The 71505-nt window shown below is 40.3% G+C and overlaps 2 protein-coding genes across 4 annotated transcripts; both read left to right on the top strand.

Annotated features, from left to right (window-relative positions):
* Window positions 1-35687: 35687 nt before the first annotated feature.
* Window positions 35688-71112, top strand: LOC309489598 (uncharacterized protein). 3 transcript variants are annotated; one of them, XM_082158447.1, is made up of 6 exons: window positions 35688-36086; window positions 48915-52054; window positions 56269-56693; window positions 60802-61055; window positions 68386-70183; window positions 70355-71112. In XM_082158447.1, exons 4-6 carry the CDS (start codon window positions 60998-61000, stop codon window positions 70368-70370), a joined length of 1872 nt encoding a protein of 623 aa, XP_082014573.1. In that variant the 5' UTR covers window positions 35688-36086; window positions 48915-52054; window positions 56269-56693; window positions 60802-60997; the 3' UTR covers window positions 70371-71112. The 3 variants fall into 3 exon arrangements, with proteins under 3 accessions (XP_082014573.1, XP_082014575.1, XP_082014574.1); XM_082158449.1 differs by lacking the exons at window positions 35688-36086; window positions 48915-52054 and adding an exon at window positions 48482-48508 and having other exon boundaries at window positions 56269-56365; window positions 56591-56693; XM_082158448.1 differs by lacking the exons at window positions 35688-36086; window positions 48915-52054 and adding an exon at window positions 48494-48527 and having other exon boundaries at window positions 56269-56365; window positions 56591-56693.
* On the top strand, window positions 37043-40902 carry LOC309508258 (uncharacterized protein; the record flags this gene model as incomplete). Its single annotated transcript, XM_082182794.1, has 3 exons — window positions 37043-37386; window positions 38103-38756; window positions 40847-40902. Exons 1-3 carry the CDS (start codon window positions 37329-37331, stop codon window positions 40900-40902), a joined length of 768 nt encoding a protein of 255 aa, XP_082038920.1. The 5' UTR covers window positions 37043-37328.
* Window positions 71113-71505: the final 393 nt, after the last annotated feature.

Genomic DNA, 71505 nt, shown 5'->3' with positions numbered 1-71505 from the left:
AGGATTTCAATATGTTGGCTCTCTCAAGCCAACTTAACTAGATGCGAAAGTTCGTCGAGACAAACTTTAAGTTGGCTTGAGAAAGTTTGGACCAGAACGTTTTTTGCTAGGCGGTTGCTAGGATGTTGCTATGGTGTTGCTAGGGTATTTTGGGAGGTTGCTAGGGTGTTCTGGGTGGTTGCTAGGTGGTTGCTAGGGTGTCCTGGGTGGTTGCTAGGGTCTTTTGGGTGGTTGCTAGGGTATTTTGGGTGGTTGCTAGGCGGTTGCTAGGGTGTTCTGGGTGGTTGCTAGGCGGTTGCTAGGATGTTATGGGTGGTTGCTATGATGTTGCTAGGGTATTTAGGGCGGTTGCTCGGGTGTTCTGGGTGGTTGCTATGGTATTCTGGGTGGTTGCTAGGGTATTCTGGGTGGTTGCTAGGCGGTTGCTAGGATATTTTGGGTGGTTGCTAGGCGGTTGCTAGGGTGTTCTGGGTGGTTGCTAGGGTGTTCTGGGTGGTTGCTAGGGTCTTTTGGGTGGTTGCTAGGTGGTTGCTAGGGTCTTTTGGGTGGTTGCTAGGCGGTTGCTAGGGTGTTCTGGGTGGTTGCTAGGGTGTTTTGGGTGGTTGCTAGGGTGTTCTGGGTGGTTGCTAGGCGGTTGCTAGGGTGTTCTGGGTGGTTGCTATGGTATTCAGAGCGGTAGATAGATAGATACACACACACACACACACACACACACTCAGAGTTTATGAGTTTAGAGTTTATAAGTGTATAAATTGATGAGTTTATAAGTGTACAAGTTTTTGAGTTTAGAGTTTATAAGTTTAAATGAGTTTAGAGTTCAGAGTTTATTAATTTATGAGTTTAAGAGTTCATAAGTCTATGAATTCATGAGTTTATTAGTTAATTAGTTATTAAATTTAAGTTAATTAGTTTATAAGTGTATGAAATTAGAGTTTATTAGTTTAAATGAGTTTCATTGGCTAATATATATAGAATGGCAGTTTGATTTAGTTTTCAAGGGATTTAGATTTGAATTTTTGTCGGTTGGTGAGTTTGAATTTTTTTAGAATGCCCAATGTTAAGTCAATGGGAGTTTTTCCGAGTTTTGATCGTCATTTGTAGGAAAACCGTAAGTCCGATCAGTCTGAAAAGATATAGCATATAGCTGCAGATCAGTTTGAGTGTCTGAGCCGAGTTTGAAGTATGTAGAGTTAAAGCTCTAGGGCGAGTTTGAGTCAACAGTTTTAGTAAGAAGAATAATAATAATAACTAGATGCGAAAGTTCGTCGAGACAAACTTTAAGTTGGCTTGAGAAAGTTTGGACCAGAAAGTTTTTTGCTAGGCGGTTGCTAGGATGTTATGGGTGGTTGCTATGGTGTTGCTAGGGTATTTTGGGAGGTTGCTAGGGTGTTCTGGGTGGTTGCTAGGTGGTTGCTAGGGTGTCCTGGGTGGTTGCTAGGGTCTTTTGGGTGGTTGCTAGGTGGTTGCTAGGGTCTTTTGGGTGGTTGCTAGGAGGTTGCTAAGGTGTTCTGGGTGGTTGCTAGGGTCTTTTGGGTGGTTGCTAGGGTGTTTTGGGTGGTTGCTAGGGTCTTTTGGGTGGTTGCTAGGGTGTTTTGGGTGGTTGCTAGGATATTCTGGGTGGTTGCTAGGCGGTTGCTAGGGTCTTTTGGGTGGTTGCTAGGGTCTTTTGGGTGGTTGCTAGGGTATTCTGGGTGGTTGCTAGGCGGTTGCTAGGGTGTTCTGGGTTGTTGCTAGGGTGTTTTGGGTGGTTGCTAGGGTATTCTGGGTGGTTGCTAGGCGGTTGCTAGGGTCTTTTGGGTGGTTGCTAGGGTCTTTTGGGTGGTTGCTAGGCGGTTGCTAGGGTGTTCTGGGTGGTTGCTAGGGTGTTTTGGGTGGTTGCTAAGGTATTCTGGGTGGTTGCTAGGCGGTTGCTAGGATATTTTGGGTGGTTGCTAGGGTGTTTTGGGTGGTTGCTAGGGTGTTCTGGGTGGTTGCTAGGCGGTTGCTAGGGTGTTATGGGTGGTTACTAGGATGTTTTGTGTGGTTGCTATGGTGTTGCTAGGGTATTTTTGGTGGTTGCTAGGGTGTTTTGGGTGGTTGCTAGGGTGTTCTGGGTGGTTGCTAGGCGGTTGCTAGGGTGTTATGGGTGGTTACTAGGATGTTTTGTGTGGTTGCTATGGTGTTGCTAGGGTATTTTGGGCGGTTGCTAGGGTCTTTTGGGTGGTTGCTAGGCGGTTGCTAGGGTGTTTTGGGTGGTTGCTAGGGTGTTTTGGGTGGTTGCTAGGGTATTTTGGGCGGTTGCTAGGGTCTTTTGGGTGGTTGCTAAGCGGTTGCTAGGGTGTTTTGGGTGGTTGCTAGGGTGTTTTGGGTGGTTGCTAGGGTCTTTTGGGTGGTTGCTAGGCGGTTGCTAGGGTGTTTTGGGTGGTTGCTATGGTCTTTTGGGTGGTTGCTAGGCGGTTGCTAGGGTGTTTTGGGTGGTTGCTAGGGTCTTTTGGGTGGTTGCTACGGTGTTCTTGGTGGTTGCTAGGTGGTTGCTAGGGTGTTCTGGGTGGTTGCTATGGTATTCAGAGCGGTAGATAGATAGATACACACACACACACACACACACACACACTCAGAGTTTAGAGTTTATAAGTGTATAAATTGATAAGTTTATAAGTGTACAAGTTTTTGAGTTTAGAGTTTATAAGTTTAAATGAGTTTAGAGTTCAGAGTTTATTAATTTATGAGTTTAAGAGTTCATAAGTCTATGAATTCATGAGTTTATTAGTTAATTAGTTATTAAATTTAAGTTAATTAGTTTATAAGTGTATGAGATTAGAGTTTATAAGTTTAAATTAGTTTAGAGTTCAGAGTTTATTCATTTGTGAGTTTAAGAGTTCATAAATCTATGAATTCATGAGTTTATTAGTTAATTAGTTATTCAATTTAAGTTAATTAGTTATTCAATTTAAGTTAATTAGTTTATAAGTGTATGAGATTAGAGTTTTTTAGTTTAAATGAGTTTCATTGGCTAATATATATAGAATGGCAGTTTGGTTTAGTTTTCAAGGGATTTAGATTTGAATTTTTGTCGGTTGGTGAGTTTGAATTTTTTTAGAATGCCCAATGTTAAGTCAATGGGACTTTTTCCGAGTTTTGATCGTCATTTGTAGGAAAACCGTAAGTCCGATCAGTCTGAAAAGATAAAGCAACTAACTTCAGATCAGTTTGAGTGTCTGAGCCGAGTTTGGAGTATGTAGAGTTAAAGCTCTAGGGCGAGTTTGAGTCAACAGTTTTTCACAGAAGAATAATAATATTAATAATAATAATAATAATAATAAGTTTAAATAGGATTTCAATATGTTGGCTCTCTCAAGCCAACTTAACTAGATGCGAAAGTTCGTCGAGACAAACTTTAAGTTGGCTTGAGAAAGTTTGGACCAGAACGTTTTTTGCTAGGCGGTTGCTAGGATTTTATGGGTGGTTGCTATGGTGTTCCTAGGGTATTTTGGGAGGTTGCTAGGGTGTTCTGGGTGGTTGCTAGGTGGTTGCTAGGGTGTCCTGGGTGGTTGCTAGGGTCTTTTGGGTGGTTGCTAGGTGGTTGCTAGGGTCTTTTAGGTGGTTGCTAGGCGGTTGCTAGGGTGTTCTGGGTGGTTGCTAGGGTTTTTTGGGTGGTTGCTAGGGTATTCTGGGTGGTTGCTAGGCGGTTGCTAGGATATTTTGGGTGGTTGCTAGGGTCTTTTGGGTGGTTGCTAGGGTGTTCTGGGTGGTTGCTAGGTGGTTGCTAGGGTGTCCTGGGTGGTTGCTAGGGTCTTTTGGGTGGTTGCTAGGCGGTTGCTAGGGTGTTCTGGGTGGTTGCTAGGGTGTTTTGGGTGGTTGCTAGGGTCTTTTGGGTGGTTGCTAGGTGGTTGCTAGGGTCTTTTGGGTGGTTGCTAGGCGGTTGCTAGGGTGTTCTGGGTGGTTGCTAGGGTATTTTGGGTGGTTGCTAGGGTCTTTTGGGTGGTTGCTAGGCGGTTGCTAGGGTGTTCTGGGTGGTTGCTAGGGTCTTTTGGGTGGTTGCTAGGCGGTTGCTAGGGTGTTTTGGGTGGTTGCTAGGGTCTGTTGGGTGGTTGCTAGGCGGTTGCTAGGGTCTTTTGGGTGGTTGCTAGGGTGTTTTGGGTGGTTGCTAGGGTATTCTGGGTGGTTGCTAGGCGGTTGCTAGGGTCTTTTGGGTGGTTGCTAGGCGGTTGCTATGGTGTTCTGGGTGGTTGCTAGGGTGTTTTGGGTGGTTGCTAGGGTATTCTGGGTGGTTGCTAGGCGGTTGCTAGGGTGTTCTGGGTGGTTGCTAGGGTGTTTTGGGTGGTTGCTATGGTCTTTTGGGTGGTTGCTAGGCGGTTGCTAGGGTGTTTTGGGTGGTTGCTAGGGTATTTTGGGTGGTTGCTAGGCGGTTGCTAGGGTGTTTTGGGTGGTTACTAGGATGTTTTGTGTGGTTGCTATGGTGTTGTTAGGGTATTTTGGGTGGTTGCTAGGGTCTTTTGGGTGGTTGCTAGGCGGTTGCTAGGGTGTTTTGGGTGGTTGCTAGGGTGTTTTGGGTGGTTGCTATGGTCTTTTGGGTGGTTGCTAGGCGGTTGCTAGGGTGTTTTGGGTGGTTGCTAGGGTCTTTTGGGTGGTTGCTAGGATATTTTGGGTGGTTGCTAGGGTCTTTTGGGTGGTTGTTAGGGTGTTCTGGGTGGTTGCTAGGGTGTTCTGGGTGGTTGCTATGGTATTCAGAGCGGTAGATAGATAGATACACACACACACACACACACACACACACTCAGAGTTTATGAGTTTAGAGTTTATAAGTGTATAAATTGATGAGTTTATAAGTGTACAAGTTTTTGAGTTTAGAGTTTATAAGTTTAAATGAGTTTAGAGTTCAGAGTTTATTAATTTATGAGTTTAAGAGTTCATAAGTCTATGAATTCATGAGTTTATTAGTTAATTAGTTATTAAATGTAAGTTAATTAGTGTATACACACACACACACACACACTCAAACAGACTACCTCGCTCACACACTCACTCAGACACACACACACGCACGCACACACACACACACACACACACACACACACACACACACACACTCAGAGTTTATGGGTTTAGAGTTTATAAGTGTATAAATTGATGAGTTTATAAGTGTACAAGTTTTTGAGTTTAGAGTTTATAAGTTTAAATGAGTTTAGAGTTCAGAGTTTATTAATTTATGAGTTTAAGAGTTCATAAGTCTATGAATTCATGAGTTTATTAGTTAATTAGTTATTAAATTTAAGTTAATTAGTTTATAAGTGTATGAGATTAGAGTTTTTTTTAGTTTAAATGAGTTTCATTGGCTAATATATATAGAATGGCAGTTTGAATTAGTTTTCAAGGGATTTAGATTTAAATTTTTGTCGGTTGGTGAGTTTGAATTTTTTTAGAATGCCCAATGTTAAGTCAATGGGAGTTTTTCCGAGTTTGATCGTCATTTGTAGGAAAACCGTAAGTCCGATCAGTCTGAAAAGGGAAAGCAACTAACTTCAGATCAGTTTGAGTGTCTGAGCCGAGTTTGGAGTATGTAGAGTTAAAGCTCTAGGACGAGTTAGAGTCAACAGTTTTTCACAGAAGAATAATAATAATAACTAGATGCGAAAGTTCGTCGAGACAAACTTTAAGTTGGCTTGAGAAAGTTTGGACCAGAACGTTTTTTGCTAGGCGGTTGCTAGGATTTTATGGGTGGTTGCTATGGTGTTCCTAGGGTATTTTGGGAGGTTGCTAGGGTGTTCTGGGTGGTTGCTAGGTGGTTGCTAGGGTGTCCTGGGTGGTTGCTAGGGTCTTTTGGGTGGTTGCTAGGGTCTTTTGGGTGGTTGCTAGGCGGCTGCTAGGGTGTTCTGGGTGGTTGCTAGGGTTTTTTGGGTGGTTGCTAGGGTATTCTGGGTGGTTGCTAGGCGGTTGCTAGGTTATTTTGGGTGGTTGCTAGGGTCTTCTGGGTGGTTGCTAGGTGGTTGCTAGGGTGTCCTGGGTGGTTGCTAGGGTCTTTTGGGTGGTTGCTAGGCGGTTGCTAGGGTGTTCTGGGTGGTTGCTAGGGTGTTTTGGGTGGTTGCTAGGGTCTTTTGGGTGGTTGCTAGGGTGTTTTGGGTGGTTGCTAGGGTCTTTTGGGTGGTTGCTAGGTGGTTGCTAGGGTCTTTTGGGTGGTTGCTAGGCGGTTGCTAGGGTGTTCTGGGTGGTTGCTAGGGTGTTTTGGGTGGTTGCTAGGGTATTCTGGGTGGTTGCTAGGATATTTTGGGTGGTTGCTAGGGTCTTTTGGGTGGTTGCTAGGCGGTTGCTAGGGTGTTCTGGGTGGTTGCTAGGGTCTTTTGGGTGGTTGCTAGGCGGTTGCTAGGGTGTTTTGGGTGGTTGCTAGGGTCTTTTGGGTGGTTGCTAGGCGGTTGCTAGGGTCTTTTGGGTGGTTGCTAGGGTGTTTTGGGTGGTTGCTAGGGTATTCTGGGTGGTTGCTAGGCGGTTGCTAGGGTCTTTTGGGTGGTTGCTAGGCGGTTGCTATGGTGTTCTGGGTGGTTGCTAGGGTGTTTTGGGTGGTTGCTAGGGTCTTTTGGGTGGTTGCTAGGGTCTTTTGGGTGGTTGCTAGGGTGTTCTGGGTGGTTGCTAGGCGGTTGCTAGGGTGTTATGGGTGGTTACTAGGATGTTTTGTGTGGTTGCTATGGTGTTGCTAGGGTATTTTGGGTGGTTGCTAGGGTGTTTTGGGTGGTTGCTAGGGTGTTCTGGGTGGTTGCTAGGCGGTTGCTAGGGTGTTATGGGTGGTTACTAGGATGTTTTGTGTGGTTGCTATGGTGTTGCTAGGGTATTTTGGGTGGTTGCTAGGGTCTTTTGGGTGGTTTCTAGGGTGTTTTGGGTGGTTGCTAGGTGGTTGCTAGGGTGTTCTGGGTGGTTGCTAGGATATTTTGGGTGGTTGCTAGGGTCTTTTGGGTGGTTGCTAGGGTGTTCTGGGTGGTTGCTAGGTGGTTGCTAGGGTGTTCTGGGTGGTTGCTATGGTATTCAGAGCGGTAGATAGATAGATACACACACACACACACACACACACACACACTCAAACAGACTACCTCGCTCACACACTCACTCAGACACTCAGACACACACACACACACACACACACACACACTCAGAGTTTATGAGTTTAGAGTTTATAAGTGTATAAATTGATGAGTTTATAAGTGTACAAGTTTTTGAGTTTAGAGTTTATAAGTTTAAATGAGTTTAGAGTTCAGAGTTTATTAATTTATGAGTTTAAGAGTTCATAAGTCTATGAATTCATGAGTTTATTAGTTAATTAGTTATTAAATTTAAGTTAATTAGTTTATAAGTGTATGAGATTAGAGTTTATTAGTTTAAATGAGTTTCATTGGCTAATATATATAGAATGGCAGTTTGGTTTAGTTTTCAAGGGATTTAGATTTGAATTTTTGTCGGTTGGTGAGTTTGAATTTTTTTAGAATGCCCAATGTTAAGTCAATGGGAGTTTTTCCGAGTTTTGATCGTCATTTGTAGGAAAACCGTAAGTCCGATCAGTCTGAAAAGATATAGCATATAGCTGCAGATCAGTTTGAGTGTCTGAGCCGAGTTTGAAGTATGTAGAGTTAAAGCTCTAGGGCGAGTTTGAGTCAACAGTTTTAGTAAGAAGAATAATAATAATAAGTTTAAATAGGATTTCAATATGTTGGCTTTCTCAAGCCAACTTAACTAGATGCGAAAGTTCGTCGAGACAAACTTTAAGTTGGCTTGAGAAAGTTTGGACCAGAATGTTTTTTGCTAGGCGGTTGCTAGGATGTTATGGGTGGTTGCTATGGTCTTGCTAGGATATTTTGGGAGGTTGCTAGGGTGTTCTGGGTGGTTGCTAGGGTATTTTGGGTGGTTGCTAGGGTATTTTGGGTGGTTGCTAGGGTGTTTTGGGTGGTTGCTAGGGTATTCTGGGTGGTTGCTAGGCGGTTGCTAGGATATTTTGGGTGGTTGCTAGGGTCTTTTGGGTGGTTGCTAGGCGGTTGCTAGGGTGTTCTGGGTGGTTGCTAGGGTGTTTTGGGTGGTTGCTAGGGTGTTTTGGGTGGTTTCTAGGGTATTTTGGGTGGTTGTTAGGGTGTTTTGGGTGGTTGCTAGGGTGTTCTGGGTGGTTGCTGGGCGGTTGCTAGGGTGTTTTGGGTGGTTGCTAAGGTCTTTTGGGTGGTTGCTAGGGTCTTTTGGGTGGTTGCTAGGTGGTTGCTAGGGTGTTTTGGGTGGTTGCTAGGGTCTTTTGGGTGGTTGCTAGGCAGTTGCTAGGGTCTTTTTGGTGGTTGCTAGGGTGTTTTGGGTGGTTGCTAGGGTATTCTGGGTGGTTGCTAGGCGGTTGCTAGGGTCTTTTTGGTGGTTGCTAGAGTGTTTTGGGTGGTTGCTAGGCGGTTGCTAGGGTGTTCTGGGTGGTTGCTAGGGTGTTTTGGGTGGTTGCTAGGGTATTCTGGGTGGTTGCTAGGCGGTTGCTATGGTGTTCTGGGTGGTTGCTAGTGTGTTTTGGGTGGTTGCTAGGGTATTCTGGGTGGTTGCTAGGCGGTTGCTAGGGTCTTTTGGGTGGTTGCTAGGGTCTTTTGGGTGGTTGCTAGGCGGTTGCTAGGGTGTTCTGGGTGGTTGCTAGGGTGTTTTGGGTGGTTGCTAGGGTATTCTGGGTGGTTGCTAGGCGGTTGCTAGGGTCTTTTGGGTGGTTGCTAGGGTATTTTGGGTGGTTGCTAGGCTATTTTGGGTGGTTGCTAGGGTCTTTTGGGTGGTTGCTAGGCGGTTGCTAGGGTATTTTGGGTGGTTGCTAGGGTCTTTTGGGTGGTTGCTAGGCGGTTGCTAGGGTGTTTTGGGTGGTTGCTAGGGTATTATGGGTGGTTGCTAGGCGGTTGCTAGGATATTTTGGGTGGTTGCTAGGGTCTTTTGGGTGGTTGCTGGGGTGTTCTGGGTGGTTGCTAGGTGGTTGCTAGGGTGTTCTGGGTGGTTGCTATGGTATTCAGAGCGGTAGATAGATAGATACACACACACACACACACACACACACTCAGAGTTTATGAGTTTAGAGTTTATAAGTGTATAAATTGATGAGTTTATAAGTGTACAAGTTTTTGAGTTTAGAGTTTATAAGTTTAAATGAGTTTAGAGTTCAGAGTTTATTAATTTATGAGTTTAAGAGTTCATAAGTCTATGAATTCATGAGTTTATTAGTTAATTAGTTATTAAATTTAAGTTAATTAGTTTATAAGTGTATGAGATTAGAGTTTTTTAGTTTAAATGAGTTTCATTGGCTAATATATATAGAATGGCAGTTTGGTTTAGTTTTCAAGGGATTTAGATTTGAATTTTTGTCGGTTGGTGAGTTTGAATTTTTTTAGAATGCCCAATGTTAAGTCAATGGGAGTTTTTCCGAGTTTTGATCGTCATTTGTAGGAAAACCGTAAGTCCGATCAGTCTGAAAAGATAAAGCAACTAACTTCAGATCAGTTTGAGTGTCTGAGCCGAGTTTGGAGTATGTAGAGTTAAAGCTCTAGGGCGAGTTTGAGTCAACAGTTATTCACAGAAGAATAATAATAATAACTAGATGCGAAAGTTCGTCGAGACAAACTTTAAGTTGGCTTGAGAAAGTTTGGACCAGAATGTTTTTTGCTAGGCAGTTGCAAGGATGTTATGGGTGGTCGTTATGGTGTTGCTAGGCGGTTGCTAGGGTATTCTGGGTGGTTGCTATGGTGTTGCTAAGCAGTTGCTAGGGTATTCTGGGTGGTTGCTAGGCGGTTGCTAGGGTGTTCTGGGTGGTTGCTATGGTGTTGCTAAGCAGTTGCTAGGGTGTTCTGGGTGGTTGCTATGTTGTTGCTAGGCGGTTGCTAAGGTATTTTGGTTGGTTGCTAGGGTGTTGCTAGGCGGTTGCTAGGGTGTTCTGGTTGGTTGCTATGGTGTTGCTAGGCGGTTGCTAAGGTATTCTGGGTGGTTGCTAGGCGGTTGCTAGGGTGTTCTGGGTGGTTGCTAGGGTCTTTTGGGTGGTTGCTAGGTGGTTGCTAGGGTGTTTTGGGTGGTTGCTAGGGTCTTTTGGGTGGTTGCTAGGGTCTTTTGGGTGGTTGCTAGGTGGTTGCTAGGGTGTTTTGGGTGGTTGCTAGGGTCTTTTGGGTGGTTGCTAGGCGGTTGCTAGGGTCTTTTTGGTGGTTGCTAGGGTGTTTTGGGTGGTTGCTAGGGTATTCTGGGTGGTTGCTAGGCGGTTGCTAGGGTCTTTTTGGTGGTTGCTAGGGTGTTTTGGGTGGTTGCTAGGCGGTTGCTAGGGTGTTCTGGGTGGTTGCTAGGGTGTTTTGGGTGGTTGCTATGGTGTTGCTAGGGTATTTTGGGTGGTTGCTAGGGTGTTTTGGGTGGTTGCTAGGGTCTTTTGGGTGGTTGCTAGGCGGTTGCTAGGGTGTTTTGGGTGGTTGCTAGGCGGTTGCTAGGGTGTTTTGGGTGGTTGCTAGGGTCTTTTGGGTGGTTGCTAGGGTGTTCTGGGTGGTTGCTAGGTGGTTGCTAGGGTGTTCTGGGTGGTTGCTATGGTATTCAGAGCGGTAGATAGATAGATACACACACACACACACACACACACACACACACTCAGAGTTTAGAGTTTATAAGTGTATAAATTGATAAGTTTATAAGTGTACAAGTTTTTGAGTTTAGAGTTTATAAGTTTAAATGAGTTTAGAGTTCAGAGTTTATTAATTTATGAGTTTAAGAGTTCATAAGTCTATGAATTCATGAGTTTATTAGTTAATTAGTTATTAAATTTAAGTTAATTAGTTTATAAGTGTATGAGATTAGAGTTTATAAGTTTAAATTAGTTTAGAGTTCAGAGTTTATTCATTTGTGAGTTTAAGAGTTCATAAATCTATGAATTCATGAGTTTATTAGTTAATTAGTTATTCAATTTAAGTTAATTAGTTATTCAATTTAAGTTAATTAGTTTATAAGTGTATGAGATTAGAGTTTTTTAGTTTAAATGAGTTTCATTGGCTAATATATATAGAATGGCAGTTTGGTTTAGTTTTCAAGGGATTTAGATTTGAATTTTTGTCGGTTGGTGAGTTTGAATTTTTTTAGAATGCCCAATGTTAAGTCAATGGGAGTTTTTCCGAGTTTTGATCGTCATTTGTAGGAAAACCGTAAGTCCGATCAGTCTGAAAAGATAAAGCAACTAACTTCAGATCAGTTTGAGTGTCTGAGCCGAGTTTGGAGTATGTAGAGTTAAAGCTCTAGGGCGAGTTTGAGTCAACAGTTTTTCACAGAAGAATAATAATATTAATAATAATAATAATAATAATAAGTTTAAATAGGATTTCAATATGTTGGCTCTCTCAAGCCAACTTAACTAGATGCGAAAGTTCGTCGAGACAAACTTTAAGTTGGCTTGAGAAAGTTTGGACCAGAATGTTTTTTGCTAGGCAGTTGCAAGGATGTTATGGGTGGTCGTTATGGTGTTGCTAGGCGGTTGCTAGGGTATTCTGGGTGGTTGCTATGGTGTTGCTAAGCAGTTGCTAGGGTATTCTGGGTGGTTGCTAGGCGGTTGCTAGGGTGTTCTGGGTGGTTGCTATGTTGTTGCTAGGCGGTTGCTAAGGTATTTTGGATGGTTGCTAGGGTGTTGCTAGGCGGTTGCTAGGGTGTTCTGGGTGGTTGCTATGGTGTTGCTAGGCGGTTGTTAAGGTATTCTGGGTGGTTGCTAGGCGGTTGCTAGGGTGTTCTGGGTGGTTGCTAGGGTCTTTTGGGTGGTTGCTAGGGTCTTTTGGGTGGTTGCTAGGTGGTTGCTAGGGTGTTTTGGGTGGTTGCTAGGGTCTTTTGGGTGGTTGCTAGGCGGTTGCTAGGGTCTTTTTGGTGGTTGCTAGGGTGTTTTGGGTGGTTGCTAGGCGGTTGCTAGGGTCTTTTTGGTGGTTGCTAGGGTGTTTTGGGTGGTTGCTAGGGTATTCTGGGTGGTTGCTAGGGTGTTTTGGGTGGTTGCTAGGGTATTCTGGGTGGTTGCTAGGGTGTTTTGGGTGGTTGCTAGGGTATTCTGGGTGGTTGCTAGGCGGTTGCTAGGGTATTTTGGGTGGTTGCTAGGGTCTTTTGGGTGGTTGCTAGGGTGTTCTGGGTGGTTGCTAGGCGGTTGCTAGGGTGTTATGGGTGGTTACTAGGATGTTTTGTGTGGTTGCTATGGTGTTGCTAGGGTCTTTTGGGTGGTTGCTAGGGTGTTTTGGGTGGTTGCTAGGGTGTTCTGGGTGGTTGCTAGGCGGTTGCTAGGGTGTTATGGGTGGTTACTAGGATGTTTTGTGTGGTTGCTATGGTGTTGCTAGGGTCTTTTGGGTGGTTGCTAGGGTCTTTTGGGTGGTTGCTAGGGTGTTCTGGGTGGTTGCTAGGCGGTTGCTAGGGTGTTATGGGTGGTTACTAGGATGTTTTGTGTGGTTGCTATGGTGTTGCTAGGGTCTTTTGGGTGGTTGCTAGGGTGTTTTGGGTGGTTGCTAGGGTGTTCTGGGTGGTTGCTAGGCGGTTGCTAGGGTGTTATGGGTGGTTACTAGGATGTTTTGTGTGGTTGCTATGGTGTTGCTAGGGTATTTTGGGTGGTTGCTAGGGTCTTTTGGGTGGTTGCTAGGGTGTTTTGGGTGGTTGCTAGGTGGTTGCTAGGGTGTTCTGGGTGGTTGCTAGGATATTTTGGGTGGTTGCTAGGGTCTTTTGGGTGGTTTCTAGGGTGTTCTGGGTGGTTGCTAGGTGGTTGCTAGGGTGTTCTGGGTGGTTGCTATGGTATTCAGAGCGGTAGATAGATAGATACACACACACACACACACACACACACACACACACACACACACACACACACACACACACACACTCAAACAGACTACCTCGCTCACACACTCACTCAGACACTCGGACACACACACACACACACACACACACACACACACACACACACACACACACACACACACTCAGAGTTTATGAGTTTAGAGTTTATAAGTGTATAAATTGATGAGTTTATAAGTGTACAAGTTTTTGAGTTTAGAGTTTATAAGTTTAAATGAGTTTAGAGTTCAGAGTTTATTAATTTATGAGTTTAAGAGTTCATAAGTATATGAATTCATGAGTTTATTAGTTAATTAGTTATTAAATTTAAGTTAATTAGTTTATAAGTGTATGAGATTAGAGTTTATTAGTTTAAATGAGTTTCATTGGCTAATATATATAGAATGGCAGTTTGATTTAGTTTTCAAGGGATTTAGATTTGAATTTTTGTCGGTTGGTGAGTTTGAATTTTTTTAGAATGCCCAATGTTAAGTCAATGGGAGTTTTTCCGAGTTTTGATCGTCATTTGTAGGAAAACCGTAAGTCTGATCAGTCTGAAAAGATAAAGCAACTAACTTCAGATCAGTTTGAGTGTCTGAGCCGAGTTTGGAGTATGTAGAGTTAAAGCTCTAGGGCGAGTTTGAGTCAACAGTTATTCACAGAAGAATAATAATAATAACTAGATGCGAAAGTTCGTCGAGACAAACTTTAAGTTGGCTTGAGAAAGTTTGGACCAGAATGTTTTTTGCTAGGCGGTTGCTAGGATGTTATGGGTGGTTGCTATGGTCTTGCTAGGATATTTTGGGAGGTTGCTAGGGTGTTCTGGGTGGTTGCTAGGGTATTTTGGGTGGTTGCTAGGGTATTTTGGGTGGTTGCTAGGGTGTTTTGGGTGGTTGCTAGGGTATTCTGGGTGGTTGCTAGGCGGTTGCTAGGATATTTTGGGTGGTTGCTAGGGTCTTTTGGGTGGTTGCTAGGCGGTTGCTAGGGTGTTCTGGGTGGTTGCTAGGGTGTTTTGGGTGGTTGCTAGGGTGTTTTGGGTGGTTTCTAGGGTATTTTGGGTGGTTGTTAGGGTGTTTTGGGTGGTTGCTAGGGTGTTCTGGGTGGTTGCTGGGCGGTTGCTAGGGTGTTTTGGGTGGTTGCTAAGGTCTTTTGGGTGGTTGCTAGGGTCTTTTGGGTGGTTGCTAGGTGGTTGCTAGGGTGTTTTGGGTGGTTGCTAGGGTCTTTTGGGTGGTTGCTAGGCAGTTGCTAGGGTCTTTTTGGTGGTTGCTAGGGTGTTTTGGGTGGTTGCTAGGGTATTCTGGGTGGTTGCTAGGCGGTTGCTAGGGTCTTTTTGGTGGTTGCTAGGGTGTTTTGGGTGGTTGCTAGGCGGTTGCTAGGGTGTTCTGGGTGGTTGCTAGGGTGTTTTGGGTGGTTGCTAGGGTATTCTGGGTGGTTGCTAGGCGGTTGCTATGGTGTTCTGGGTGGTTGCTAGTGTGTTTTGGGTGGTTGCTAGGGTATTCTGGGTGGTTGCTAGGCGGTTGCTAGGGTCTTTTGGGTGGTTGCTAGGGTCTTTTGGGTGGTTGCTAGGCGGTTGCTAGGGTGTTCTGGGTGGTTGCTAGGGTGTTTTGGGTGGTTGCTAGGGTATTCTGGGTGGTTGCTAGGCGGTTGCTAGGGTCTTTTGGGTGGTTGCTAGGGTATTTTGGGTGGTTGCTAGGCTATTTTGGGTGGTTGCTAGGGTCTTTTGGGTGGTTGCTAGGCGGTTGCTAGGGTATTTTGGGTGGTTGCTAGGGTCTTTTGGGTGGTTGCTAGGCGGTTGCTAGGGTGTTTTGGGTGGTTGCTAGGGTATTATGGGTGGTTGCTAGGCGGTTGCTAGGATATTTTGGGTGGTTGCTAGGGTCTTTTGGGTGGTTGCTGGGGTGTTCTGGGTGGTTGCTAGGTGGTTGCTAGGGTGTTCTGGGTGGTTGCTATGGTATTCAGAGCGGTAGATAGATAGATACACACACACACACACACACACACACTCAGAGTTTATGAGTTTAGAGTTTATAAGTGTATAAATTGATGAGTTTATAAGTGTACAAGTTTTTGAGTTTAGAGTTTATAAGTTTAAATGAGTTTAGAGTTCAGAGTTTATTAATTTATGAGTTTAAGAGTTCATAAGTCTATGAATTCATGAGTTTATTAGTTAATTAGTTATTAAATTTAAGTTAATTAGTTTATAAGTGTATGAGATTAGAGTTTTTTAGTTTAAATGAGTTTCATTGGCTAATATATATAGAATGGCAGTTTGGTTTAGTTTTCAAGGGATTTAGATTTGAATTTTTGTCGGTTGGTGAGTTTGAATTTTTTTAGAATGCCCAATGTTAAGTCAATGGGAGTTTTTCCGAGTTTTGATCGTCATTTGTAGGAAAACCGTAAGTCCGATCAGTCTGAAAAGATAAAGCAACTAACTTCAGATCAGTTTGAGTGTCTGAGCCGAGTTTGGAGTATGTAGAGTTAAAGCTCTAGGGCGAGTTTGAGTCAACAGTTATTCACAGAAGAATAATAATAATAACTAGAATGTACATTTCCTGAAGAAAATGTGAAGTGGTGCTTGCAGTGGAAAAATCACCACTCGGTTGCTAGGATTTGTACATGATTGCATACGAGACAACAACCATGTCTGTACGATGTTGTGGAGCTGAAATATGGCTTCTATATGTTGCAATATGGTTGCTAGGTAGCTCTAAACGGTTGCTATGGTGTGGTTACACAGTTACCATGATGATATTTACAGACTGGTTTCCCAACCAAAACAAACAAACACACCCCCATGTCTATACGATGTTCTGGTGCTGAGATATAGCTCATTCATGTGTTTGTACGGTTGCTAGGGTACTCCAAATGGTTGCTACGGTTTGTTTATACAGTTTATGGGGTAATATATAAAGAGTATTTGCAAGTCTGGGTCAAAAAATGCCCAACTCTGTGTTTTTACAATGTTTTGTTGCTGAGATATGGCTTGTAAATGTTGTTCAATGGTTGCTAGGGGCCTGTAACTGGTTGCTAGGGCGTGGCTATGAAGTTGTTATGTCACTACTTATTGGCTGCTTGATAGGACAAATCAAAAGAGCCCAAAACCAAGGCTCTATGACCTTCTGAATCAAAGATATGATTTAGCAAATTTTGAGCCTATGTTAAGTCTATGGGAAATTTTTCGGCTAATTTTTCGCCCGCCAGACGAACATTGTACACCCGATCGCTTATAAAAGTCATAGCACACCTCTCCTCAATAAACCGGTCGATTTGACACCTCATTTAGGGGTCTGTGACAAACGGTGTGGGGCGAGTTACGCGCCGAAGTTTTGTCTAGGTGAATAGTAATCACAACACTAGAATGTACATTTCCTGAAGAAAATGTGAAGTGGTGCTTGCAGTGGCAAAATTCGTCACTGGGCAGATGCTAACACAATTGAAATGTTGTGATACCATGATATACCATATTCCAGCATGATTTACTATGATTAACATGTTGTTAGAATGATGCTAGCAAGATTAGCATGTTGTGATACCATGATATACCACGTTTTAGCATCATTTATCACGATTTACCATGTTTCTAAGATTATTTACTACGATTTACCACATTCCAGCATGATTTACTATGATTAACATGTTGTTAGAATGATGCTAGCATGATTAGCATGTTGTTAGCATGATTAGTATGTTGGCAGGATGATGCTAGCATGACTAGCATGTTTCTAGCATGCTTTTAACAAGATGCTAGCATGATTAGCATTTTTGCTAGCATGTTTTTAGCTAGATGCTAACATAACTAGCATGTTGCTAGCATTATGCTAGCTTGATTAGCATGTTGCTAACATGATTAGCATGTTGCTAGCATGATGCTAGCCTAATTAACATGTTGGTAGCATGATGCTAGCATGATTAGCATAATGCTAGCATGATGCTAACCTGATTAGCATGATGCTAGCATGCTTTTAACAAGATGCTAGCATGAATATCATTTTGCTAGCATGTTTTTAGCTAGATGCTAACATGATTAGCATGTTGCTAGCATTATGCTAGCTTGATTAGCATGTTGCTAGCATGATGCTAGCTTAATTAGCATGTTGGTAGCATGATACTAGCATGATTAGCATGTTGCTAGCATGATGCTAGCATGATGCTAGCCTGATTAGCATGATGCTAGCATGATGCTAGCATGATGCTAGCTTGATTAGCATGTTGCTAGCATGTTTTTAGCAAAAGATGCTGTTGCCAGGTGGTTGCTAGGGTGTTCTGGGTGGTTGCTATGGTGTTGCTAGGCAGTTGCTAAGGTGTTCTGGGTGGTTGCTAGGCGGTTGCTAGGGTATTATTGGTGGTTGCTAGGGCTTTGCTAGGTGGTTGCAGGGTGTTCTGGGTGGTTGCTATGGTGTTGCTAGGCAGTTGCTAGGGTGTTCTGGGTGGTTGCTAGGCCTTTTTATAGAGTTCTTAAAATCTTTAATAACGGGGCCGTATAGACACAAGCATGGAGCGATATCGCAAGGCTACGAGTGTGATATTGCTTTAAAAATAAAAAAAATACAAATAAATGTTTTTTATTGGTTTAGGGTGGTTGCTAGGGAGCTCTTAGTGGTTGCTAGGGTGCTGTAACTGGTTGCTAGGGTGTGGCTATCAAGATTTTAGGCCATTACTTATTGGCTGCTTGATAATATAAATCCTCTGAGGGAGAGAGAGAGGGAGAGAAACGCAGGGGTGTCAGGCCCTTTGGAGTGGTGTGTGTGAAAACGGCAGTTGGGATTCAAATGTTTTTAGAACTCCCCATGTTAAGTCAATGGGACTTTTTTGGCCGCTTTTTCGTCCGCTGTGCGAACATCGTACACCCGATCGCTTAGAAAAGATATAGCACACCTCTCCTCAATGAGCCGCTCGATTTGACACCTCACTCAGGGGTCTGTGACAAACGGTGCGGGGCGCATTACGCGCCAAACTTTTGGCAGAATAATAATAATAATAATAATAATAAGAAGAATAATAAGTATGAGTGACAATAACACTAGTGGTGCTTTGAAAAAGCACCACTAACTAGATGCGAAAGTTCGTCGAGACAAACTTTAAGTTGGCTTGAGAAAGTTTGGACCAGAATGTTTTTTGCTAGGCAGTTGCAAGGATGTTATGGGTGGTCGTTATGGTGTTGCTAGGCGGTTGCTAGGGTATTCTGGGTGGTTGCTAGGCGGTTGCTATGTTGTTGCTAGAAGGTTGCTAAGGTATTTTGGTTGGTTGCTAGGGTGTTGCTAGGCGGTTGCTAGGGTGTTCTGGGTGGTTGCTATGGTGTTGCTAGGCGGTTGCTAAGGTATTCTGGGTGGTTGCTAGGCGGTTGCTAGGGTGTTCTGGGTGGTTGCTAGGGTCTTTTGGGTGGTTGCTAGGGTCTTTTGGGTGGTTGCTAGGTGGTTGCTAGGGTCTTTTTGGTGGTTGCTAGGGTGTTTTGGGTGGTTGCTAGGGTATTCTGGGTGGTTGCTAGGCGGTTGCTAGGGTCTTTTTGGTGGTTGCTAGGGTGTTTTGGGTGGTTGCTAGGCGGTTGCTAGGGTGTTCTGGGTGGTTGCTAGGGTGTTTTGGGTGGTTGCTAGGGTCTTTTGGGTGGTTGCTAGGTGGTTGCTAGGGTCTTTTTGGTGGTTGCTAGGGTGTTTTGGGTGGTTGCTAGGGTATTCTGGGTGGTTGCTAGGCGGTTGCTAGGGTCTTTTTGGTGGTTGCTAGGGTGTTTTGGGTGGTTGCTAGGCGGTTGCTAGGGTGTTCTGGGTGGTTGCTAGGGTGTTTTGGGTGGTTGCTAGGGTATTCTGGGTGGTTGCTAGGCGGTTGCTATGGTGTTCTGGGTGGTTGCTAGGGTGTTTTGGGTGGTTGCTAGGGTATTCTGGGTGGTTGCTAGGCGGTTGCTAGGGTCTTTTGGGTGGTTGCTAGGGTCTTTTGGGTGGTTGCTAGGCGGTTGCTAGGGTGTTCTGGGTGGTTGCTAGGGTGTTTTGGGTGGTTGCTAGGGTATTCTGGGTGGTTGCTAGGCGGTTGCTAGGGTCTTTTGGGTGGTTGCTAGGGTCTTTTGGGTGGTTGCTAGGCGGTTGCTAGGGTGTTCTGGGTGGTTGCTAGGGTATTCTGGGTGGTTGCTAGGCGGTTGCTAGGGTATTTTGGGTGGTTGCTAGGGTATTTTGGGTGGTTGCTAGGCTATTTTGGGTGGTTGCTAGGGTCTTTTGGGTGGTTGCTAGGCGGTTGCTAGGGTATTTTGGGTGGTTGCTAGGGTCTTTTGGGTGGTTGCTAGGCGGTTGCTAGGGTGTTTTGGGTGGTTGCTAGGGTATTATGGGTGGTTGCTAGGCGGTTGCTAGGATATTTTGGGTGGTTGCTAGGGTGTTTTGCTAGGGTGTTCTGGGTGGTTGCTACGCGGTTGCTAGGGTGTTATGGGTGGTTACTAGGATGTTTTGTGTGGTTGCTAGGATATTTTGGGTTGTTGCTAGGGTCTTTTGGGTGGTTGCTAGGGTGTTCTGGGTGGTTGCTAGGGTGTTCTGGGTGGTTGCTATGGTATTCAGAGCGGTAGATAGATACACACACACACACACACACACACACACACACACACACTCAGAGTTTATGAGTTTAGAGTTTATAAGTGTATAAATTGATGAGTTTATAAGTGTACAAGTTTTTGAGTTTAGAGTTTATAAGTTTAAATGAGTTTAGAGTTCAGAGTTTATTAATTTATGAGTTTAAGAGTTCATAAGTCTATGAATTCATGAGTTTATTAGTTAATTAGTTATTAAATTTAAGTTAATTAGTTTATAAGTGTATGAGATTAGAGTTTATTAGTTTAAATGAGTTTCATTGGCTAATATATATAGAATGGCAGTTTGATTTAGTTTTCAAGGGATTTAGATTTGAATTTTTGTCGGTTGGTGAGTTTGAATTTTTTTAGAATGCCCAATGTTAAGTCAATGGGAGTTTTTCCGAGTTTTGATCGTCATTTGTAGGAAAACCGTTAGTCCGATCAGTCTGAAAAGATAAAGCAACTAACTTCAGATCAGTTTGAGTGTCTGAGCCGAGTTTGGAGTATGTAGAGTTAAAGCTCTAGGGCGAGTTTGAGTCAACAGTTATTCACAGAAGAATAATAATAATAATAATAATATTAATAATAAGTTTAAATAGGATTTCAATATGTTGGCTTTCTCAAGCCAACTTAATAATATTAATAATAAGTTTAAATAGGATTTCAATATGTTGGCTTTCTCAAGCCAACTTAATAATATTAACTAGATGCGAAAGTTCGTCGAGACAAACTTTATGTTGGCTTGAGAAAGTTTGGAGCAGAACGTTTTTTGCTAGGCGGTTGCTAGGATGTTGCTATGGTGTTGCTAGGGTATTTTGGGAGGTTGCTAGGGTGTTCTGGGTGGTTGCTAGGTGGTTGCTAGGGTGTCCTGGGTGGTTGCTAGGGTCTTTTGGGTGGTTGCTAGGCGGTTGCTAGGGTCTTTTGGGTGGTTGCTAGGCGGTTGCTAGGGTGTTCTGGGTGGTTGCTAGGGTGTTTTGGGTGGTTGCTAGGGTCTTTTGGGTGGTTGCTAGGCGGTTGCTAGGGTGTTTTGGGTGGTTGCTAGGGTGTTTTGGGTGGTTGCTAGGATATTTTGGGTGGTTGCTAGGGTCTTTTGGGTGGTTGCTAGGCGGTTGCTAGGGTGTTCTGGGTGGTTGCTAGGTGGTTGCTAGGGTGTCCTGGGTGGTTGCTAGGGTCTTTTGGGTGGTTGCTAGGCGGTTGCTAGGGTCTTTTGGGTGGTTGCTAGGCGGTTGCTAGGGTGTTCTGGGTGGTTGCTAGGGTGTTTTGGGTGGTTGCTAGGGTCTTTTGGGTGGTTGCTAGGCGGTTGCTAGGGTGTTTTGGGTGGTTGCTAGGGTGTTTTGGGTGGTTGCTAGGATATTTTGGGTGGTTGCTAGGGTCTTTTGGGTGGTTGCTAGGCGGTTGCTAGGGTGTTTTGGGTGGTTGCTAGGGTATTCTGGGTGGTTGCTAGGCGGTTGCTAGGGTCTTTTGGGTGGTTGCTAGGGTATTTTGGGTGGTTGCTAGGTGGTTGCTAGGGTGTTCTGGGTGGTTGCTAGGGTCTTTTGGGTGGTTGCTAGGGTATTCTGGGTGTTTGCTATGCGGTTGCTAGGATATTTAGGGTGGTTGCTAGGGTCTTTTGGGTGGTTGCTAGGCGGTTGCTAGGGTATTTTTGGTGGTTGCTAGGGTATTCTGGGTGGTTGCTAGGGTCTTTTGGGTGGTTGCTAGGCGGTTGCTAGGGTATTTTGGGTGGTTGCTATGGTATTCTGGGTGGTTGCTAGGGTCTTTTGGGTGGTTGCTAGGCGGTTGCTAGGGTGTTTTGGGTGGTTGCTAGGGTGTTTTGGGTGGTTGCTAGGGTATTCTGGGTGGTTGCTAGGCGGTTGCTAGGGTGTTTTGGGTGGTTGCTAGGGTGTTTTGGGTGGTTGCTAGGGTATTCTGGGTGGTTGCTAGGTGGTTGCTAGGGTCTTTTGGGTGGTTGCTAGGGTCTTTTGGGTGGTTGCTAGGGTGTTCTGGGTGGTTGCTAGGCGGTTGCTAGGGTGTTATGGGTGGTTACTAGGATGTTTTGTGTGGTTGCTATGGTGTTGCTAGGGTCTTTTGGGTGGTTGCTAGGGTGTTTTGGGTGGTTGCTAGGGTGTTCTGGGTGGTTGCTAGGCGGTTGCTAGGGTGTTATGGGTGGTTGCTAGGGTGTTTTGGGTGGTTGCTATGGTCTTTTGGGTGGTTGCTAGGCGGTTGCTAGGGTGTTTTGGGTGGTTGCTAGGGTCTTTTGGGTGGTTGCTAGGATATTTTGGGTGGTTGCTAGGGTGTTCTGGGTGGTTGCTAGGGTGTTCTGGGTGGTTGCTATGGTATTCAGAGCGGTAGATAGATAGATACACACACACACACACACACACACACACACACACACACACACTCAAACAGACTACCTCCCTCACACACCTAGAGTTTAGAGTTTATAAGTTTGAATGAGTTTAGAGTTCAGAGTTTATTAATTTATGAGTTTAAGAGTTCATAAGTCTATGAATTCATGAGTTTATTAGTTAATTAGTTATTAAATTTAAGTTAATTAGTTTATAAGTGTATGAGATTAGAGTTTATTAGTTTAAATGAGTTTCATTGGCTAATATATATAGAATGGCAGTTTGGTTTAGTTTTCAAGGGATTTAGATTTGAATTTTTGTCGGTTTGAATTTTTTAGAACTCCCCAATGTAAGTCAATGGAGTTTTTGAATGAGTTTTTTCGAGTTTTGATCGTCATTTTTAGGAAAACCGTAAGTCCGATCAGTCTGAAAAGATAAAGCAACTCGAGTCAGATCAGTTTGAGTGTCTGAGCCGAGTTTGGAGTATGTAGCGTTAAAGCTCTAGGAGGAGTTAGTCTCAGATTTTTTTCCGCTCAGAAGAATAATAATAACTAGATGCGAAAGTTCGTCGAGACAAACTTTAAGTTGGCTTGAGAAAGTTTGGACCAGAAAGTTTTTTGCTAGGCGGTTGCTAGGATGTTATGGGTGGTTGCTATGGTGTTGCTAGGGTATTTTGGGAGGTTGCTAGGGTGTTCTGGGTGGTTGCTAGGTGGTTGCTAGGGTGTCCTGGGTGGTTGCTAGGGTCTTTTGGGTGGTTGCTAGGTGGTTGCTAGGGTATTTTGGGTGGTTGCTAGGAGGTTGCTAAGGTGTTCTGGGTGGTTGCTAGGGTCTTTTGGGTGGTTGCTAGGGTGTTTTGGGTGGTTGCTAGGGTCTTTTGGGTGGTTGCTAGGGTGTTTTGGGTGGTTGCTAGGATATTCTGGGTGGTTGCTAGGCGGTTGCTAGGGTCTTTTGGGTGGTTGCTAGGGTCTTTTGGGTGGTTGCTAGGGTATTCTGGGTGGTTGCTAGGCGGTTGCTAGGGTGTTCTGGGTTGTTGCTAGGGTGTTTTGGGTGGTTGCTAGGGTATTCTGGGTGGTTGCTAGGCGGTTGCTAGGGTCTTTTGGGTGGTTGCTAGGGTCTTTTGGGTGGTTGCTAGGCGGTTGCTAGGGTGTTCTGGGTGGTTGCTAGGGTGTTTTGGGTGGTTGCTAAGGTATTCTGGGTGGTTGCTAGGCGGTTGCTAGGATATTTTGGGTGGTTGCTAGGGTGTTTTGGGTGGTTGCTAGGGTGTTCTGGGTGGTTGCTAGGCGGTTGCTAGGGTGTTATGGGTGGTTACTAGGATGTTTTGTGTGGTTGCTATGGTGTTGCTAGGGTATTTTTGGTGGTTGCTAGGGTGTTTTGGGTGGTTGCTAGGGTGTTCTGGGTGGTTGCTAGGCGGTTGCTAGGGTGTTATGGGTGGTTACTAGGATGTTTTGTGTGGTTGCTATGGTGTTGCTAGGGTATTTTGGGCGGTTGCTAGGGTCTTTTGGGTGGTTGCTAGGCGGTTGCTAGGGTGTTTTGGGTGGTTGCTAGGGTGTTTTGGGTGGTTGCTAGGGTCTTTTGGGTGGTTGCTAGGCGGTTGCTAGGGTGTTTTGGGTGGTTGCTATGGTCTTTTGGGTGGTTGCTAGGCGGTTGCTAGGGTGTTTTGGGTGGTTGCTAGGGTCTTTTGGGTGGTTGCTAGGGTGTTCTGGGTGGTTGCTAGGTGGTTGCTATGGTATTCAGAGCGGTAGATAGATAGATACACACACACACACACACACACACACACACTCAGAGTTTAGAGTTTATAAGTGTATAAATTGATAAGTTTATAAGTGTACAAGTTTTTGAGTTTAGAGTTTATAAGTTTAAATGAGTTTAGAGTTCAGAGTTTATTAATTTATGAGTTTAAGAGTTCATAAGTCTATGAATTCATGAGTTTATTAGTTAATTAGTTATTACATTTAAGTTAATTAGTTTATAAGTGTATGAGATTAGAGTTTATAAGTTTAAATTAGTTTAGAGTTCAGAGTTTATTCATTTGTGAGTTTAAGAGTTCATAAATCTATGAATTCATGAGTTTATTAGTTAATTAGTTATTCAATTTAAGTTAATTAGTTATTCAATTTAAGTTAATTAGTTTTTAAGTGTATGAGATTAGAGTTTTTTAGTTTAAATGAGTTTCATTGGCTAATATATATAGAATGGCAGTTTGGTTTAGTTTTCAAGGGATTTAGATTTGAATTTTTGTCGGTTGGTGAGTTTGAATTTTTTTAGAATGCCCAATGTTAAGTCAATGGGAGTTTTTCCGAGTTTTGATCGTCATTTGTAGGAAAACCGTAAGTCCGATCAGTCTGAAAAGATAAAGCAACTAACTTCAGATCAGTTTGAGTGTCTGAGCCGAGTTTGGAGTATGTAGAGTTAAAGCTCTAGGGCGAGTTTGAGTCAACAGTTTTTCACAGAAGAATAATAATATTAATAATAATAATAATAATAATAAGTTTAAATAGGATTTCAATATGTTGGCTCTCTCAAGCCAACTTAATAATAAGTTTAAATAGGATTTCAATATATTGGCTTTCTCAAGCCAACATAATAATAAGTTTAAATAGGATTTCAATATGTTGGCTCTCTCAAGCCAACTTAATAATAATAATAATAATAAGTTTAAATAGGATTTCAATATGTTGGCTCTCTCAAGCCAACTTAATAATAATAAGTTTAAATAGGATTTCAATATGTTGGCTTTCTCAAGCCAACTTAATAAGTTTAAATAGGATTTCAATATGTTGGCTCTCTCAAGCCAACTTAATAATAAGTTTAAATAGGATTTCAATATGTTGGCTTTCTCAAGCCAACTTAATAAGTTTAAATAGGATTTCAATATGTTGGCTTTCTCAAGCCAACTTAATAATATTAATAATAAGTTTAAATAGGATTTCAATATGTTGGCTTTCTCAAGCCAACTTAACTAGATGCGAAAGTTCGTCGAGACAAACTTTAAGTTGGCTTGAGAAAGTTTGGACCGGAAAGTTTTTTGCTAGGCGGTTGCTAGGATGTTATGGGTGGTTGCTATGATGTTGCTAGGGTATTTAGGGCGGTTGCTCGGGTGTTCTGGGTGGTTGCTATGGTATTCTGGGTGGTTGCTAGGGTATTCTGGGTGGTTGCTAGGCGGTTGCTAGGATATTTTGGGTGGTTGCTAGGGTCTTTTGGGTGGTTGCTAGGCGGTTGCTAGGGTGTTCTGGGTGGTTGCTAGGGTGTTTTGGGTGGTTGCTAGGGCATTCTGGGTGGTTGCTATGCGGTTGCTAGGATATTTAGGGTGGTTGCTAGGGTCTTTTGGGTGGTTGCTAGGCGGTTGCTAGGGTATTTTGGGTGGTTGCTAGGCGGTTGCTAGGGTGTTCTGGGTGGTTGCTAGGGGATTTTTGGCTGGTTGCTAGGGTCTTTTGGGTGGTTGCTAGGCGGTTGCTAGGGTGTTCTGGGTGGTTGCTAGGGTGTTTTGGGTGGTTGCTAGGGTATTCTGGGTGGTTGCTAGGATATTTTGGGTGGTTGCTAGGGTCTTTTGGGTGGTTGCTAGGGTCTTTTGGGTGGTTGCTAGGCGGTTGCTAGGGTGTTCTGGGTGGTTGCTAGGGTCTTTTGGGTGGTTGCTAGGCGGTTGCTAGGGTGTTTTGGGTGGTTGCTAGGGTCTTTTGGGTGGTTGCTAGGCGGTTGCTAGGGTCTTTTGGGTGGTTGCTAGGGTGTTTTGGGTGGTTGCTAGGGTATTCTGGGTGGTTGCTAGGCGGTTGCTAGGGTCTTTTGGGTGGTTGCTAGGCGGTTGCTATGGTGTTCTGGGTGGTTGCTAGGGTGTTTTGGGTGGTTGCTAGGGTATTCTGGGTGGTTGCTAGGCGGTTGCTAGGGTGTTTTGGGTGGTTGCTAGGGTGTTTTGGGTGGTTGCTAGGGTATTCTGGGTGGTTGCTAGGCGGTTGCTAGGGTCTTTTGGGTGGTTGCTAGGGTCTTTTGGGTGGTTGCTAGGGTGTTCTGGGTGGTTGCTAGGCGGTTGCTAGGGTGTTATGGGTGGTTACTAGGATGTTTTGTGTGGTTGCTATGGTGTTGCTAGGGTATTTTGGGTGGTTGCTAGGGTGTTTTGGGTGGTTGCTAGGGTGTTCTGGGTGGTTGCTAGGCGGTTGCTAGGGTGTTTTGGGTGGTTGCTAGGGTCTTTTGGGTGGTTGCTAGGGTCTTTTGGGTGGTTGCTAGGGTGTTCTGGGTGGTTGCTAGGTGGTTGCTAGGGTGTTCTGGGTGGTTGCTATGGTATTCAGAGCGGTAGATAGATAGATACACACACACACACACACACTCAGAGTTTAGAGTTTATAAGTGTATAAATTGATGAGTTTATAAGTGTACAAGTTTTTGAGTTTAGAGTTTATAAGTTTAAATGAGTTTAGAGTTCAGAGTTTATTAATTTATGAGTTTAAGAGTTCATAAGTCTATGAATTCATGAGTTTATTAGTTAATTAGTTATTAAATTTAAGTTAATTAGTTTATAAGTGTATGAGATTAGAGTTTATTAGTTTAAATGAGTTTCATTGGCTAATATATATAGAATGGCAGTTTGATTTAGTTTTCAAGGGATTTAGATTTGAATTTTTGTCGGTTGGTGAGTTTGAATTTTTTTAGAATGCCCAATGTTAAGTCAATGGGAGTTTTTCCGAGTTTTGATCGTCATTTGTAGGAAAACCGTAAGTCCGATCAGTCTGAAAAGATATAGCATAAAACTTCAGATCAGTTTGAGTGTCTGAGCCGAGTTTGGAGTATGTAGAGTTAAAGCTCTAGGGCGAGTTTGAGTCAACAGTTATTTACAGAAGAATAATAATAAGTTTAAATAGGATTTCAATATGTTGGCTTTCTCAAGCCAACTTAATAAGTTTAAATAGGATTTCAATATGTTGGCTTTCTCAAGCCAACTTAATAAGTTTAAATAGGATTTCAGTAAGTTGGCTTTCTCAAGCCAACTTAACTAGATGCGAAAGTTCGTCGAGACAAACTTTAAGTTGGCTTGAGAAAGTTTGGAGCAGAAAGTTTTTTGCTAGGCGGTTGCTAGGATGTTGCTATGGTGTTGCTAGGGTATTTTGGGAGGTTGCTAGGGTGCTCTGGGTGGTTGCTAGGGTGTCCTGGGTGGTTGCTAGGGTCTTTTGGGTGGTTGCTAGGCGGTTGCTAGGGTCTTTTGGGTGGTTGCTAGGCGGTTGCTAGGGTGTTCTGGGTGGTTGCTAGGGTCTTTTGGGTGGTTATTAGGCGGTTGCTAGGGTGTTCTGGGTGGTTGCTAGGGTATTTTGGGTGGTTGCTATGGTATTCTGGGTGGTTGCTAGGGTCTTTTGGGTGGTTGCTAGGCAGTTGCTAGGGTGTTTTGGGTGGTTGCTAGGGTATTCTGGGTGGTTGCTAGGCGGTTGCTAGGATATTTTGGGTGGTTGCTAGGGTCTTTTGGGTGGTTGCTAGGCGGTTGCTAGGGTATTTTGGGTGGTTGCTAGGGTATTTTGGGTGGTTGCTAGGGTCTTTTGGGTGGTTGCTAGGCGGTTGCTAGGGTATTTTGGGTGGTTCTATGGTATTCTGGGTGGTTGCTAGGGTCTTTTGGGTGGTTGCTAGGCGGTTGCTAGGGTGTTCTGGGTGGTTGCTAGGGTGTTTTGGGTGGTTGCTAGGGTGTTTTGGGTGGTTGCTAGGATATTTTGGGTGGTTGCTAGGGTCTTTTGGGTGGTTGCTAGGCGGTTGCTAGGGTGTTCTGGGTGGTTGCTAGGGTGTTTTGGGTGGTTGCTAGGGTGTTTTGGGTGGTTGCTAGGTGGTTGCTAGGGTGTTCTGGGTGGTTGCTAGGATATTTTGGGTGGTTGCTAGGGTCTTTTGGGTGGTTGCTAGGGTGTTCTGGGTGGTTGCTAGGTGGTTTCTAGGGTGTTCTGGGTGGTTGCTATGGTATTCAGAGCGGTTGATATGGTGTTACTAGGTTGGTTGGTAGTTGTCACAGATGGTTACTATGGAGTTTTTATAGAGTTCTTACTTAACTAATCGCTATTAGCATGTAGCTATTCACTGCTAGCATGTGTAGCATGTTGAAAGTGCTGTTTGCTAGCATGAGTCAAAAGAGCCAAACCTCATCTCTATACGATGTTCTGATACAGAGATATAGGTCTTGCAAAACGGTTGCTAGGGTACTCAAGTTTGGTTGCTATGGCGTTGCTTTGGAGCTGGTATATTTAAATTAAGAAGTTTAAAGTGGTTTGAAGTTTAAAGTGGTTTGAAGCTTAGTTTAAAGTAGTTTGAAGTTTATGATAGATAGATAGATAGATAAGTTAGATTGATAGACAGACAGACAGACACACACACACTAACTCGCTCACTCAGACACACACACACACTCAGAGTTTATGAGTTTAGAGTTTATAAGTATAAATTGATGAGTTTATAAGTGTACGAGTTTTTGAGTTTAGAGTTTATAAGTTTAAATGAGTTTACAGTTTATAAGTTTGAGTTTAAGAGTTCAGAGTTTATACATTTATGAGTTTAAGAGTTCATAAGTCTATGAATTCATGAGTTTATAAGTTAATTAGTTTATAAGTGTATGAGTTTAGAGTTTATAAGTTTAAATGAAGTAAATTTAGTAGTTTGAAGTTTAATTTAGTTTGAAGTTTAATTTAGTTTGAAGTTTAATTTAGTTTGAAGTAGATAGATGAGTTTATTAGTTTAAATGAAGTAAATTTAGTAGTTTAAAGTTTAAATTAGTTTGAAGTTTAAAGTTTAATTTAGTTTGAAGTTTAATTTAGTTTGAAGTTTAATTTAGTTTGAAGTTTAATTTAGTTTGAAGTTTAATTTAGTTTGAAGTAGATAGATAGATGAGTTTATTAGTTTAAATGAAGTAAATTTAGTAGTTTGAAGTTTAAATTAGTTTAAAGTTTAAATTAGTTTGAAGTTTAAAGTTTAAATTAGTTTGAAGTTTAATTTAGTTTGAAGTTTAATTTAGTTTGAAGTAGATAGATAGATGAGTTTATTAGTTTAAATGAGTCTCAATGGCTCATATAGTATATAGAACGGCAGTTTGGTTTAGTCTTCAAGGGATTTAGATTTGAATTTTTGTCGGTTGGTCAGTTTGAAAAAGTCAATGGGAGTTTTTCCGAGTTTTGATAGTCATTTTTAGGAAAACCGTAAGTCTGATCAGTTAGAAAAGATATAGCATACCGAGTCAGAATAGTCTGAAGGTCTGAGCCGAGTTTGGAGTATGTAGAGTTAAAGCTCTAGGCTGTATTAAAGTTATATTTTTTTAGTCTCAGAAGAAGAATAATAATAATAAGTTTAAGTACAATATCAGTAAGTTGGCTTTCTCAGCCAACTTAATAATAATATTAACTAGATGCGAAAGTTCGTCGAGACAAACTTTAAAAGTTGGCTTGAGAAAGTTTGGACCAGAACGTTTTTTGCTAGGCGGTTGCTAGGATGTTATGGGTGGTTGCTATGGTGTTGCTAGGATATTTTGGGAGGTTGCTAGGGTGTTCTAGGTGGTTGCTAGGGTCTTTTGGGTGGTTGCTAGGGTATTTTGGGTGGTTGCTAGGGTGTTTTGGGTGGTTGCTATGCGGTTGCTAGGATATTTAGGGTGGTTGCTAGGGTCTTTTGGGTGGTTGCTAGGCGGTTGCTAGGGTATTTTGGGTGGTTGCTAGGGTATTTTGGGTGGTTGCTAGGGTCTTTTGGGTGGTTGCTAGGCGGTTGCTAGGGTATTTTGGGTGGTTGCTAGGCTATTTTGGGTGGTTGCTAGGGTCTTTTGGGTGGTTGCTAGGCGGTTGCTAGGGTATTTTGGGTGGTTGCTATGGTATTCTGGGTGGTTGCTAGGGTATTTTGGGTGGTTGCTAGGCGGTTGCTAGGGTGTTCTGGGTGGTTGCTAGGGTGTTTTGGGTGGTTGCTAGGGTATTCTGGGTGGTTGCTAGGCGGTTGCTAGGATATTTTGGGTGGTTGCTAGGGTGTTTTGGGTGGTTGCTAGGGTATTCTGGGTGGTTGCTAGGCGGTTGCTAGGGTATTTTGGGTGGTTGCTAGGCTATTTTTGGTGGTTGCTAGGGTCTTTTGGGTGGTTGCTAGGCGGTTGCTAGGGTATTTTGGGTGGTTGCTATGGTATTCTGGGTGGTTGCTAGGCGGTTGCTAGGGTATTTTGGGTGGTTGCTATGGTATTCTGGGTGGTTGCTAGGGTCTTTTGGGTGGTTGCTAGGCGGTTGCTAGGGTGTTTTGGGTGGTTGCTAGGGTGTTTTGGGTGGTTGCTAGGGTATTCTGGGTGGTTGCTAGGCGGTTGCTAGGGTGTTTTGGGTGGTTGCTAGGGTGTTCTGGGTGGTTGCTAGGCGGTTGCTAGGGTGTTATGGGTGGTTACTAGGATGTTTTGTGTGGTTGCTATGGTGTTGCTAGGGTATTTTGGGTGGTTGCTAGGGTCTTTTGGGTGGTTGCTAGGCGGTTGCTAGGGTGTTTTGGGTGGTTACTAGGATGTTTTGTGTGGTTGCTATGGTGTTGCTAGGGTATTTTGGGTGGTTGCTAGGGTCTTTTGGGTGGTTGCAAGGCGGTTGCTAGGGTGTTTTGGGTGGTCGCTAGGGTGTTTTGGGTGGTTGCTATGGTCTTTTAAGGTGGTTGCTAGGCGGTTGCTAGGGTGTTTTGGGTGGTTGCTAGGGTCTTTTGGGTGGTTGCTAGGATATTTTGGGTGGTTGCTAGGGTGTTCTGGGTGGTTGCTAGGTGGTTGCTAGGGTGTTCTGGGTGGTTGCTATGGTATTCAGAGCAGTAGATAGATAGATACACACACACACACACACACACACACACACACACTCAGAGTTTGAGTTTAGAGTTTATAAGTGTATAAATTGATGAGTTTATAAGTGTACAAGTTTTTGAGTTTAGAGTTTATAAGTTTAAATGAGTTTAGAGTTCAGAGTTTATTAATTTATGAGTTTAAGAGTTCATAAGTCTATGAATTCATGAGTTTATTAGTTAATTAATTATTAAATTTAAGTTAATTAGTTTATAAGTGTATGAAATTAGAGTTTATTAGTTTAAATGAGTTTCATTGGCTAATATATATAGAATGGCAGTTTGATTTAGTTTTCAAGGGATTTAGATTTGAATTTTTGTCGGTTGGTGAGTTTGAATTTTTTTAGAATGCCCAATGTTAAGTCAATGGGACTTTTTCCGAGTTTTGATCGTCATTTGTAGGAAAACCGTAAGTCCGATCAGTCTGAAAAGATATAGCATAAAACTTCAGATCAGTTTGAGTGTCTGAGCCGAGTTTGGAGTATGTAGAGTTAAAGCTCTAGGGCGAGTTTGAGTCAATAGTTTCCACAGAAGAATAATAATAAGTTTAAATAGGATTTCAATATGTTGGCTTTCTCAAGCCAACTTAATAAGTTTAAATAGGATTTCAATATGTTGGCTTTCTCAAGCCAACTTAATAAGAATAATAATAAGTATGAGCAATAACAATAGTGTTGCTTTGAAAAGCACCACTAATAAGTATGGAGAATAACAATAGTGTTGCTTTGAAAAGCACCACTAATAAGTATGGAGGATAACAATAGTGGTGCTTTTCAAAGCACCACTAACTAGAATGTACATTTCCTGAAGAAAATGTGAAGTGGTGCTTGTAACTTCGTCAGACAAACGTTACTGAATAGAGAGGACTTGTCAGTGTTATTCAGCGGCAGCGCACTCCACCACATAAATATAAAAGAGATATACTACTTTATGTTGTTTTAAAGACTAAAGGCACAATAATATTTGTGGCATTAAAATGTGAGAATGTTAACTAACACCATAACTACATGCAACTCTGTGTAATTTCGATACTTAATGTTTTTTTTGGGGGGGGGGGGGGGGGGGGGGGGTTGGCAGAATTGGGGGGAGTTGAGAATGAAAAGAGGACAGAGTCTTTTTTTATTTTTTTTATTTATTAGAACAAAACTGTGTGGTCCAAAACATGCAGTGCCACATTGAATACCATCTATATTAGGGCACAGGGCATTGCAAATATTTTTGAAATCGTGCTTAATGTTTTCTATACAAGTATTTATTTCCAGTTGAATTTTCTTATTTCCCATGGCCCCCCCCTCACTGGTTCTTGCTACCCCCTGTGCCCCCCCATTTATAAAATCCTGGAATCGCCCCTGGCGGTGGTGTCCCGTACGGGCGTGGCGTGCTCCGTTGACGTCACCGCTCGCTCGCGCCGGTGTTACAATAGGCTTGTTCGACTTCATGCAGCTCTGCGCAGACCGATCGGCGGCTGACTTGAAGCAGTGCATGCCGGTTAGAAATTTTGTCCGACTTGATACAGCGCCGACGCCACGTGACTGTGACGTATGCCATCAAAGTACCGCGAGAGCGATTCGAGAATAGCCGGGGAACTCAGCCAGCGCAGCTTCTCAAGAGCGGCTGCACTGGGCTGCACGAGGGCTGATGACGACACAGCTGTTCCACGATTGGCCGGATTCACCGCATGACAACGATCATGTGTGTTTCGTGTTTATTTGAACAGCTTTAGTTCCTCTAAAGCTCACAGATCATTTTTTTATAACAGTAAATAGCCTACTCTTTTCATGTTGTTGTGATGTTATATTGTGTCATTTTTATCAAATTAAAACTGATTAAAAAACGTAGACTCCACTTCATTGATAGTAGCTAGTTTATGTTGAACTTTATTCTTGTTCAAACAGACGCTGTATGAAGCAGTAGCTACATAAAGTATGAATGAAAATGTCTCTGAAACATCTGTGTATTATTTGGCAAATATTGCATTTATTTCACTTCAGCTGTGATAAAGTATGCAAACACCACGTGAGCGGTCACTACGGGAACCAGAATGTGTCCGACTTCACGTCTCCGTTTGCAGCTCCTCCCCGCCTGCACGCGGCTACTCTCGCCGATCGGTTACATCCAGCCGCAGCCGATGTCGAACACACCTAATATATTCGGTTCCTGAAATATTTGGTTCCAATGGGTGGAGCTAGCATGAATATTCACGAGACCATAGCGTGCATGGGCGGGGCGTATACAAGCGAGTGGAACAGAAATTAGGCTTGTTCGACTTCATGCAGCTCTGCGCAGACCGATCGGTGGCTGACTTGAAGCAGTGCATGCCGGTTAGAAATTTTGTCCGACTTGATCCAGCGCCGACGCCACGTGACTGTGACGTATGCCATCAAAGTACCGCGAGAGTGATTCGAGAGTAGCCAGAGAACTCAGCCAGCGCAGCTTCTCAAGAGCGGCTGCACGAGGGCTGATGACGACACAGCTGTTCCACGATTGGCCGGATTCACTGCATGACAACGATCACGTGTGTTTCGTGTTTATCCGAACACCTTTAGTTCCTCTAACGCTCACAAATCAATTTTTTATAACAGTAAACACTCTTTTCATGTAGTTGCGATGTTATATTGTGTCATGTTTATTAAATTAAAACTGATTAAAAAACGTAGACTCCACTTCATTGATAGTAACTTATGTTGAACTTTATTCTTGTTCAAACAGACGTTGCATGAAGCTGTACATAAAGTATTGAATGAAAATGTCTCTGAAACATTATTTGGCAAAAATTGCATTTATTTCACTTCAGCTGTGGTAAAGTATGCAAACACCACGTGAGCGGTCACTACGGGAACCAGAAAGTGTCCGACTTCATGTCTCCGTTTGCAGCTCCTCCCCGCCTGCACGCAGCTACTCTCGCCGATCGGTTACATCCAGCCGCAGCCGATGTCGAACACACCTATTATTAGCGTGAGCGCCTCAGATCGCGTTTTGTCCTAAACTACTCCTAACTGTTCGTTTCTCACGAATGACTGAGATTAAGCTTTTTAAATGTCTATTATTGCATGTTTAAATAAATATTTACAAATATATTCTTGTGTTTTGATTCTGTCTCCCAAAGTTGTCTGTAGGCTATTATTGAAATAGCTTTTAAAGGATGATAGCTCAACACAACATAGGCTACTTGGAGTTGCATGTTGTTGCATGCTTTGAATGTTGCTTTACACTCAACTGAAAATCTTTTTGATACACAACTGGCAAAGGTTATCATAAATGTTAAGCTTCAGTTGCTTTAACAGTTGTTTTCTCTAGCAATGCTTTAGAACATTGGTCAAATTAAGTGATACTTATTTCAATTGTATTGATGTATACAAAGCAAGGTCCAAATAAAGTAATTTTATACTCAGTTTGTGCAATTTGTAGTTTTGAATGTACCATTCCAAAGGTAAATGCACTTAATTGTAATAAAACAGAGACACAACTCTAGCAAATTGATTCATTTAATTTAGTTTTTTATTTGGCAACGCCAAATTTCCAATTTTCTTTCATTGATATCATGCATTGGAGTACAACATTAAGGGTGTTTGCATCTAGGGCAAATAAAAACCTCACTGTATAATACAGTATAAGACCTCATCTAAAAGTAGTATGTTTTGATCATGAAGAGACAGAAATCACTAAGTGTTACTTAACTCACCTCTGATTGTGAAGTTATGTGCCCTTCTAAGAAGGACATATTTTTAGAAACACCATGAGGAACCTTTCCAGATTTTTTCAATTCATACAAGGTTTTAAACATTTCCTTATCTATATTGACAGCCCAAGTGACAAATTCAACAAAGATGGGTAGGTTTATTTATATGAATTGTGGTTGAGACTCGTTATTATTTTAAAACATATAGCTAATTGGATGTTTCACAAACTATATGTACTGAACCAATTATTCATTGGCCAAAGCTGTGTACAATAGTAAATTGCACAGAAATAGAGGTCAGTTTCTCAGGTGTGGTGGGATATGGACATATAATTAAAAAGTATTCTCATTTAAAGAATATAATACATATAATTTGTATAATATAAAACTATATGCATAAAGTTATCTACCTATCCTAAATATGATCTAGACTGTTTAAAACTGATAAACAAAAACATCTGCCTCAACATATTTCTGTGTAAAAATTTAGTTTTTTAAAGCAATCATTCTCGAAATTATTTTTATAGTAAGATACAGTGTCTTAAAATTACATATTTTATTCATATTCAGCTGTAAAAACAAGAATGTTAGACAAGAGAAAAAAAGGGATAAAGGACCAAATTAATACAGCAGGACTAATAAAATATTTACTATATTATTCAAATATGTATTTATAAATATATCTTTCCTTAATATTTTGGTATACCCATGCCTTCTACACCAGTGTGTTTTTCTGTTCACTTGTTTACAAAAAGATTACATAAGAATGATAACATTACTAAACTGATAAGATGTAGGCCTATTTTTTATGATTAATGGTTAGTCATTATTATCAATTAATTTGACCACTGTTCTAAAGCATTGCTAGAGAAAACAACTGTTAATGCATCTGAAGCTTAACATTTATGATAACTTTTGATAAAGTAAAGGTTGTGTATCAAAAAGATTTTCAGTTAAGTCAGTATAAAGCAACATCCAAAGCATGCAACATGCAACTCCGAGTTCTTATGTTGTCTTGAGCTATCAGCCTATAATTTAAAGGCTATTTTAATAATATGCAAACAACTTTGGAAGACAGAATAAAGACACAAGAATATATTTGTAAATATTTATTTAACCAGCAATCACACACCTTTAAAAATCCTAATCTCAGTAATTCAAGAGAAACGAACAGTTCTATAATGTCAGCAACAACTAATCTGGGAGAATTTGGAGAAATATGCCTTTATTGTAGGTCTTGCAACGCTTCCTACAGGATTAGTTCAGTTCAGGTAAACTCAGAGTACTGAAACACATGCTACAAAACGATGAATTATTTATAAAATATATACGAGTACTTTAAGATTAACTTCGTTCAACTTTATTACCTGTTTGAAATAAATAATCCATAAAACAAAACGAGCAGGCGCTCACGCTAATAATTTCCGTTCCACTCGCTTGTATTTGTCGCCCCGCCCACGCTATGGTCTCGTAAATATTCATGGTAGCTCCACCCATTGGAACCAAATATTTCAGGAACCGAATATATTGTAACACCGTCTCTCTTCCCTCATTGAGAGTTTCAGCCTCGAGTCTTCTGAGGTGAGGAGAGCAGTTCACGGTATTTCTCATATTTACACAACCATCACACACACTTTATACAGTTTGATTAAGCGACAGACTCATTTCTGTATTGTTTTCATCGATCAAAGCGATACTTGTGCGTCTTTTCTGGCGTCTTCCTTCTGAAATAAACATTTAGTGCAGCAGCAGCGAGCATGAGGAGAATATGTTGAGTTCATTCAGACCTGAGCGATGTTGTGTTCGTTTGTGTGATTGTCTCGATGTTTGGAGTGAGAACTGTTACTGAATGTCAAGTTAAAGTTTGAGATCTGTGAGGGGAATCGATCTCAAGTGTTTCTGTTGCCATTTTCATGTTTACCTTTATTTATTATTGTCGACATTTATCTTTGGCAGATTACATTTACTTATTAAAATGGATGTAGACACTTTATATTGCCCCTGTATGAGTAATGAATGTGGGAAATATCAAATCTATACATGCATGGGAATATAGATACATATTACTGAAGATTGACACAGGAAATGTTACATTTTCTTTATTTTTTAGTTTCTGTACATACAAATATATAACATGTTAATGATGTTACAGGCTTTTATCATGTATCTGACTCAAATAATGTGTTTCTAACAGCAAACACTCAGAATAAAGTGAGATGATCTGCTGATGATCCTGAATGGCTTGTTGAATGAGTGTTGATAGTCTGAGGCTCATCAATATTAACAGATCTGCTGAAAACACTCTTTATTTCATGTCAATAGTTCCTGTTTTCATCTCATTTATTATGCTGATGTCTTCAGATCTCCTGTAAATTGACACTTAAAGCTCATTTCATTGGTGTCAGCAGACTGAGGGGATTTGTTGCCTACTATATGTAGCTTTATGAAATTCTAGTATGGTAGTCTCAGCAAAAGCATATAACAGAGGGATTTCTTTGTTCTGTAAGAAGGTACTGTCTCCTATTCTCTCTATTATGAACACAGTATAAGGGTCCTCCAGGCTACTAATGTACATGTGGTAGGATAGCCAGAAACTGACCTTATATATGGCCTTGTTATTCAATGTATCATATTCATATATGATGTAAGGTATATATACTATCTTATTGGTTAACTCGCTGTAACTCCTCTCATATTCTTGCTATATCTTCTGAAACAAAGATGCTAATAAACTTGAGAGATACCTTTTCTCCCTCAGCGCTGGGTTTGGCATTGTTCATTCAATCTAACAGTAGCCTATGTTTATTTCTGTTTATGCTTTCAACTGTTTTTCTTACCATTATTTATATTTGGAAGAATTTACATTATTATATTCTGATGTCCATGAGCATAAAATCAAACTCAGTAACTTATATATTTCTGATTTTGTCAGATCAACTCCTCCCACTACAATTCATCATCAGTGAAGCTCCTCCCACTACAATTACATCATCAGTGAAGCTCCTCCCACTACAATCACATCATCAGTGAGGCTCCGCCCACTGCAATTCATCATCAGTGAAGCTCCCCCCACTACAATTACATCATCAGTGAAGCTCCGCCCACAGTAATTCAGCAATAAATGCTGTAAATTCCCATCAGCTACAAGTGAAGACGAGCATCAGAGCATCAGGAAGAGCTGAAATCGGCAAAGACTGAGTTTATTAAAGAGGACAGTGAGAACATGAGTGATCCAGAACCCTGCAGAATGAAACACACTGAAGATCCTGAAGAACAAAGAGGTTGGTGTTTATTCTTCATTCATTCATGATGCTGAAGAACATTCATGTTAGAAACATTCAAGCACTTCATCACATTTAGATAAACAGGTCAACTATGACATGGCTGCAAAAGTTTATTTTTTAACAAATGGTCAGTAAAGGAAGCTTTTTTTGTGCATATTTTTACGAACATGTATAACAAATAATCATTCCAAAATATACAAATTTACAATCTACTCTATTTTACTGCAAACATTTGTGTTCTTTCTCGCAGTGAAATTCACTTGATCTTGTGTTTCTTGTGTCCCACTTTCACATGCATGTGAAGTCTATGGAAGAAGAAGTTTAGTGTGAACGACCCTTAATTAAAACTTTTTAGTAGTTTTTGACATAATTAAATATCGATCTAAAAGTTGGTGTTAAAATATGGCAGTATTGTGTATTTAATGTTCATATCATGTTAGATAATTGTGTCATTGATCAAACATATTTAATAGTTCTCACTACAGAAACATGGGATTTGTGCCTATAATGTTTTTAAAAAATAACTGGAAGATCAGGGAAAGTTTCAGGGACGTATAATTAATTTATAAAAAGACATAAATTATTGTAATATTTTATAGAAGTTGTCTGTTACATTTGGGATAATTTTAATCTTCTTTCACTCCATATTTCTCTCTTTGAATTATTTTGATTATTTAGAAAATTTGAAAATGAGAGTTTTTCTTTCATTTCAGACCCGATGGAAGAGAGCGAGGAGAGTGAAGAACTGAGTGAAGTGAAGGAGGAGAGTGAAGAACTGAGTGAAGTGAAGGAAGAGAGTGAAGAACTGAGTGAAGTGAAGGAGGAGAGTGAAGAACTGAGTGAAGTGAAGGAGGAGAGTGAAGAACTGAGTGAAGTGAAGGAGGAGAGTGAAGAACTGAGTGAAGTGGAGGCGGAACATCATGTCCAACCTGGAGAAAAACCTTTGAGTCGCTCAAAGACTAAAAATAAATTTTTAAAGAAAAGAAGAGCCAAGAAATCTTTCACCTGCACTCAGTGTGGAAAGAGTCTCGCAAGCAAACGAAGTCTTGAGCGTCACATGAGGATCCACACCGGAGAGAAGCCGTTCATGTGTGATCAATGTGAAATGAGATTCTCAGACAAAAAATCTCTTAAGATTCACATGAGAGTTCATACAGGAGAGAAGCCACATGAATGCAATCAATGTGGGAATAGTTTCAGTCATCCATCATCCCTTAAGAAACACATGAGGATCCACACCGGCGAGAAGCCGTTCACATGCCATCAATGTGGGAATAGTTTCAATCAATCATCATCCCTTAAGACACACATGAGGATCCACACCGGAGTGAAGCCGTTCACATGCCATCAATGTGGGAATAGTTTCAGTCAGTCATCACACCTTAATGTTCACATGATGATCCACACCGGAGAGAAGCCGTTCACATGTGATCAATGTGGGAATAGTTTCAATCAATCATCATCCCTTAAGACACACATGAGGATCCACACCGGAGTGAAGCCGTTCACATGCCATCAATGTGGGAATAGTTTCAATCAATCATCATCCCTTAAGACACACATGAGGATCCACACCGGAGTGAAGCCATTCACATGCCATCAATGTGGGAATAGTTTCAATCAATCATCATCCCTTAAGACACACATGAGGATCCACACCGGAGTGAAGCCGTTCACATGCCATCAATGTGGGAATAGTTTCAGTCAGTCATCACACCTTAATGTTCACATGAGGATCCACACCGGAGAGAAGCCGTTCACATGTGATCAATGTGGCAAAACATTTCTCTGTGCATCACACCTGAAGAGACACCTGACAATTCATATGAAGGAGAAGCCACATTCATGTTCTGTGTGTGGAAAGAGTTTTTCACTGCTGGGAAATTTACATAGACATGAGAAAATACATACTGGTTTAAGAGACTACATGTGCTTTGAGTGTGAGAAGACTTTTGCTACACCAAGCCATTTAAAACTGCACCAGAGAATTCACACTGGAGAGAAACCTTACAAGTGTTCACACTGTGACAAGAGATTCAGTGTGTCATCATCTCTGAAAATACATGAGAGGATCCACACTGGAAAGAAACCTTACAAGTGTAAACCAAATAAAAAATTACGGCAAGATACGTAGTACTCGTTCCCTCTTCTAGAGAGAACCGAGGTTACGTTAGTAACCGAGTACGTTCTCTTATGAGAGGTCTCTCGTACTGCGTAAGTAACTTACGCTAGGGGACCCAATGTAAAACGCTGTGCGTGCTGGGATCTGACACCAAAGACCCAAGGGCGAAAGCCCGGGGTTCAAATAGTGCATAATCACCAGGGGAACTCACAGGGAGTCCGGGAAGAGGGAGGGGCGGAGCCGCGCTCTTCCACATGTAGCAGCGTCCCTCAGATGCAAATTACATCATACAGACAGGGCGGAGTACGGCCTGAACTGATGGAAAATTGTGGGTCTTATTTATTTGCCCATAAGCATTTTGCGGTCGATCAGCGAGCAGTGCTCATCAAGCAGTGCTCAGCAGACACAGTATTCTGAACCGATAGCATCAGAACAGACAGTACTGGTATATTTAGACCGACAACAGCCTGGCCTGTAAGGCGGGAACCTCTAGGTTATAAAACCTTATAAATGTAGACGGGGAGGCCCAGCCTGCCGCCATACATATATCACCTGTGCCGTAATCATGCTGTCTAATCACACCTGTGAGGTGGATGGATTATCTCGGCAAAGGAGAAGTGCTCACTAACACAGATTTAGACAGATTTGTGAACAATATTTGAGAGAAATAGGCCTTTTGTTTACATAGAAAAAGTGTTGCTTTTGTCAAATTTTGTTCAGTGTAAATGAAGATTGTCACATTTATCAATGTAAGATCAGTTGTACGATGTACGTACAATTAGTTGTTTCAGCCCTGGTTAGTTTGTTTGTTTTGATCATTAAATACTATTTTTAAAAAAGAAACATCATTATACTGAAGAACAAAAAGTTTGATGTTTAGGTTGGAGAATATTTCAACTAGTTTCTTTGCCTTTCAAATAAATGTGCTGACCAGTAAGATATAAACTTTGTCAGATGCCCAGAGCTGCTGCAGACACACATTTGAGCGCATTTGGTGGCACTAGTGAAACCAGCATTAAAGATTGGAATTACTTTAAATAAAACATTAGCATTTCACGAACACTTTGAATTTCTTAAGTCATGATTAGCTAAATAATTGTGTAAAAGAGTCCACTGAAAGTAACTTTTGCCATGTGAGACATTTACATTTATGTCCCTGGCAGATGCTTTCACGCGCTCTATTGTACAGGCGTGAATTTGCTTTTCCTTCAGTTCAACACTATGCAAAAATATGAGAATTTGTTGACAGACGGCCCTTTCACAACAAACGTCAAACAAATAAGCTTAGAGGCCAATCAGCTTGTTTTGTGTTGGAAACTATGTGATTTCTCACAGATCATTTGCCAAGCCTGCGTCATCTAGAGTTTCATGACCAAACTAGTGATTTATAACACAAATCATCTTCATGACATTAAAATAGATCATAATCGTGCTCAGCAGTTGTTGGCCAGATTTGATGGGATTAAAATGACTATTATACTCAGTGATCTTGACTTTGAGCTTAACTTTTCATTTCACGTTCGTCTCTCATTTGAAATCTAATGTGATTTAATGTTTCTTTTAGACCTGATGGACATGAACAAGAAAGGAAAAACAGAAGCCAATAAATCTGTCTCCTGCCCTCAGTGTAAAAAACGCTTCACATGTAAATCAAGTCTGAAGATTCACATGAGAGTTCACACTGGGAAGAAGCGGCTCAGGATTTCTCTCTGAAATCACATCTTCTCATTCTGAAGAAAGACAATTTAACTGTGATCAGTGCGGTAAACTGTTTCATTGGGCGTCAGTCCTGAAGAAACACCTGAAGATTCACACAAAGGAGAAGATTCATCCTTAATATTACAGCAGAAAAGACACAGCGGTGTGTGTTTCAGTGCATGAAGGCCTTTACTACAGAAGATGAACTGAAAGAGCACCAGAAAATTAACACTGGAAAACACCTTTGAAGTTCAAGAGCTGAAGAAGAGGCCATAACACTTTTGAGAGAGAAATGAATCTGATATTAATTTTTAACTCGTTCTTCGTTGTTTTTCATCAGAACTTCTAGTTTATCTTCCACTTCCACTTCGACAAATACAACATAAAATTGTAGGTAGTTCTGAAACTGGACACTTTTCTTCTCTTCTTCTCTTGAGATGATTTGGCTCTTATAAGTCAGTAAAGACAGAGATCTGTCTCATTCTCCTTCACTTTTACTTAATTTTTGCATTTGCTTCAAGTAATGATCGATTAAACTCATTACTCATTTTATCAACCGTTTTTATTTTATGCTCATTCTGCTTGAATCAGGATACATTTTAGTTCTGAAAGCCATGAAATATTGTTTGCTTTTTGAAATATTGTTTGCTTTTTGAGCTTTCCATTATTTAATTTTGTCAATAGAGCTTTTAAATGCCTAATGTAGTGAACAGCAGACATGATGGCACCAGAGGTCCATACTTCACAACAGGAGTCTCTTTGTCTTACTGTGATTAAGAAGACAGAAGGATGTGATAGGACCCTCAAAGACAACTAAAGGACTATGGTAATCAGGACTGCCGTTGATCTCTAATCTAATCACCGGTTGCCCATTGTTCATGGATTTTCACCTCAACTCCATTCCTGAGACCAACCTGTGAACGACCATGGACTGCCCAGGGCCCCCAAACTGGCTAGAACACGGTAGGAACAAAGAACCCTGAGAAAAAGACAAATCTTTTAACACATTGGTTTAGAACCACAAAAAGGTACAGGAACTGTAAGGAACATGTCCATCATATCTCCTTATTCATCCAGGGAACTGTGCGCTCACAGTGGAAACTGCACCTGGGATAACAGCCAGTGTAATCTCACCCACTAACACAGAAATGGACATCTGGGTGATACCTCAACCAATTTACATCAAGTTTGGACTCTACAAGTTCACAACGCTGCCACAAGGACTTTGAGAAAGGTTTGGAAAGGAAATTTCCATGGTTCTAAAGGCACCAGGGCTGGACTGGGACAAAAAAATCGGCCCGGACATTTTGGCCCAGACTGGCCCACTATATGATCATAAACACCACCCATCTTTGCACGCCCTTAATTATATGCATACCAACTCCTATTCCTTAAAACCACTAATGCCATGTAATGAGTGAGTATAGGAACGAGTGAAAATTTGACATTTCTTAATTAATACAGTTGAACTATAATCCACAGTGATGAATCCTAAAACAAGCTATAAGCTGCAATGGCATAGCAATACCAGTGTTTCTTACAGGATTTTTGGTAAAACAGTGGTGGGTGGACCTCGTCCTTCTAGGGGGGATCGGGGGCATGCCCCCCCCCCCGTGAGAAAATGTTGTGCATTTTAATGTTAAATTCATCAATCTGGTGCACTTTGAGAGTTCAAAATTAAAAGCTCCAACCCATATTCAGTGTGCAAATTAAACGAAAAATTCAAACCTCTTTTAGTTACAGTGTCTATTTACATTACACCTACTACATAATAATAGTTATAATATTTATCCTATGACAGTAATAGCCATGTTTTGTAAAACAAATGCACTAAAAAATAAAGGAAACTTTCATAATTAGTTTTGTTCCAATTTCTATACTTGAAAGAAATAAGCACATGATCTTTTATTTTGACGCAAACTGCATCAAGCTTTTATTTTGGCGGAAAACATGGTTTACAAACGCCTCTCATTACATTTCTAGTGAATTGCGGTAATCGTGTTTTTATACTGTCTATGTAATCGTCAACTATGCAGATGTAGAAATAATCTGTAACTGGGTTATGGGTTCCTACACTCGATCATGACATAGCTTAAGTGTTTTGAAAGTAGTTCTGCTTACCGCGGACTCTACACTTTCTCATCTCTCTCCTGATCCTCCTCACTATCATCATCATCACTGGAGCTGATGAAGGGCAGAAAACATATATTTTGACACATTTTACAGTGTCTGCTGGTTCTATTTTTTCACGCTATTTCTCTGCACAATCCTTGCGTTTCTTCTCCATCTCGCAGACTATTTAGACAGATACACACTGACACTGCTGCACGCTCGCTCACTCGTTTAAAGTTGTGATTGTGATCGGCCCAAAAAGCACGTCGGCCCACCGGGCAAATGCCCGGTATGCCCGATGGCCAGTCCAGCCCTGAAAGGCACTGTTTCATTTAACTGTGTATTTTGGGACAAATCCACAAGTTCCACAGGGTAGAAAGATGGGACATGATGGGCGGACACTTGGAATGCAACGACCCAATCACACCACTACACTAGTAGAGTTTCTGACCTAAAGAGGGAAGGAACAACAACACAACCAAGGTTATACTCTTGCAAGTAAACCTTCACCGGCATGGACCTTCAAGCAGCTCAACCTCTTCTGTTGAGGACTTCAGCATTCAACACCTGAGCTGGACGACTCTTGCCTTTGTAACCTCTAGCCTGCAAAGGATCCTGCAGATCAACCACCGCCTTGACCTACAGTTCTCTGGATTACACAAGGACCAGCAGCGAACCTCCAGCACTCAGTGCGGCTCTGCAACTGGTGGAAAGGGATCCAGTTTACCCCCACTGCGAATGGAAAGATATCAGTGGAAGACGTGGCCCATTGCTGGACTGATCACCCGACCACGTGGAAAATAAATATAAGCTAACCAAACCTCTTCCCAAAGGCCTGGGCTTTAGGTTGTTGCTACATTTACATTTACGCATTTGGCAGATGCTTTTATCCATACATTGGATTTCAAGGCACACTTTTTTACATTTATATATGGGAAATCAATCCCATGACCTTGGCGTTGCAAGCGTCAACGCTCTACTGTTTGAGCTACAGGACAGCTTGTTGCTATATTAGATTGTTGTTATTATTATTAATTTTTTTTTTTTTTTGGAGAGACTGTATCTAGGGTCTGCATATACAGATAGATACATAACACAAATTATACCAGCATCTAGAAAGACCACAATTGACTTCAATTTCTTCATCCAATCCATTGCTCATCTACTTAGCCTTCATTGTGAACATCCATTTGTGTACTTGTTTGTAGTATCTGTTTGATTATTGATTACATTTTCTTAGTAGTTTAGTCATTTTTCATTAGTAGTATTTAGTGAGTGTGATATTTTACTCTTGTATATTTCTGTGCTAATAAATTCATCTTTATTGCAAACTGTGTCATTCTTGTGTTGATAATCAGAGGCTCTACAAGCTCGCCAGAATCTCACTAGATCCTTCAGATTGATCAGATGATGAACTTCCTATAATTTATATAATTTATATAGTTGAACAATCTTCCATAATTGTCATACCTGTCAAGTTTTGGATTTGAAAATAAGGGACATTTTCCGGCGCCCACCGCGAGTTCCACACGTTCTTTTCATTTCATATTGCTTTCCTTTTACAGTTTTTCTTTTCATTTCACATAATTTTTCTTTACTCTTTTAGTGAGTTATTGTACAAATTTGTTGCAGACTTTGCATTCGCGGTATTTACATGAGGGTTTGGGTTTTTTGGCAGGAGTGCCCAATTCCGTCTTTTTTTTTTTCTTTTTTTTTTTTTTACGAACTTTATTATGAACAATGCACAGGACAATAGGTACAGAGAACATTACAAATACTGTGCGTGCCTTCCGTGTCTGTAGTAGCGTCCATCATCCGTCTCTGTTTTTTTTTTTCCGTTTTTTCCCGCGTTGTCACCATAGACTGTAAGGGTTGTCACTCATCGTCTGACCTCACACACTAACCTCACGACAACTTCCACCTACAGTACCTGTAGCAGGCTGAGGCTACTGCAGGTGGCAGTTATCGCGAGGCTACTGACAGACTCAGATTAGGAATGTTTTTTTGTATTGTTTTTTTTTACTCTGCCCGGGCCTGGGGTAGCCTATTTTTTTTTTTTGAATAACGCAGGTTAAAAACCGGGAGATTTACGGGAAAATACTAATACGGGAGGACGGCGGGAAAGAAGGGTAAAATACGGGACTTTCCCGGCCAAAACGGGATACTTGACAGGTATGAAAATACTGAACAACTACTATGAACTTTAAACAACACACAGTTTTTACAAAACAAACTCAAATGATTTCTGTCTCTATCTCAGCACAGCTTTACACAACCGGCAGAAAGAGAACAGCTGGAATACAGAGAAACGGCGTGTAATCCTTGTTTTGTTATGTGTGATTATATAGATGTTTATAGATGTTTTGTCGTTGTGAACAGTATACTTAGTCAATTTCTTTCATCTACCGTTGACGCACATAAGCCGCAAAGCATGAGACGTGGCCCCTCCCACCAGCAGGATGAAATGTCGTAATACAGTATTTTCATGTCGTATGAACATTTGTTGTGCACCTGCTGCACAAACTAATACAGATTCTTCCATTTACATACAGTAACTGATTTATCAAAACAAATATCAGCATTTGAATGTAGTGAATTATCATTGTATTAATGCATTTGATGTTATTATTAACCCTTTTAAATCGTCTGTGTCGTCGCCGACACATACCAGCAAGCACACACCACACACAGTAATGTCCAGTAACTGTAGTTGAAAGCCAGTTTTCTTTCTGAAAAAGATGACATCTTGCACATGAAGATAGCACATTGTTTTAGAATTTTACAGTCAAAAAAGCATGATTTTTAAATCTACACCTCCAGATTGGTTGAGCTCTAAGACTATGTGCCATATTACTAGAGAGAAGAGCTGCACCATCCCAGGAGGGATGAATACCATCTCTTTTCAACAGGTCAGGTCTGCCACAAAAACTTTTCCAATTATTATTGGAATATATTATTTGGGTAGATTACACAAAAACTATCCAAACTCTGGGTTGTTACGTCTGACCCAGGAGCTGAGTGACACAAAACCTTCCCAAACACTGAAAAATAACCCAAAAGATTTACCCAAAAGGCTCAACCAAGGGTTTGGGTAGAAAAAATAACCCAAGATTTTGAATGTAGTGATGGGAAAAACCAAGCTTTTCAAAGGTTTGAATTAGTTGAACCAATTGCTTCGTAAAAAAATATTCACCGTTTTGAAACGTTTAAAACGCCACACACTGGTCAGAATAGTGTAAAAACTCAGGCCAAACATGCATAAAAACATATTTTACAAACTATTTCATTCGATTAAATGATTAAATGCAATCAACAAATCATTTAATATCATAAATATTAAGGATCTGTATAACATGTGGGTTTTTAATACTCAGCTAAACAGGCCAATAAGAGACTATTAACTACTATTATTCCTTTTAATTATGCAAATGTCTCATTAAAACATCTGCAAATGTTTAAAACTGATCAGAGATCAGGCAAAACCCATAGACAGTCTCCTGCCCTCAGTGTAAAAACGCTTCACATGTAAATCAAGGCTGAAGATTCACATGATAGTTCACACTGGGAAGAAGCGTCTCAGGCTTTCTCTCTGAAATCACATCTTCTCATTCTGAAGAAAGACCATTTAACTGTGATCAGTGCGGTAAACTGTTTCATTGGGCTTCAGTCCTGAAGAAACACCTGAAGATTCACACAAAGGAGAAGATTCATCCTTAATATTACAGCAGAAAAGACACGGCGGTGTGTGTTTCAGTGCAGAAGGCCTTTACTACAGAAGATGAACTGAAGACCACCAGAAAATTCACACTGGAGAAGAAGGCCATAACACTTTTAAGAGAGATGTGAATCTGATATTAATTTCTAACTCGTTCTTCATTGTTTTTCATCAGAACATCTAGTTTCTCTTCCACTTCTACTCTTCCATGCAAATGCAAGATATACTTTCATGTATCTTTGGACACTTTTCTTCTCTTCTTCTCTTGAGATGCTTTGGCTCTTATAAGTCAGTAAGAGAGAGAGAGAGAGAGAGAGAGAGAGAGAGAGAGAGAGAGAGAGAGAGAGAGAGAGAGAGAGAGAGATCTGTCTCATTCACAGCATGTATTTATACATGCATTCATAGCATGTATTTGCTATGTAATGATTGATTAAACTCTTTACTCATTTTATCAACATCACATTGTCATTGTCCATTTTCTTATTTTCTGCTGATTCTGCTTAAATTAGGAATAATTTTAGTTCTTAAAGTCATGAAGTATCCTGATATGATTGCTTTTTGAGTTTTCCATGTTTTCATTTTCTCAATAGAGCTTTTAAATGCCTAATAAATGATATTTCACTGCACACATGACTGACATTGAATGAGATTGCTGTCTGTCTACATTATTAACAGTTTCATATCCAGTATCATATATACATTTCATAGAGTTTGTTCTTGTCAGTTTGAAGTTCATTCACACCATGAGGCTTCACGAAGTCAGAACAATCACTATGAACTTTAAACAACACCAGCCCCGGCTCCAGCTTTGAGATGTAGGGTGGGCCAAGTGAAACTCCTAGTTTTAACATTAGATTATTTTTTAATCAATGAGTAAATAGAACAAAGATCAGGTCTGGGGCCCCTGGGCTTGAGTTTATGTTCGGGCCCTACATATGCTGCGAATGACCTTAACTGGAACATCATTATAGAGTAGCACAACATACACAACAATTAAAATATAACCTATCTGACGTTCCTAGAACAATTAATATGCAACATGCCAAGCCTAGTCAAAGTTTAGAGGTAATATTAAATAGTTATTAAAATAGATAGTACGGTAATCTTATTACACTGTTGAAGATGTAATTAGTAGCTTTTCGTAGAATAAAGTAAAAGTTGCATCATTGCGTGAATACAGTCTTCTCTAGAAGAATTTTTATTTCAGTGTTTTTTCTTTAGTAAGGAAATTACTCTGACTATTTTGGGCTTCACTTGAAAAAGTTCCTTTCACCTTTAGTAACTGGAGTCACTTCAGTTCTAAAATAATAATAATAATTGAAGGCTACTAGTAAAGTTGAATCTGCTTGGCCCTGATTGGCTGCGGGGGTGTCCCCCGTACGCGCGTGGCCGCGTGCTTTGGCGGCCGATGACGTCACCGCTCGCTCACGCCGTCTCTTCCGTTATTGAGTTTCAGCGTCGAGTCTTCTGAGGTGAGGAGAGCAGTTCACGGTATTTCTCATTTTTACACAACCATCACAAACACTTTATACAGTTTGATTAAGCGACAGGCTCATTTCTGTATTGTTTTCATCGATCACAGCGATACTTGTGCGTCTTTTCTGGCGTCTTCCTTCTGAAATAAACATTTAGTGCAGCAGCAGCGAGCATGAGGAGAATATGTTGAGTTCATTCAGACCTGAGCGATGTTGTGTTCGTTTGTGTGATTGTCTCGATGTTTGGAGTGAGAACTGTTACTGAATGTCAAGTTAAAGTTTGAGATCTGTGAGGGGAATTGATGGGAATCGATCTCAAGTGTTGCCGTTTTCATGTTTACCTTTATTTATTTGTCGACATTTGTCTTTGGCAGATTACATTTACTTAGTAAAATTGATGTAGACACTTTATATTTCCCCTGTATGAGTAATGAACGTGGGAAATATCAAATCTATACATGCATGGGAATATGAATATTAAGTTTGACACAGGAAACGTTACATTTTCTTTATTTTTTAGAGTTTTATGATCATTGTCAGTTTCTGTATATGAATATGTAGCCTAACATGTTAATGTTGGAATTACTTTATTGCAATTAATAGTTATTATAAAGTCGAACTATATTTAGATTCACATATTATGTGTTGTAGTTATTTGCCTGAAGAGGTTCATGTAAAGATAGGTTATTTATTTAATTATTTTGTTTTATTATTGATGATTTATCCATGTTATATTGTGAGAAATAACAGTATTGTCTTTCAGTAGAGCAGTTTTACAGGCTTTTATCATGTATCCTGACTCAAATAATGTGTTTCTAACAGCAAACACTCAGAATAAAGTGAGATGATCTGCTGATGATCCTGAATGGCTTGTTGAATGAGTGTTGATAGTCTGAGGCTCATCAATATTAACAGATCTGCTGAAAACACTCTTTATTTCAGGACAATAGTTCCTGTTTTCACCTCATTTATTATGCTGATGTCTTCAGATCTCCTGTAAATTGACACTTAAAGGTGCCATTGCATGGATTATTTTATTATTTAAGAAATTTTCCTGGGGTATAATGTTAGTATGTTTTTTAGATCAAAAACTGTCATAATTTAGAAATAAAAGGCATTTTTTCAAGCCTGATTTTAGCCTCTGATTTGAACGCTCTGTTTGAAGGGGCGTGTCTGTGTGAGACTTCATTGTAAACGCCCACTGCTGTGATTGGCTGCTGTGAGACTTCAGTGTAAGCCTGTTGATCACGTGAATGAAGATCTTATCATTGCTACGCAGTTTCTGCACTCTCACTAATGATTTCACCAATGCAAACATGATGTACAGTAAGAGCTTCGTTGTGCAGTGTAACAGCGTCATTGATTTCACAACGAGTTTTGGCATGTGTCCAGATAAACGCGCGTTGTGTGATTGACAGCTTGGGCGATTGGAAATGGATTGTTCTTTGATCGCTATCTGTATATATTAAAGCAACACTATGTAACTTTTCAACCTTCATAATATGTTTCCAAGATCCTTGTGATGGTACATCGACTTACAATAGGTTGAATGACACGTCTGCCATAGCCTGACAGGGTCTGTATCGCTTTTACTGGCACTATGTAACTTCGGGGTTCGGGTAGTAACCAGAGCACAAAAAGAACTACAAAATTCGACTGCTTTACGGCACACTTCCCCCACCACTTCGTCAAATATGGACGTGAGAGGCCAACCAGAGTTTGTTTTCGGCTTTCGTGCGTATGTTTTTGTCATGGGGGTCGTTTACACCTGGCCACTTCATGCGTTTTCTCAGATCGGATAGCTATCCGATCGTGAAAAGTCCAGGTTTAAATGCCCTCCGAAATGCATTTGAGACGGATTTGAATCCGATCCCTCAAACCACTTCAGGAGGAGATCTGAGACGCATTCCAGACGAAACTGGACAAGTGTAAATGCATATGGTTGTTGAAACCACATATGTAAATTGTACTCCTCCCAAAAATGCCCCCCCCCAAAAAAAAAAACGTGTGAGTGTGTTATAGGCTATATGTTATGTCCAGATATGACGACGTGCTGGAACACGCATCACCGCAGATGAGCAACTGCATCAAGCCAACGTGCAAACTATCGCAAATCAAAGTGAAAGTAAGTCGCAGACGCTTAACACACAATCTTCATCATTAAAAGTAAAGAAATGAAATTATCTTTCCAGGGCTGTTACTGCTTTCTCTTATTGTGGTCTTTGATTTAGAAATTTTAGCTGATGATCTATAAAATGCAGCTCATATCTGTTGCTTTCGGTGACGTGCACTCCATTAAATCTGCATATAGCGCGAGAATTGAAGATCGAATTTAAATCCGTTTCGCAAAAATACATTTATGTGACCAGGTGTAAATGGAATCGTTTTGATAAATCAGATAGCTATGCCTCACGAATTAGTTTGCCAGCTGAACTCAGGTGTTGTGAGGTGTATTTATCACGTAGTCCTGAGGGATATCAGACGACGCTGTTGATTGATTCCTGCGATTATCATGAGAACAGCTTTCAATATCTCACATAATAATCATAAATAAGCCTAACGTAGAGGTTGTAAATAGTGTAAACGAGCACAATTTGCAAACTATTATGATAAATTGCAATAATCATGTCTAATGACATCATAACAGCCAATGTTATGAAATAATTCGACGTACATTTAACTTAATTGATGTTATCTGGCATTTTGTAATGTTTACATTCCAATAAAAACAACACAAATTAAATTATACAGTAGGCCTAGACTATAGACTATTTACTTGTGATTTAGCTGCAATCATGTAAAAACTTTATAATATAATATATACGACAGTGCAAGTATTCCACAGCAACTCTAGGGGTCGCTGTTTGACAAAAACACAATTTCTACTTAGTGTGGCTTTAACCCTCTGAGGTTGGCAAACGCGCCCCCGCGTTTTGCTGGATTTTCTTCACATTGTAGCACAATAAACTTAAATTACTCCGTCATTTATGGTCATACAGAAAAAAGAAATATAAAAAAAGAATCTGTGATATTTCTACTTTTGTATGTGTCCACTTACAATCAAATCAAAACATTGTACTTTTGTAAAATAAAGAAAATAAACAGGGTGTGCGTTCTGCCTCTCCATCGCGGTAAACTTTTTTTTCTTGAGCACGTCTATAAACTGAAACAAAACTCAGCAAATACTTGTCACACATTTATGAGCCATATACCTTTATACACATTTAAGTGTGTACTTTTAAATGATCGGATTCAAACTGAAAACAAATATTCTCTGTTTAAGTAATTTGTATAAAACCAACAGGATGTCCAGTATCTCAAACGCTTTCTAATTACTTTTAATTCGACCACGCCCACTCACGCAAAAGTGATTCACATGCAAATCTCCACATGGGACGCGAACGCCCTCGTTACCTCAAACACAAAACACCAAAAAACTTCACAAGTCTCTGCTTTTCGTCGAGTTTGGAAGACACGTCTGAGCTTACATTGGATTTACATCAGAAGAAGAAGAACGCGATTTGAAGACAAGAAAGATGTAAGGTAAGAAATTCTTACTTATTAGTTTATGGTATTGTTGCATAAACTTCACATTGCAGTTGAACTGTTGCTAGATATAATTATGGTGAATATTATACTATTTAGACCCGTGTTTACTGTTAAATACTGTTTGTGGATATCTGCTCAAACATAGATATGTATAACCATAATGTTTAATATTTTGGAGCGCGATCGCGTTTGAATGTATCATATTTTGGAGCGCGATCCCGTTTGAATGTATCATATTTTGGAGCGCGATCGCGTTTGAATTAGGGATGTCAATTTTCACAAATTCCCATGATCGATCGTCGTTTAAATTAACGATCAATTAATCGTTAGCCTTAATACTGCGATATGCGTCTACTGCAGTGGCTATGACAGCATGACAGGGTCTGCAAATGCTGCTCAAAACGCTATGTTCCTCACCAAATCAATTAGAATGGTTTTAAATATAAATAAAGGGCTAGTAGGATTGTAAAATGTTTCGATGTGATTGATAATTAAATTAATTATTTAATAATCAAATATAACTACTAATACAACGTGTCACCAACGCGAATGTGTGATCGTTGTGGACGCGCTCTTCCTGGAACAACTGCACGCGCTGAATGAATCTGCTACCGTTAAACTGGAGCACTTTGCTAGCACGTTATTTATCTAAAAGAAACGCATCCTATACGAGATTAATCAGATATATTCAAAATAGTGTTGTCACGATTAGGCCTGTCGCGATAATTAAATAACCGTCTGATCGCGATTATTTGATCTAACCGCGATTGTTTCAGACAACCGCGATTATTGCGCTCTTTTATAGACCTACGGCACAAGGGGGAGTCATGAACCAAAATAAATAGACAAGCAGTCAAGCACTAATTACGTTTTCTAGCAATATATTCAAAGTCATCTGAAGCCATTCCATAGCTTAATGTGAGGGACAGTAGTATATTTACATTGTTAAATTAAAGTTCACAAACTCGTCTGCAGCTGTCAATCATTCCGTTCAGCATTCAAACTCTGCAGCTGTCAATTCCGTTCAGCATTCAAACAGCGCGCGTCGTCCGGTTACGACAGGATACACGGTAAAACTTTCTCCAATGTGACATTGACGTTATAATGCTTGATCTGTAGATAAAGGGCTGTGGATTTGCATAAAATGACTTTATTTTGCTGGAGTTTTTTGCTGTTTCTAAATGACTCGCTCGCTACCGTGTGCCTACACAGCACAAGGACTATGAATTGGCATCAGACGCACAATAACTGGAGTTTAAAACTGTGAAGAAACAAATGATCAATAAACTGTTGGACTGGATTTATACACTAGGATTTGTGCCCTCGACATTTCTTCGCTTTGTGCCGTGAACTTTTAAATGCGCACTTGTGCATCGCTGCGACTCCATGTTGCATTAAGCACATCATTCTGCACCCGCGATGCGCATACTGTACGCGCTTTGTTCCGCTCTGTTTTGAAGCGTATCATATTATCATGGTTTGTGCACATTTGTTTTTATTAACATGTTTAGATTTTATTAAATTACTGTGCAGATGTTTTCAAAAATTACTTTTTGCTGCTGATTTATACACTCACTAAGTTTAATAAACAAATTGTCATAGCTATTGAATATAGCCTATTTATTTAATATTTAAAGGTGTTAACTGTAAACTTACACTGCAAAATGATAACTTACAAAGGATTAAATTCATCACAATTATTTAATGAATGAAGCACAAAGCCCTAAAACAGACAATTAATCAGCATAATTGCCAAAGCCCTAACACAGACAATTAATCGTCAAAGCCCTAAAACTGACAATTAATCGGCATAACCGCAATTATTTTTTAGACAATTAATCGTCAGCCAAATTTCATAATCGTGACAGGCCTAGTCACGATACCAAAATTATTGTTTCGATACCGATACCAAGTCAAGTATTGCGATTTCGATACTTTTTCGATACTTTTCCTGAAAAGGGAGAAACACTCTCAAATATCACTGCTGTGCTTTATTTTAAAACCGGGACAACATTCTAATCATATAACACACTAATAAATGAACATATGAACAGCAGATATATTAAACATTTGAACAAAATATGAAATATGAAATATAAAAAATAAATTAGATCAATGACATTCAAGAAAAAAAAAAAAGATAAATTTAGCAGCATTATCTCATTTATCATAAGAAACATAAGAGCTTTATCTTGATTCTGAACTTTGAATAAAAATATGAACAGCGATTATATTAAACAATGTTTAATATTGGTAACATATGATAAGCCACATTGGTGATATATTTGACATGTGGGGAGAGAGTTGTGGAAGGCCTATACTTCATGTTAAACATAAATATATAGCAGCAAAGACAACAATAGGCTACAGAATAATTCGTTCTGTATTGAGAGGTGCAATATTTGAAAATCGATAATATTTTTTTAAATTACATTTATATTGTATTTATGTCAAAACTTTCAAACATCAAAATGTCATTTATTAATATGTATTCGTGTCAAAATGACATAGAAACATCTTTTCCTATTCTATTTTGCCTGGAAATGCTTCCAACAGGCTTGCGTGTCGCGTGAAAAATAGGCGTCGGTTCTATTTATAGCATACACGCGTTTTCCGCGCGTCTCGAGCTGCGCCCAGACGCGTGTGTCACGCAGGCAGTTAACATGGGAGCCGAAATAAAAACGGACACGACACGCAGACAGTGTGTCGCCGGCCTTACAAATCTGGAACGTGGTCATTCTTAGAAGTATGATACTAATAAATTAAGGAATCGTGACGTTTTTCATTTCCTATTTACTTTTGAAGTATCGGTGCACCGTGCAACAGAGCAAGGTAGGAAACGTACTTCCATATGTCACTCCTCGCGTCATCTTTTTCTACGAGTCGTGGACCACTTGTCCTCGCACATGCAGCCATCTCGCTGTAGTGTTTTGTCACATGACACTGACAGCGGCAGGTTCTTTGCTGCGTGCGTCAGGAAAAAAACACAGACGTCCATAGGGAGGCGTTTTTTCAAAAAAAAATTTTAAGTATCGATACTGATAAATTTAGGTATCGTGACGTTTTTAATTTCCGAGTATCGCGATACTTTTGAAGTATCGGTACACCGTGCAACACTAATTCAAAATAAACATCATATTACAAATTATATCTGCACAAAATGACGCAAATTCATGCACAAGTGAACTTGAACTAATACGTGCCATTCATTCAGAACTACTCGGACGCGGTCTTCCTGGAGCAACGCGACACGGCAACTAAACCCAAATAATTCACAATGTTTTATTACAATATTGTTCTCTTTATAATGTTATGTAATATTACAGTCCCAATAGTCATTATTAGTCGTGCACTGCCGTTTGAGCTGCGCGCGCTGAAGCTGACGCTTCACTACAGAGTTAATACTTAACCAAATGCATCCAATATGAGATAAATCAGATATAGATAGGCCTACAGAAAATAAACAGTATTACAACTTACATTTGCACAAAACAAAAGGCTGCGAATGCACACGCAAACTTATAGTCATGATGAAGGTGTAAAATGGTCCCAAACATAACTCCAGCGCGCTCGCTTTGATGTTTCGCGGTTGAGCAGCGCGCACGCGCATGAAGACCTGCTTAATCGATGATCGATAAGTTGTATCGATTAAATGTATTATCGACAATTAATCGATCGTCGATTAATCGTTGACATCCCTAGTTTGAATGTATCATATTTTGGAGCGCGATCGCGTTTGAATGTATCATATTTTGGAGCGCGCTCTGGGTTTGAATGTATCATATTTTGGAGCGCGATCGCGTTTGAATGTATCATATTTTGGAGCGCGATCGTGTTTGAAAGGAAAAATGCACCAAACAGTAGGCTTTATGTTTTTACTATTATCTCATTTCAAATCATCATAACGAATGGAAACATTTGAAGTAACATAAGATAATCAATATAGTTTTCTCTAGCATTGTTACTGAAATCTTTTGGAAGATTTATAGGCTGCTATAGGTTATTGTTATTATTATTTTATGCAGCACTTCACATAGCTTATGCCTACAAGGCACAACAATATTATTGTTGGAAACATTTGTGTGTGTGTGTATTCTGTGAATTTTAAAAAGCAATTTTAACCAGAAAAATCTAAAATTTATTCCCAAAATCGTGCAGGCCTAGTTTCTCTTGATATCAGTATGTTCACTTTTTTTCTTTTCTTTCAGGGACCAGATGCAACTGAGTCCTGCTGACTTCAACATTCACATGAGTCTCTGTACATGGACATGGTAAAGTGAAAATCAAACACTTTGGAAATGAAAGGTACACTCTAAAAACTCCTGGGTTATTTCTTCAACCCATTTTCTGGGTTATTTGTGTTGGGTTAAAATTATGGGTTATTTTTTCAGAGAGTAACCATTTTCTGGGTTATAGGGCTAATATTTTGACCCAATTCATGGGTTGTTTGGGTTTCTGGGTTATTTTTCAAAGAGTAACCCATGTTCTGGGTTATAGGGTTGGCTTTCTCTCTCTCTCTCTCTCTCGCAGTTGTTCTGGAATTTTCTCACAACAGTCGTTTGAAATAAACGTCGCTTCGCGCTCGATCCGTTTTGGCCTGTGCTTCATCGGTGCAACTTCATCTATATTCAAGGTAAGAGAGTATTTTCAGTGTTGATGTAATGTTAACTTTTCTGTGTCCATGTCCCTGTTGCTAGTTTAGCACCATTTGCTAAAAAAAAAAAAAAAAAAAAAAAAAATACGTTGCTACGTTGAGACTAGCGTTAGCCGTGGTAATTCTGTGGTTGGCATGTAGCCGCGGCTATCACGACAACATCTAGGACAACTCGAGGTAACGTTATCGCACACCGGACGCGATTTTGAACACGGTCCTGAGCCGTTGCTGGGTGCCGCGGACAGACCGCCGGTGTGTGTGTGTCCGTTACACTCACAGAGAATAATGTGTTCGAATTTTAAAGACGCGGCGCTGCGCTTCGCGTCCGGTGTGCGAGCCCCTTGAGAGAGTGCACGTCCGGTGAGCGATACCTCGAGTTGTCCTAGACGCGACGCGGCGCTTCTCGTCCGGTGTTTACTCTTATTGCCCTTATATCATCTCTCTATACCTACATTTTTTTTTTAATAAGACTTAAATGTGTCAGTGCAAGATTTTGTGAAAGTCACAACTTCTTCGACAGTGGGGTATGTACAACCCTAAAAAATTATTGTGCCTTGTCTTTAAGCTGTTATGCATAAGAATGGGCTGTCATTACACTTTTTAAAGGTCCCGTTCTTCGTGATCCCATGTTTCAAACTTTAGTTAGTGTGTAATGTTGTTGTTAGAGTGTAAATAATATCTGTAAAATTATAAAGCTCAAAGTTCAATGCCAAGCGAGATATTTTATTTAACAGAAGTTGACTACATAAAACGGCTCGATTGGACTACACCCCTCTACTTCCTGCATTAATGACATCACCAGAACCGTGTTTAGACTAACCTCCGCCCACAGGAACACAGGCGTATTGATGGCGAAATGTCAACAGACGGTTGATGTTTACCTATAATCGGATACCGCAAAAGTTTAATTCGAAGTTGTTAGTTTGCTCTCTCCTTTTCACCACGGACTGTTTTTCTAACCTGGGATAATATCAAGCAGGCTTCTCTCAGCGTTTCATATTGACGAAGGGGGAAATTTCAACTATATTCCAGCAAGCGGTAAGTACAAGTAGTGATTTAATATGGAAGTAGCGATCACTCTTCACATCGTTTCTCTTAGTAGGATGAAAATAATCTTACTTAAACTGTGATTAATATACAGAAAGCGATCAAAGAACAACCCCTTTCCAATCGTCCAAGCTGTCAATCACACAGCGCGAGTTTAATATGGACACTTGCCAAAACTCGTTATGAAATCAATGACGCTGTTGCACTGCACAACGAAGCTCTTACTGTATTTATATGCCTCATGTTTGCATTGGTGAAATCATTAGTGAGTGCTGAAACTGCGTTGCAATGATAAGATCTTTTTTCACGCGATCAACAGGCTGTCATCTGCTCAATGCTCGTCACTGCAATTTTTTATGTGATTGAAATAGATCTAAATACTTAAAAAACTTCTCACGATTCGTTAATCCCGATAGCTGTAATAGTAAAAACGTGTAATAGTAAAAGTTTTCCAGATAGTTTCACATGTAATGCCAGATATTTCATATGCTAGCATTTCAGCCAATCACAGCAGAGGGCGTTTACGCTGAAGTCTCTCAGCAGACACACCCCTTCAAACAGAGTGTTCAAACCAGGGAATGAAATCAGGCTAGGAAATATGCCTTTTATTTCTAAATTATAACAATTTTTGATCTAAAAAACATACTAACATTATAAGGGCACCCCTGGAAACATGATAAAATAATAAAAATAATCCTTGGAATGGGACCTTTAATGAAAGAAAATATGTCATTCACACAAAATGGGTAATGTTAATGCTGCAAAAGAACCACATTAGTTAACTAGCAATTTGGGCCACGTAAAAAAAAAAAAAAAAAAGCCACTGCATTACCTTAAAAGTGATTATTTGTTAGCTTGATAATGAAAGAGTGTCTGGTGAGTGGTTCACAATTGTCTCGACTTATTAACAATACTCATGTTGTCTTGTTTTCTGTCTTTCAGATAGATGAGGAGGCATTTCTTCTCTTTGATGAGGACACTATCAAAAATCTTGTCCCCAAAGTTGTCCCCAGGCTTAAATTCCTGAGGCTCTTCTGAGAATTGTTGTTTATTTTTCTAGTTTTTATTTCTAATATTGTTATTACAGTGTGACCTAAAATAAATATGAAAATAAACATGTCCAAGTGTGTTGTTTTTTCTTATAGATTTTTATTTAATGCAATAAAAATTTAAAAGTGCGTGAAGTGTGTAATATAATGTAAAACAAAGTTTAATTTTCTGAAATAAGGCATACTGGGATAGTGACCCAAGTTAGGTTATTTTTGACCCAACTCCTGGGTTAAAAAAAGGATCAACTAATTTTTGGGTTATTTCTACCCAGATGTTGGGTTTTTTAAACCCAACATTTGGGTCAGGTATTTAACCCAGAATTTGGGTCAAAAAGCATAACCCAATTTTCTGAGTTGAAATAACCCATAAATTAGTTGGTCCCTTTTTAACCCAGGAGTTGGGTCAAAAATAACCCATTATGGTTTTTAGGAATGGCACAAAGGTCTCTGTCTTTGGATCATTGTTTTCAATGTGCTCTTTTGTCATTTTTTGTGTATCTTTGGATTATGATGTGTTGTAAATAAATCCAAACAATCTAAAAGCCATTGTTTTTTAAATCTCCTCATTCTTTGTGCAAGGTTGCTCTGAATGACAGGGCCTGATCGCTCCTAATAGGGCAGTTAGGGGAGTGTCTTTGTCTTTCTCAGGTGTTGAAGGCTTACATATTCATGAGATGATCACGCCTCTTCGCATATGGCTTTCTCACACAAAACACGTCTTAGAAATTTAAAATCAATATATTGTCTTATCTGAATGAGCAGTCAGAGTGATTTTCACATAGTTTTGGAGCATATATTCTAGGCTACGTGATACAATTTTCAAAAGTCTTGTGAAGAAATAATCAGTATGGGTTTCATGGCCTTATTTCAGTGACAATTTTTTTTGGTATTTTCACAAACCACGCATAAATGTCATTATCTCAAAACTACAAACTTTTACATACATGCTGCTGATATATTATTGTAGCAGAGTTTGTGCTAAATACAGTGTAATCAGACTTTAGCCATGACAATGTCACAAGTAACAGAAATAAGCACAAATGTCAGAGCATGTCAGAACACCTCCAGGGCCCAGAAAACAGCTCAGACTTCAGAGGGTTAATCACAGTTTAAGTAAGATTATTTTCATCCTACTAAGAGAAATGATGTGAAGTTGATCGTTTAGTCACTGGCTTGATTTACTGATGCATAAACAGTATTGAACGACTTTGAGAGAAAGATTATCTGTCTGAACTTGAACAATTACACATCAGACATTCACATAACCCACTGGTTCTTCAGAGGCTCAGATGAAGGAACTAAAAAAATACTTTTGTGTTCATTTGTACCAAACACTGAGCAACTGCCGCTTCGCTCGTTTGCAAGCCATGATGTCTCTCGAAGAAAAATGATTCGGACGATGATTCGGCTGCGCAGTTCCGCCTGGCCTTGAACATGGGCTGGCATATGCACATTTTTGGAGGCGTACATATTAATGATCCCGACTGTTGCGTCACAGTCGGTGTTATGTGGAGATTCGCCTATTTTTAGGGGTGTTTTTCAAAAACGAGATTTAAATAAGGAGGAGAAAACAATGGTGTTTGAGACACACTGTCCATGTACTGAACTCTTGTTATTTAACTATGCCAAGATAAATTCAATTTCAAATTCTAGGGCACCTTTAAAGCTCATTTCATTGGTGTCAGCAGACTGAGGGTATTTGTTGGTTACTATATGTACGTTTATTTCTGTGTTTATGATTTTGTTCTGTTTTTCTTACCATTATTTATGTTTGGAAGAATTACAATTATTTATATTATTTTCTATATTTCTAGATACCTGTATTTGAATGAAGAAGCAGAATAATGTTAAGATTAGCAATAAAAATAGTAAAAATAATTAATGAATTAGCATCAGTTACTGTACAATGAATAGATAGACAGACATACATGCTTAGAAGTGTCATTTATTATAAAAACAAACTCAGTGATTTATATTTTTGATTTTGGCAGATCAGCTCCTCCCACTGTACTTCATCATCAGAGAAGCTCCTCCCACTGTAATCACATCATCAGTGAAGCTCCTCCCACAGTAATTCTCCAATAAATGCTGTAAATTCCCATCAGCCACAAGTGAAGACGAGCATCAGAGCATCAGGAAGAGCTGAAATCTGCAAAGACTGAGTTTATTAAAGAGGACAGTGAGAACATGAGTGATCCAGAACCCTGCAGAATGAAACACACTGAAGATCCTGAAGAACAAAGAGGTTGGTGTTTATTCTTCATTCATTCATGATGCTGAAGAACATTCATGTTGGAAACAGTCAAGCACTTCATCACATTTAGATAAACAGTTCAACTATGAAACGGTACAGAATGTTCTGGGTTTATTTTCAAATGGTCAGTAAAGGGAGGTTTGAGACATTTTTATATTGATTGTCAACATCAGATCAGGCTAAATACTGTTTTAACTGTTTTATTTTACATTTATTTTATATCTTGTTCCCAAGTAGCAGCAGAATTTTAGTCATTTTCAACATAGTTTACAAAATATATATTTTTAGGAATAGTCAGTAAACACCAAGTTACTGATAAAGTTGTATTTGTCAAATATCATACAAGTTACTCATAGTTATAGAGATTATTACAGTAACTTTGGTAACAGGGTTGATGAATACAGTCAATGCTAAAGTTTGTGTAAAAACTGAGACAATGGATTGAGATTATTTTCTTGTCTTCCCATCATGCTGTAGAAAGAGCCTAGATGACGTCACTTCCTGTGTGAATTTTATTTTTAAGAAATACTGTATTTTAAAAGGAGGAAAATCATGTCAGGAGTAACAGGGTTGAGTGAAACATGTAGTCAAGTCAAGTTTATTTGTATAGCGCTTTTCACAATACAGATTGTATCAAAGCAGCTTCACAGTATTAAATTAAAATAATACAACAAAGTTTGTTTCAAGAGGAATTTATTGATTGATAAAATTAAATTAAATATCCCCAAAATATCCCCAACTGAGCAAGCCAAAGGCAACAGTGGCAAGGAACCGAAAAACTCCATCAAGTGACCTAATGGTGTCCTAAAACTCCATCAGGTGACCTAATGGAGAAAAAAAAACCTTGGGAGAACCCAGGCTCAGTCGGGGGCCAGTTCTCCTCTGGCATTTATGAGCTAGAGGCCGGATTGTATTTTGAACTGTGGGATTATATGAATGCCTGGCTGAAGAGATGCGACTTTAATCTAGTTTTAAACTGGGAGAGCGAGTCTGAGCAACGAACAGTATCAGGAAGACTATTCCAGAGTTTTGGAGCCAAATGTGAAAATGCTCTCCCTCCTTTGGTGGTTCTGGATATCCTAGGTATGACCAAAAGCCTTGAATTTAGTGATCTTAAAGAGCGCGATGGATTATAGGGTGATAGAAGATCTGTTAAATAGACTGGAGCTAAGCCGTTTAGGGCTTTATAAGTCAGTAGCAATACCTTGTAATTAATACGGAACTTTATAGGTAACCAATGCAGTGATGATAAAATCGGTGTTATATGATCATATTTTCTTAATCTCGTAAGAACTCTAGCGGAGGTATTTTGGACTAACTGTAGCTTGTTTATTGAGGATGCAGGACAACCAGCTAATAAAGCATTACAGTAATCCAGTCTCGAGGTCATGAATGCATGAACTAACTTTTCTGCATCAGAAACTGATAGCATATTACGTAGCTTAGCAATGTTTCTAAGGTGGAAAAAGGCTGTTTTTGTAACATATGAAATATGATTTTCAAAAGACAGGTTGCAATCGAGTATAACACCCAGGTCTTTTACTGTAGAGGATAAAGTAACAGGACATCCTATGATGTTAAAGTTGTATTGTGCGAGGTTTTGTGGGCGGTTTTTTGAACCGATAAGTATTACCTCTGTCTTGTCTGGATTTAATAAAAGAAAATGACGCGTCATCCAATCTTTTATATCTTTAACACACTCTGTCAATTTGGAAATTTTAGCGTTTTCATCCGGCCGTGATGAAATGTATATTTGAGTGTCATCAGCATAACAATGGAAACTAATTCCATGTTTCCTTATAATATTTCCAAGTGGCATCATATTGAAAATAACAGAGGGCCTAATACAGATCCCTGCGGCACTCCATAGTTTACTGGAGTTATGATCGATTTTTCTCCATTTAAATAGACAAAATGGTAGCGGTCAGATAGGTATGATTTGAACCAGCTTAATGCTTGTCCTTGAACACCAGTATAATTTTGTAGTCGATCTAAGAGTATTGTGTGATCTATAGTATCGAACGCAGCACTAAGATCAAGTAAAACTAGTATTGAGATACAGCCTTGGTCAGAAGCTAAAAGTAAATCATTTGTGATTTTAACGAGCGCAGTTTCAGTGCTATGATGCGGTCTGAATCCAGACTGAAACTTTTCATAGATATCATTTTGTTGCAAGAAAGAGCCCAGTTGAGCGGACACCACTTTTTCTAATATTTTAGACATAAATGGAAGATTTGAAATTGGTCTATAATTTGCTAGATTATTATGATCTAATTGTGGTTTCTTAATGAGAGGTTTTATAACTGCCAGTTTAAATGTTCTTGGAACATGACCTAAAGATAAAGACGAGTTAATAATATTGAGGAGAGGCTCTTCCACTACAGGTAACACTTCTTTCAGTAGTTTAGTTGGTATAGGATCTAATAAACATGTTGTTGTTTTAGACGAAGTGATACGTTTATTTAACTCTTTTTGTTCTATAGTTGTAAAGCACTGTAATTGTTCTTGCGGGGTGATAATTGAAGCTGAATTATAAGGCGCGATTGAAGATTGAACGTTTACAATTGTGGTTCTGATGCTTTCTATTTTCTCAGTGAAGAAGTTCATGAAATCATTACTACTGAACTGTAACGGGATATTTTGTTCGGGTGACGTCTGTTTATTTGTTAGTTTAGCCACGGTGTTAAATAAAAACCTTGGATTGTTTTGGTTGTTTTCTATTAGTTTGCGGAGGTGCTCAGCCCTGGCCGCTTTTAGGGCCTTTTTATAACGTGACATACTGTTTTTCCACGCGATTCTAAAGACCTCTAAATTAGTTTGTTTCCATTTACGCTCTAAAATACGGGTTTCTCTCTTTAAAACATGCGTAGTATTGTTATACCATGGTGCTTTAATTTTCTCTCTGACCTTTTTTAATTTAATAGGTGCAACCACGTCCAATGTTCTAGAGAGAATGGTGCTCATAGTGCTAGTTAGTTCTTCTAGTTCATCTGTTTGTTTGGGTTCAGGCAGCAGCTGAGACAGATTAGATAAGCAATTTGAGAAATTATCTATGGTGGATGGGAGGATTGTTCTGCCTGGTTGATAACGCGACGCCGCATGACATATTACAGCAGTACGTAATATGCAAGTTACCATGTAGTGATCAGTGACTTCATCACTTTGTGGAATGATATCTATATCGGTTGGATCGGTTCCATGTGATATAATTAAATCGAGTGTATGATTAAGACGATGAGTTGGTCCGGTGACGTTTTGCTTGACCCCAAATTAATTTAATAAATCTGTAAACGCAGCTCCTAACGCATCATTTGGATTATCTACGTGTATGTTAAAAACAATTAGTGCTTTATCGACATTGACTAATAGGTCTGAGAGAAAATCTGCAAACTCTTTTAGGAAATCAGCGTAAGGCCCTGGCGGTCTATATACGGTAGCCAAGGCTAGAGATAATAGGGATGTTTTTCTAACATCTAAGAGCGTAACATTTAGTGCAAGTACTTCAAATGAAATAAACTTATAACCCGTTTTCTGGGTAACAGAATATCTCTATAAATGGTTGCAACACCTCCGCCACGACCAATCAGACGGGGCTCATGCTTATAACAGTATCCAGGAGGAGTAGACTCATTAATACCGAAATAATCATTTGGCTTAAGCCAGGTTTCAGTAAGGCAAAGTACATCGAAGCTATTATCTGTGACTATTTCATTTACAATAACTGCCTTAGGTGTGAGTGATCTAATGTTTAGAAGACCTAGCTTTAGAAATAGTTTTTGTTTACTAATAGCAACATTTTCTGTTTTAATAACAATTAGATTTTTCCTAGATCCTGCATTAGATTTATTATTTGGTCTCACTAAACGAGGAATAGACACGGTTTCTATGCAATGTTCTACACTAGTATTTATATCAGTTGGATTGGTGCAGCAGAGACTGGACTTTTGGTTACTAGTCAAAGGGTATTTAACAATTTGGAGATGTTATCTGACAGAAGATCCGCTCCGAATCTGCTTGGGTGTAAGCCATCAGCACGGAAAAGCCTAGGACGCTCCCAAAACAGATTCCAATTATTTACAAAGAGCAGTTTCTGCTCATTGCACCATGACATTAACCATTCATTTAGCGCAAATAATCTGCTGAACTTTTCATGCCCTAGTCGGTACGTGGGAAGCGGTCCTGACACAATGATCGTTGTTTCAGGCGATGTGCTGCGTACCGTATCGATTAGATTCCTGAAGTCTTTCTTCAGAATCTCCGTCTGGCGCAGCCTGATGTCGTTCACTCCCGCGTGCAGGACCACAGTTCCGACGCGCTCGTCATCGTTCAGGATCTCGGGAACGCGAGCAGCGATTTCAGAAACACGAGCACCAGGAAAGCAGTGACTTTGCACCTTACTTTTACCTAACGTAGCGTGTACGTGCCGAACGATGGAATCGCCGATGATCACAGCATCGCGTTCTGTTTCGCGTAGAGGGGAGAAGCGGTTTTGAGTCGATAACTCAAAAACCGGGAGGGTTGGAGAAAGTCTTGGTCTAAACCTGACTCGTGTCTTCCGCTGCGGAACCACCCATGCTTCGTGGTGGCGTGTTGGAGCCGGAGTGAACGAGACCATGGCTGATTGCGACCGATGCTGAGGAACGCACGGAGTAGACGCGGTCGGAGTCAGCGGGTTAGTAACGTTAAACACTGATTTGTGTGCATCGGCGCGTTATGTTTCAAGAGCCAAACACCGGTCTCTCAGCTCGGCCTGTCTCAATAAAAGGTTGTGGATCTGTTTCTCAACAGCTTCCAGCTCAGACTGCAGTGCGTGCAGCTCAAATGTGTCCTCACCTGCACCAAGCGGTAGACTACTTACATCTGATATATTCGCCATTTTAACAGATGGACAGTGAGTTAGCAACGAAGCTACCAGTGATGCTATCAATATTAATTAAGGGTGTCACGATTTCGATTTTAAATCGAAATCGATCGAAATTAATGCTCAATCTCGATTATCGAATAAAAAAAATGGAATCGTCGATGCTGCCACGCCCCATATGTCACGTCAGCTCGGCATGCCTGTAATAGGTAAAACTCCTTTTCTCGAGAATATTGAAGCCTTTATTTTAAAACGCATTGCATCTGCACAGCGAGAGCATCATAGCTCGTCTGAGCGAGCTGATTGGCTGTGCTGCGGCAACTGCACGAACCTATGGCGAGTAGGAGCGCTTGGCGCCCTGCCAACCTCGAGCGCGCCAATTTGGACGCGGCTGAAGTGTATAAATTCAGAGAAAACTCGCCAAAGGACTTTAGGTTTAAATCGACTGAAGCGAAGTAGGCCTACCTGATATGAGCGAAATAGCACGGCAAGGCAACGCAGTACTCGTTCCCTTATCTCTAAGGGAACCGAGGTTACGCAAGTAACCAAGTACGTTCCCTTACGAGAACGTTCTCTCGTACTGCGTTGCAAACGCTGTGGGAACCCAATTTAAAACGCCGTGCTATTCGCCTGTGACTGCTCTGAGGAGTCCAGGGAGCCCCGGGACTATAATAGGTAATAAGTTATATTGTTTAAGTTTCCAATTGACTGAAGATGCAAGTTATTGTTACATTATGTTGTTAATAAACGTTTTAAATTTGACAATGTGTGTGGTACATTGCGAACAAAGGTCAGATATTATTATATTGCATAAAAGTCTAAAAATGGCATAGCTTGTGCTTTCAAAAAAAAAAAAAAAAATTTAATCAACAATCGAATCGAACCGTGACTTTAGAATCGAAAATGTAATCGAATCGAGGATTTGGAGAATCGTGACACCCTTAATATTAATACTAATTTATATTATAAGTTTGTTTGTAAGTGAGTGTGGAGAAGACGCGTTCAGCCGTGATCCACGGACGTAACCTTTAAGAGTATGCAGCGTTGGATCACTAATAGACTTGAGACGCGTCTGCTCAACAGTCCGCGTTGTAACTATGAGGTTTTTTAGGTTTTTTAGTGGTAGGGGTGTAGAGTAGACGCACGATATGCAAAAAAAAAAAAAAAAAAAATGTTTGTTTATAAGTGATTGTGGAGAAGACGCGTTCAGCCGTGATCCACGGACGTAACCTTTAAGAGTATGCAGCGTTGGATAACTAATAGGCTTGAGACGCGTCTGCTCAACAGTCCGCGTTGTAACAATGAGGTTTGAGCAGTAACGTTAGTGCTTCTCAGTGAGGAAAAGTAGAAAATGTTCGTTGTAAGCGAGTTTAAAGAGAAAAATCAAGAATTATAAATCAAATCGATAGAGCTCCAAAAACAACAACGCATTCAGACGTAACGCATGATAATAACAGGACAAGACATTACTCACCGTGTTTGTTGAGTGTTTCTTACTCACCTGAGCTTTTATGAACTCAGAGGCGCGAGAGAAAATAAATAAATAAAAATAGCTGAGCGCACGGTGGCGAATTACTAGCGTGTTGTGCTAGTAGTAACGGAAGCTAACGATGCCAGGGTTGGGTAAGCTGTATTTAGTAGTAATATAAACAACTAGAAATTGTAGTAAATGATGGTTCAAAACAAGGAAATACGAGGCTAAGACGGAGCTTACAGCACCGAAGCAGACACACTCACAGCAGGCAGCGAGGCAGACAGGAGCAATCGATCGTGTAGGACATAGATAAAGATAATAAAAAATGTTACTTTAAAAATAGTTAAAGCCGCGTCCACTCTACACTTTGAGCAACTTTCTACAGACGCTGCAACGGTCGTGAAATGACTGAAATAAATGTAACATATAACAAATAATAATAATTCAAAATGTAAAAATAAACAATCCACTCCACTTGAATGCTAAACGCTTGTGTTATTTCTCACAGGGTAATTCACTTGAGCTTGTGTTTCTGGTGTCCCACTTTCACATGCGCATGAATGGAAGTCAGTGCAAGGAAAAGTCTAGTGTGAACGGCCATTAATAATTATAACGTTTTTAGTCAAATATAATTTCAATCTCAAAGTTGGTGTCAAAATGGCAGTATTGTATATTTTAATGTTAATATCATGTTAGATAATTTTGTCATTGATCAAATATGTTTAATAGTTCTTGCTAAAGAAACAAGGGATTCGTGACTATAATGTTTTAAAAATAATAATTGGAAGATAAATTTTCCTCATTCATGGAAAGACATACAGTACAATCAATTTATAAAAAGGCATCAAATTATCACAATATTTTATAACAGTTTTTTCTACTATTACATCAGGGCTCACTTTCATGTCCTTTCACTTTATATTTCTCTCTTTGAATTATTTTGATGTACTGAAAATTAAATGTAATATTTGTTTCTTTCATGTCAGACCTGATGGAAGTGAAGGAGGAGAGTGAAGAGGAGAGTGAAGAACTGAGTGAAGTGAAGGAGGAGAGTGAAGAGGAGAGTGAAGAACTGAGTGAAGTGAAGGAGGAGAGTGAAGAACTGAGTGAAGTGAAGGAGGAGAGTGAAGAGGAGAGTGAAGAACTGAGTGAAGTGAAGGAGGAGAGTGAAGAACTGAGTGAAGTGAAGGAGGAGAGTGAAGAACTGAGTGAAGTGGAGGAGGAGAGTGAAGAACTGAGTGAAGTGAAGGAGGAGAGTGAAGAACTGAGTGAAGTGAAGGAGGAGAGTGAAGAACTGAGTGAAGTGAAGGAGGAGAGTGAAGAACTGAGTGAAGTGAAGGAGGAGAGTGAAGAACTGAGTGAAGTGAAGGAGGAGAGTGAAGAACTGAGTGAAGTGGAGGAGGAGAGTGAAGAACTGAGTGAAGTGAAGGAGGAGAGTGAAGAACTGAGTGAAGTGAAGGAGGAGAGTGAAGAACTGAGTGAAGTGAAGGAGGAGAGTGAAGAACCGAGTGAAGTGAAGGAGGAGAGTGAAGAACTGAGTGAAGTGAAGGAGGAGAGTGAAGAACTGAGTGAAGTGAAGGAGGGACATCATGTCAAACCTGGAGAAAAACCTTTGAGTCGCTCAAAGACTAAAAATAATTTTTTAAACAAAAGAAGAGCCAAGAAATCTTTCACCTGCACTCAGTGTGGGAAGAGTTTCACAACCAAACGAAGTCTTGATGTTCACATGAGGATCCACACCAGAGAGAAGCCACTCTCATGTGATCAGTGCGGCAAAACATTTCTTAGTGCATCACACCTGAAGAAACACCTGACAGTTCATACGAAGGAGAAGCCGCATTCATGTTCTGTGTGTGGAAAGAGTTTTTCACTGCTGCAATATTTACATAAACATGAGAAAGAACATACACATGTAAGAGAGTACATGTGCTTTGAGTGTGAGAAGACTTTTACTACAGCGAACTGTTTAAAACTGCACCAGAGAATTCACACTGGAGAAAAACCTTACAAGTGTTCACACTGTGACAAGAGATTCAGTCAGTCAGCACATCTGAATACACACGAGAGGATCCACACTGGAGAAAAACGTTACAAGTGTTCACACTGTGACAAGAGATTCAGTGAGACATCATCTCTGATAAAACATGAGAGGATCCACACTGGAGAGAAGCCTTACAAGTGTTCACACTGTGACAAGAGATTCAGTCACTCATCATCTCTGATAAAACATGAGAGGATCCACACTGGAGAAAAACCTTACAAGTGTTCACACTGTGACAAGGGATTCAGTCAGTCAGCAAATCTGACAACACATGAGAGGATCCACACTGGAGAGAAACGTTACAAGTGTTCACACTGTGACAAGAGATTCAGTGAGACATCATCTCTGATAAAACATGAGAGGATCCACACTGGAGAGAAGCCTTACAAGTGTTCACACTGTAACAAGAGATTCAGTCACTCATCATCTGTGAAAAAACATGAGAGGATCCACACTGGAGAAAAACCTTACAAGTGTTCACACTGTGACAAGAGATTCAGTCAGTCATCAAATCTGAAAGCACATGAGATGATCCACACTGGAGAAAAACCTTACAAGTGTTCACACTGTGACAAGAGATTCAGTCAGTCATCAAATCTGAGATCACATGAGAGGAACCACACTGGACAGAAACCTTACAAGTGTGATCAGTGCGGAAAGATTTTCTCCTATAAAACTTACCTGAATCTACATATGAAGATCCATGCAGTGGAGAAACCACTTCACCACAGTCTGAGATCACGGTAAGTAGTTTATTTTCATGTGCTGAGAATTATTATTATTGGCAGCAGGATGCTGACACCCTTCTAGAGCCCTCTCAGTCTGGGACCACATGTGACCAAGTGAGTATTAAGAAATTACAAAAAAAGTGCCAAGAGCACTCAATCAAATAACTTAAATTTCTGTTCCTACAGAACCCAGAGAACATAAAGGGAGTCTACAAACGCTATCTCCTGAAACAAATGGAAGCCATAGATACTGACATACAATATAAAAAACTCAAGATAAGAAAGTTGGTGCTGGAAATCCAACAGCTTGAGAAAAATGCAAGTAGAACTGCCATATTTAAAACAATGACACATGACCTTTTTGTTTTTTACAACATTTAATTGTATGTTTTCACCTCCAACAGGCAGCTTCAACTTGAATAAAAAAAAAAAAAAAATCTGACTTGTGTGTCTGGTAAATTAAGGGAAAAGTTGAGGAGAAAGTGAAAACTTAACATGGTTTGGACTAGGGATGCAAATTAGCGATTAATTCATTAATCATTAATTGATTGACCTTATCGATCGATTAACGATTAACTGATAAGCGGCTATTTTCCTGAGAATGTAAATTTATCACGGTATCAATAGTGTCTTTAACATAAAAAGCAAAATATTTCTTATAGGCTACTGAATAAAAATGCATGTTATATTGCTCAATTGATGTTTTATTGTAACAGTTGGGATATGGTACAGATAATGGCATTTATGTAGTTTAACAAAATAAATGATGCACAGAAAATTTAAATACATAAAATATAATTGTGCACTGGCTCACCTGTATCATGTGAAACATTAAGCAACATAAAATTAATAAAAAAAAAAAATCTACATGGGTAGGCTTAGCCTACAATATTAAGCCTACATATAATAATCTATCTGGTAAACTACTTGAATGAAAAACTTGAAACTTTTAAACTAGCCTACTCTTTACTCTTACTACTTTGAGTGATCTACAGATGCGTCGCGTCTGAACGCGTTGTTGTTTTTGGAGCTCTATCGATTTGATTTATAATTCTTGATTTTTCTCTTTAAACTCACTTACAACGAACATTTTCTACTTTTCCTCACTGAGAAGCACTACTGCTCAAACCTCATAGTTACAACGCGGACTGTTGAGCAGACGCGTCTCAAGCCTTAGTGATCCAACTCCGGATACTCTTATAGGTTACTCCAGTGGATCACGACTGAACGCGTCTTCTCCACACTCATTTACAAACAAACATTTTTTCGCCTATCGTGCGTCTACTCTACACCCTTACCACTAAAAAGACGGATTATATCCAAGACTTCAGTCATAA

This window comes from Leuciscus leuciscus (genome assembly GCF_965113295.1).
Source record: "Leuciscus leuciscus genome assembly, chromosome: 1".
NCBI lineage: Eukaryota > Metazoa > Chordata > Actinopteri > Cypriniformes > Leuciscidae > Leuciscus > Leuciscus leuciscus.
The sequence above is the reverse complement of the archived record's forward strand: the minus strand, read 5'-3'. Positions and strand labels throughout refer to the sequence as shown.

What these genes read in the sequence shown, in the direction of transcription:
- LOC309489598 (XM_082158447.1), top strand. Translation starts at nt 60,998, where the DNA reads ATGAGTGATCCAGAACCCTGCAGAATGAAACACACTGAAGATCCTGAA. An exon ending in AGATCCTGAAGAACAAAGAG is followed by an intron (nt 61,056 to 68,385) that starts GTTGGTGTTTAT and finishes CTTTCATGTCAG; the next exon opens with ACCTGATGGAAGTGAAGGAG.